Below are 72,089 nucleotides of genomic sequence, written 5' to 3'. Positions count from 1 at the left end.
AAGCTGAACAGGCTGAAAAATCAAAACCTTTCTTGGATCAGTAAGAGAGAGGAAGACACAGGGAAAGACACTGCCCCTAATATTGGAGAGACAGACAGGTGAATATGGGAGGCACATCTTACTGGAGCAGAGACTCACAAACGTGAAAACCTGAACTATAATTGACCAACTGCTGGAGGCTCAGAGTGGACAACTCTGAGAGTGAAATCTCAATGAGGACCCAGTCATAGTGGGACTCCCACAGTCTTGTGAAATTCACCTCCAGGAGAAAGACTAGATTACCATAGTAGATATTGGAGAAAAATCCCCTTCTACTTCTGGCAGGGGAAAGTGAAAAGGAACATTTTTGAAATATGCCAGATTACTCTGTTCTTAACAAGGCCTACATTTTGGAGAAACTAGTTAACCAGAACCTAACCTGCTGGGGTATTTTCAGAGCCTAACTGACTTGGAGGGAGGAAAACATCCAACTCAGCTCATTCTAGCAATACTTTTCCACCAAAGGGGAGAGGAGAAGAAATTGAGAAACACTTGTGAAGTTCACAGTCTAGAGACATAAAGTCACAAAAAGACAGACCTAATCATAGGACTATAGCACACTGATCTTCCCCCCACACTTTGTCACTACATCACTGCACAACTATTTACAGTAGTTCCTTTTGCCTGGCACATCATGTCTGGCTATCAAGAAAATGTTACAAATCATAGTAAAAGGCAAAAAAACCCACAATTTGAAGCAGTTATGATTAACATGCTAAGGGATCTTATGGGTAGGTAGACAGTGTGTAGGAACAGATGGGTAATATGAATAGAGAGATGAAAATCCTAGAAAAGAACCAAAAAGAAATGTTAAAAATCAGATACACTGTTACAGAAATGGAGAATTCCTTTGATGGTACTACTGGTAGACTGGATATGGCTAAGAATCTCTGAAAGCGAGGACATATCAATAGAAACTTTGAAAACTGAAGAGTGAACAGAGCAGACTGAAAAAAAAAGAACAAAAAACAAGAGCAGAATATCCAAGGACTATGGGACAACACAGGTGTAACATACATGTAATGGGAATATCAGAAGAAGAAAAAAAAAGAACAAAAGAAATATTTGAAAAAATAATGACTGAGAGTTTCCCAAAATTAATGTCAGGAACTAAATTATAGATCCTGGAGGCTCGGAGAACACCAAGCAGATAAATGCCAAAACAAAAAACAAGCAAAAAGCCTGAAACAAAGCCCCCCCCCCCAAACTATAACTAGGCATATCATTTTCAAACTACAGAAAATCAAAGAAAAAGGACAATTTTTGCAAAAAACTAGAGGAAAACAAACCTTACCTATAGAGGAGCAAAGATAAGAATTAAATCCAACTTCTGTTCATAAATCATGCAAGCAAAAAGAGAGTAGAGTGAAATATTTAAAGTATTGAGAGAAAAAAAAAAGAACACTAACCTAGAATTTCCACACCCTGTGAATCATCCTTAAAAATGAAAGAGAAATAAAGCCTTTCTCAGACAAAGAAAAAAGAAGTGTTTTGTCTACCCATTATTTTAGACAGTCACAAAATAACCACTGTTCTCTCATTAGAGAGATATTAAGGTTGAGAAAACAATGGGATATATAAAACTTGACAGTTATGTCTCAGAGAGAACTTTCAGTATCATATGTGAATTTAATATGAAGAAAATTGAAAACAATCCTACTAATTTTTTTAGGAAGTTGTATTATGAAAGAAACCATGAAACTGCATGTAAAAGACTTTGATAAACAATTGTTAAGACAAATTTTGTCCACCTGTACTTGCACAAATGGAAACAAACTAGATGGACTTTGAGATATTTTTTCCTCTTGAGGAAGAGGGAGTGTGAAATAGATGCTGCAAAAAGGTACTACAAGGATATCTGGTGATCAGAGAAGTGGACCAATGCAGAGAGAGATATCTTTCTGCCAAGGATTTTGCTGTCCTTTATGGTTTATAGTGTTGTCCAGCATAGGACAGTATTTTCTATTCTCCTTGACTAAGTTTGATCAATGGAATATGGACCAAATCGGTCTATTCTAATTCTAAGTCTACCTCCTCTTCTTTGATATTAATATACATGGAGATCTCAGAAGCCATATATTGAAGAGGGTAGAAAATTCATTGCTCTTGGTTACAAATAAAGCTCTGTTGTGTTTACCCACTGAAATTTGGAAGTTTACTTTTGATAGCAGCTATTATTACCTTCGATGTTCCTTAATCCATACGTTCATTACAGGGAATATGTTACAATGAAAGTTAATCACAGACTGAATTCTGTGAAATGTGCAAAATTCATTAGCAAGAAAGTACACAAGCAGACACACCACCTGTTCTTATAAGGCGTTCTTAGGCATTTTGACAAATACCTTGGATAAAAGGTTAACTAGAGGCAGACAAAACTGTATTATCAGGGCAGAATCAGCCAATACTCTACTTGAGGCTCCTCAAGTCTTCAAGTTTGTCCCTCCAGATTTGCTGGTTTCTTTATCCCCAAGCAGTTATTCATTCTCATACCATCTGAATTCTTAGCCTTTTGGCTAGGCAAGCAATCCACACAGAGCCCATAAAGTTGATTGTAGATCATCTTCTCACCTCTCCAACATTCTTCTGAAATGGAATTTTAAACTCTCAAGTCTTTGCTGTTTCCTACGCTTTCTGTTCACATTAAATAGATGATGTATGTGCATTCAATTATATGTTATGGTTTCTCTTTTAATATTTAGTGAGAAAATAATTCTGCAGTAGTTTGTTCCATCTGTGCCTCAAACCTTCACCATTGGTCATGGCTTTTCAATGAGACCCAGCACCTACAACTGGCCATAAGACTTCACTGAGGTTTTATCTGCACAGAAAAAGTGAAACACCTTGTCTGCTTATTCTTTATTCCAAATTTCTTCACATGTGTGTTTAATCTAGCTACATGTTATGTCATATTTTATGAACCAAATTGAGAAAAGGTACCATAGGTACAAAAATGTATACATATGAACTATGTTTCTCTAAAATGTGCTTCCTACTCCTCTAACTTAGAAAATAGATACTTAAAAAAATTATCCTTTTCCTAATAATTCCCAAGTATGTAGCATCTGATGCCCCTTCTCCCCTTTACCATCAAATATATGGATAGTGTTATATTTTAGTTGTGGGTCAGTGCTAACACTGTGCATCTAAGAATAATTTGACCTGAATTCTAGATGTGTTTTTTAATAGCTCAGTGAAATTAGGAAAATGCCTCAGCTCATAGGGTGTCAGTTTCCCTATTGCTAAAATGAGGTAGGCGAAGTATTCAAAATTAAATGGTAAATCTTGTTCAGCTACAAAATTTACTATCTGGTGTTAGGATTAATCTGTGCTGATTTCACCATATACTCATTAATGAAAACCAGAGCCAGACAAAAATTAAAGCAGCGAACATAGATTTTATTCCAAAAAAATACTGCCAAAAGGGAAGAGACTCCAGAATAAAACTGGGCTAAATTCCAAACATTGGGCTTATTCTGAATAGAACTTGTGGGGATTTATAGCCAAATGGCAAGCATGTGGGTGGGGGCAATTAGTGAATGGACAATTACTAAGAGGAGACATCAGGTCTGGGAGGATTCTGGCTGAACTGACCAAACAGAATTCTTGCTGAAGGCAGGCTAGGGTGATCAGATATCATCTGGAGGATAGTGGGTATTAGGAGTGTGATCAGGTATCAGTAGTGGGGATTTAGCTCTAAACTAACTTAGCAGGATTCTTGTTCAAACCAGATTCTGCAAGGAAGCAGATGGATGAGTCTTGCTGGGGAGAGGGTTCAGGGGATCTGATTAAAGTTTGGTCAAGCAAAGTATCATTTGTCACACCCTAGAATTCATTTTTTTTGTTTGTTTGCTTGTTTTAACAGGTTTCTGTAATGTGGACAATACCTTTTTATTTTAGGGCACCTCCTCTTGAAATATCAGAAGAGGAAATATTCTGATTATTGAAGTTCCTCATTGTGAATAAATTTATTATAATCACCATTCACTAGCAGTATACTAAGTGTGCTTATATCTTTCAGGATAACCCATCTTATGGCAAAATAACAATCCTAAAGTCTTACTGTCTTACAAAACCAAAAGCTTATTCCTTGTTCATGCCACATGTTCACTGCAGGTTGGCTACAACTCTACTCTGCATCACCTTCACTCTGGTACCCAGCTAATGCAACACCTCTACCTGAAGTATTAGCAATCTGTGGAAGAGAAAAAAAAGAGATATATTGGGAAATCACATGATGCTTCTCAAAGCGTCTGCCCACAAATGATACACATCAGGTCTGCAAAATTACTGCAAGCAAAAGCAAGTCTATGTCATTGGCCTGGTATCACCGAGAAGGGGAAGTAAATCTTCCTTACCATAGAAGTGTTCAATATCTGTGAAAAATAATACAGTCTACCAATGTGTGTTTGAATATATCCTCTACATAAACTTTAATTGAAGACTGATAGTAGGGATTTTTCTCTTTTAAATATGGGAAAACGAAGCTCATAGATGCAAAGCTATCATATTTTAAAAGCCTGGATTTAAAGAAAAATGCAGATCGATGGTTTTCAAAGCCCATGCTCTTAACTTGTAATCATCTGGTCAAATGTTTATTAATTGATCATATTCATCTACAAAATTCTCCTAAAAATGAGTAAGAATGATCTGAATAATGGTGATGATGATGATATTAAAAACACAATATTGGCAATGATTTTTTTTTTCTGCTTCAGTTGGGAAAGCTGTTGTTTCATTAACACCTGCGCTCTATATGGCTTCTAAACATTTTAAATATTGGTGCTCTGTAAGGGGAAACTTTTATAGTGATTCAGTTTTAAACTTCTGATTTTGCTCTTTTATTTTCTTAGCCAGGGATGTGGAGGAGCACTGAGGCAAAGTCAAAGAAGCAGAGCAAAGAGAAAGGGAGGGATAAGCATAGCACTTTTCCTCATTCAGAAATTGAAAATTTAACAGTTGATCAGCTATGAGAGTGTTTTTGAGGTCCCCTTGTGTTTTACATTCCTCTCTGCTTAATTAATGACTCACTCTGCATTTTAATCTGACTTCTTTGATTATTAACACAGTAGCATTTTTATTTAAGAAGAATTGCAGGGAGGTGGATCAGAGACAGTATTGGTCCATATCTCACCCATGTTTGAATGCCCAATAATGTCTTGCTGATTCACATGGAGACCTCATTCTGTATTTAACATGGATCATGGTTGGTACACAGTACGAATGCTAAACTTTATTACTCTAGACTTTCTTTAGAAATTTGAAATTGTTTTAAAAAATCATTTTTTAAGTTCCACAGATAAAGCATACAAATTGAATATATTTCATATTCCTTGAGCCAGGGCTTCCACACAGAGATGTATAATCATTGATATAGAATAAGTGAGGTTCATATTAATCACCCTCAAATACCCAGGTAAAACGGTCCAGCGTTTATTTAACAAGGCATAGTTGGAACTGGTTGCTGCTGTTCTATTATTGAATTATATTTACTACTTTTTCTTACCCTTTTATTTCCACAATTTCACTGTTATTAATCCAGGAAAACAAGAATTGAAAACTCTCTGTTTCTCTCCCTCTCTCTCCCTCTGGCTTTGGAGGCTATAATAAACTCCATTGAATTTATTATTTTTTATCATATTTTTAGAAGACACTATACTCACATATTCAGAGGTTCTACATTAGATTTAGTTTGTCCTTCAAAACTGGATTAGAGAGAGATGCCAACACATATGGTAACTGCTGGAACAGTTTGCAGTTTGAACAACCTACAGGAAACCATGAGAGCCACATTTCCTGTCAGTATTGTGAAGCCAAAATCTGTGTTTGGAAATGAACTTGAGCATGTACCTAAGATCTGTGCAGAAACCCATTTAGTGATCTTATACAGTTTTAGAGGTGACATATCCTGAGTGACATTCCAATAAAAGCTAACAAAATCTTGATTGCATTTTAATAAGTGAAAGTAATTTTGAGTTCTACTTTGTGTTTTTTTAAATACTATTTTTACAATTTTTAAATTCCACTCCAAATCAAAATCACGCTCAATTTCTTGTCTCTGATAGTCTTGTCTACGTGTTCCCTTTGTTTCATTTTTCTTCAAAAGACAAGAATACTTGAAATGTCTCTCCTTGATATAGTTTCCAATTTTTCATGTGCACTCTCTGTATTTATGTAAATAAATTTGCAGCCTTTCTCGTTATTAGATATTAGTTGTGAAATAAACCAGTGACATGCTAAATAAATTTTTAAACATCTACAATATATGAGCTATCTATGTGAATAGGTCCTTTGATCTATCAGAAGGAACACAGCTGATAAGAAACTATAGCAAATTTCCCAATTCTGAAAGTTTCTGGCTGTTAACAATTGGCACTTCAAAGAATCTATGACAACAAAGATGGTGACAGCTAAGAGTGTATCATGAGGAGAGTTTATAGTAAACAAATGTGTCCTTTGATGCCAATTTGGCTTTCTAAAGACATTTGTTATTACTGGATGGAATTTCAAAGGCTGCTTCACAAAACCTGCTTGAAAAATTGCTCTGTGGCATTACTCCAAGGCCTGTATTTATGTACGAAAAAATGGTTTGTTTTTACACTTTTAAATAGATGATTATAGCTATAGGTATCTTCCATTTCTATAATATGCAGGGAGGATAACATGTCAATTTGGCCCAGAGTATGATCCCTTATGCCATGACAGATGCTTTCATTCATTGAGATAATATGCTTAAGAGAAGATTCTCCACACTTCGGATAAGCTACTGACTTCATTACCTTTACTTTCCCAGTGCTCAGCTATTCAGCAGAAATGTGGCCTTTCTCTCTCTACAGCTTCCACTCCTCGGTCTACAGCTTCACATCAGAAATGTGGGTAGTTGCATAGCTTACTACATCTCTTGCCATCATTAGTTTTCTCCAATAGAGAACTAGTTACTTCATGTTTCTTCTTATTTAGTAAAGGTTGAAACTTACTGGGATTCTTTTTTCAAACTTGGTCTCCTCTTCCCTTTAATACTCAGAGCAAGCAGTGATGGACAGTACTAGACATGAAAATTAAATGTGCAGGTGTCTACCTGCCATGAAGCTAAATTGAATAGAAGCCAAAATGTCAAAGAGCAACAATAATTCAGGAATAAAATGAGGCTTTTCTTCAATTTTGAGGAAAAAGAAAATACCTTTTGTTTACCAACTTCCTTAATTATACAGTAGATATTCCACATGTCTAAAAGATGCAAGGGGAAACACTAAATTGGGTGCTTAGATGTCACAAGGTAGTTGTCAAGTCCTCATGCCTCTTACTATTGGATAACTGTTTTTAGGATTTCATGTCTGAATTGGCAAGAAGAAAACAACCATAGGTCAATTATCTACCTAGTCAGTGTTAAAATGCCCCAACATAGATAACACTGTCAAATTTAAAATTATTAGTGGACAGTTGTGAGAGAGGTTTTAATGGCTAAAGACACAATGAAGATATTTGAAAAGGCTTATGAAAGAAATGTCATCCCAATCACAACCCCACACTCTAATAAAAATGAAGTTTTCAGAAATGATATATTTGTATTAAATTGACATGTTGTCCTTTACTTTGGCCAAAATACAAATGAGGCTATTTAAAAATAAATGAAAAGGGGAGATAATTTACCTCTATCATCCTGAAACATTGGATTCTTCTTATCTATGATATCATTAGCTATATTTATGATAAATCAAACCATCTTTTTTTTTTTAGTGTGTAACAAAATTCACATCACTCGCTGAAATTTTTACACATACACGTACACATATGTTTGTTTGATGCAAAAATATCAGTATGCTTCTTATAGTGGCATACCAAGACACAAAGATGAATTGGATGTGAATCTAACCATCAGAAGATATATGTTTTATGTTTAAACCAAAAAATTAAACAAAACGATATATTTAAAAGGCAACAAAGTAAAATGGAGACATATTTACCATAAATATGTTAGAAAGTAGATTAGTATATATATGTTACTCAGTGTGGATATAAGTTGGTAAGATCAGCATTAATATCCTAATATATACTTTAGGTGAAATAACAATACATATTTAATGGAGAAGGAAATCCAAATGTATAATCAATATATCTATAAATGTTTGCTGTCATTAGTAATCAAATAAATAAATTGAAACTAGTTAAAGTATCTTTTGCCTCTCGATTTTACAAAAATTTGAAACAAATGGTAATATAAATAATTAAGGAATAAGGAAAAGGCATTTTCACATGCTACTGGTGGGAATGAAAATTAGTCCATCTTTTGGGAAATAAATTTGTCAATATTAATGAAAGAACCCTTAACACTTTTATGAATTTTATCCCACTTTTATCCTAATTTATGTATTTTATTCATAGTTTATTCCAAGGAAATTGATAGAGTTGGACATTAAGACATATATGTGAAAGTGTGCAAAATAATGTTATTTCTAGTAATAAAAACTCTAAAAATGAAAAGTTCTTAAATAATACATTTATGAAACAAGATCTGGGCAGGAAAACACATATTTAGAACTAGTTAGCTAACATAGACAAGATGTCATAATTAATACTTAGGTACATCATAATGTTACTTTTGATGTGTTATTGCTCGTGAAGGTGTAAAATACGATGTTTATTTTACTAGTTCTGCTTTGACCTTTTACGCACGTTATTACACGAACGTGTTCATGCTAGTGAGTCAAAAACTTACTGGGTTTGGGGAAGCAAAGCAGTGCACATACATGAAAAATTGGGGTCAGGAAAGTGATGGGGCCAGAACTTAGGTAGACAGCCAGGAACCAAGAAGATACAAATCACACAGAAATCAGAGCAAAATAGGTACCAACAGCATGCAGGGCATTGACAGGAAATGAGAAATAGGTGAAGTCAAGGAGAAGAATAAGCTCTGGGACCCATTAAAAAGGACAGGCATCACAACTAAGGCAATTTTCTATTGCAGCTTTGCTGAACTTTAAGCTTCTTGAAAGCTTTTATCCCAATGGTTAGTAGAATGGCTGGAAATAATGGGTGTGCAAAAGTAGAACTGAAGTAATGTACTTTTTACCCTTTAACCCTGAGACAGCCTATTCTGGAGTTTTTCAGCCACTTAATATAAAAAATAATTCCCAAACCAAAATGTGATAATTATATAGTTACATTTTGTTTGAACAAAAGTCAAGAACAAGTATTTTATTTTACACATGAAGGTAGATACTCTGGATTAAAAAGCATCTAAGTGAATATTTTCAAGTTATAACTTCACTTTGAATTAGGCCTTTACTATTGCACTTGGTATCAATGTTGTGTGCATTTGTTCATCTCCCCATCCACACAGTGGGAGCTTCTAGCCTTGGAACATTTATTCATCTTTAAATTCTTGGCTCAAGGTTGTATTGATACCTCCCACTGTTTTTAAACTATTCTGAATGCTTTTCCCTTTTGGACCACTACTCCTTTCCCTTCTCTGCACCATGGTTTAAGCTGACTTAACTTCACATTCTAAGAGCTGACATGTGCCCTAGGCTTGAACAACATTATCATTTCAGGAGTAGCCCCTGACAAAAAATTAGATGTGGCCAGTGAAAATAAATCCTTGAGATGGTTGCTGGAGTTCTTAGATGAAAAGCATTCTTTTCTTTTGAACTCCAAACTGTAAGTGATGTAAGCTACAGTTGCACAACATAGAGAAATCCTACCTGAGAATAACATAATAGAGAAGAGAGTAAAATGGAAAGATGAAGGGAGAGGAAGGAGAGAGAAGAGAGAGAGAAAGAGGAGGTTTGATGATGATATTGAGCACTTAGAGCTCTGCCTAAAATCAGTCCAGATCTTCTCAATCTTTTTTTTTCTTTTTCTTTTTTTATTGAAGTATAATTTACATACAATGTTATGTCAGTTTCAGGTGTACGAAATAGTGATTCAACATTTATATATATTATGAATTGCAGATCTTCTCAATCTTATGAGCCAATACATTTCTTTTTTATACTTTAGTTAATTTGAACTATGTGTCTGTAGCCTACAAGTGAGAAAATCCTCAAAAATTCACCAGTGGAAACTAAGAACAGCTATAAAGATATTACTGGGAAATTGGGAACATTTGGATATAGCCTCTATATTAGGTAATATAATTGTATAAATGTTAGTTTCCTTGGGTATAGTAATCATAGTAGGGCTCTATAAATCAATGGCTTTAGGAAATACATGCTGAAATATTTAGGGATAAAGCATCATAAAATCTGCAACTTTTATTTTTAAATGCATCAGTAAAATGTATATTTATATATAGAGATAAAACAGACATGGAAAAATGTTAACAATTAATGAATCCAGGTGAATGATGTATGTGTGTTGAGAAAATGAGCAAGGGAAACCTAAGTCAGAATGGAGTTGGGAAGCCGTGCAGGGAGGGCTCTCATGAACGTATCACTAACTGCAGTTTACTGACCCCAGCAGGAAGAAAGATTTCCTTCTTCTGACCCAGCAGCAATAAGCTGCCCACTGCTTACAGCTTAAACAAACAAACAAACAAAAAAGTCACAGCCCTCCCCAGTTTCCTTCTAAAACCCAGTAAAATATGGCCTTCCCTTGGTCTCTTTAAACTTGCCTACGTTTTGCCATAGTTTGCTTGTCTGAAATTACAGTTCCTCTGTTATTCCCAAATAAACTCATTTTGGCTAGCTACAGACCTTGTTATTTCATTTTTAAGGTCAACAATGTTCATCGACTGTTCTATTGACTTTCAGTAAGTTTGACATTTCTTGAAATAAAGTCTGAGGGGAAAACCCACAAAGCAATAATTCCTGAGTAGTGCAATTGCTTTATAATAGATGCTCAGCAAAACATGTTCCTTTTCAATTTTTGCAATATTTTATAAACTGCTTTATTCATTAGAAGTAATCAAATCTTAACCAAATTTACACTATAACTTGTTTTTAACCTTGCTATCTGCACAGAGATCAATCTGTGTAATAGCTTCTATATTTGGGAAGTGAAAGTGAGTTATGTATAACAGAAGGAATTAAATTGTCAAGTCAGATTTGCATTAATCAGACATTTTACCCGGTACCAAACTTTACTAATCATTTAAAGGGTATAATTAACTACTAGATATATGTGAAGGTTTGAGACCATCAGTACTTTTCAGTAGGACTTTGCTTGCCACATTATGATGTGCTCTGTCCAGATTGATATGTTACATTTCTAAGAAATATATATGGCTGGATTATGTACATAAAGTGGAGACAACATTTCACTCCTGAAACATCTTCATTTTATACTCAGATAGTTACATAGCTTACATGACTTCTTCCAGGGAGCTATGCCTATAAATTTTCATATTCTAGATTTGTTTACCATAGGCAATGCTAGACAAACCAGGAACATCCAGCTAAGAGCATTACATAGATAAAGGGTCTTTGATAGTAAGTATCATTAATGTGTTAGCCAAGAAGCCTGTCTTCAGCATGTTTACAAGGAGGTTTGTCCAGCTTACCTTCCTTCTTTCTTTCCCCTGGGCACACAACTCCTCACATTGAGAGAATAGACTGCAGAGCTGTTGCTGATCATGTTTTCCCCAGAATCTCACCTTCCTCTCCCATCCTGAAGATTCTTATATCAATTACCCATATTGGTGTCAGTTGACCTATATCCCAGTACCAGCACTTGGTTTCTATTGTAAGATAACACTGGCAGCTGGGCAGGGGGCTGGAGAGAACTGCCCTTGTAAATCCACACTCCTTGTGGTCCTGGCATGGAGAGGAAAGAACTTAAAGGATTCCTATATCTCCCAGAGTGAAGGGAGTGAAACAGTGAACTCACAGTCCTGAAAGGGACTTGCAGTGCTAGAGAGAAGAACACCAAATGTTCAGAGCTTGTTGCTGGAGGGAAATTAGTTCATGTGGATACTTCGGCAGTAGACACAGAGGCATGACAAGCACAAAGATGAAAGAAGGTAAGCTGGATTTCATCAAAAGTCAGCCAGAAAAAACCCATCCTCCTCTCAATTTCTGGAAACTGAAATCAGCCCAAGTGCTAAGGCAGAAAAAGAAGAGAGAACTGTGAAATGACTGTTTACCTTTAAAAGATTGAATTGTATATCATGAATTACCTGAAACAATACTCTTTTGAAGGAGTAAAACACATTAAATTGACTAGAATATGTTGTCCACCATTTGGAGAGTTAAGGCTAAATTAGAGATAAGATTTGAGCAATAAAACAATTTCTTTCATTGCACATCAGTCTAATAGACTACTGTAAGTTTTATGTCCTCTGAACATATATATATATCTACATTTTTGTTGTTGAAAGCACAAATGGTTTGTCTACTGTAATGGTGCATTGAGAAACCAGAACTTGTGGATATAATCAGAAAGCATCTTTATTTTTCTCTCTGGTTGTCTATTAAAAATGTGTTCAGTGATAAAGTTCTTCGTTTACCCTTGATTGAAAACTCAGGTAGTGTCCTGCTTTTTGGCTTACTTACTCCTATAATAAAATGTCACACAGTTGCACTAAAAAACAACATATTTTCAGCTCAGATGTTACATACACCTGGTTCTTAATGGTAATGAAACTCACATCTGATTGAAAATGCCATCTACCTGATCTTTTGGGGACATGTCACTTGCTGGCCTCTTGCGGGAGGCTAGGATGGTGTTGTTCTTCTCCTCATGCTTTTCCACCTCCTCATCCACTTAGCTAAAATTTGTGGCCAGCTCAGGGAGGAGAGTTAAGGCAACAGTTATGGCAGTCACCTTATGCTGCCATAAACAAGCTTTGTACTTTCCAGCCCTGCTAGGTGTCTAAAACATACTCTGATTCATGTCAGTTATTCATTTTATTTTTACATACTCTAGGAGTGCATGCCATTTCCAATAGCAGCATTTCTTCTCCACTTGCCTGCCAAATCAACTAGCAGAATCTCTAAAACTAGTCCATCTTTCTGTCTTTCCTCCTGTGGGACCCAGAGTGGACACTTCTTTCCTCTCTATCTTAGTTATCTCTATCTCAGTCTGTCCTATCTTCTATGGCATTGCTCCCTCTGGATTTCAGCCTTTTTCTCTAGTCACTCTTCTCTTTCATAGTCATTTTCCTACCTTTTGAATTTTAAACACTTCTCTTGTTTCCTGTCTCTAGATTTCTCAGATGGGAGGCACACACAAATTTATGCAATTAAGCAGAGATGTATCAAGCTCCTCCTTTCTCTTCACTGAATGACGTTTTACTCACCCCACTTTGTACCACTGGAGGATAGGGCCTCACGACGTTGCCCTCTCCAAAAAGAAAAAAAAAAAATACTCAAAGAATAGCCTCTCTCTTTTTAACCACATTTTCTTTTTTAATCCATCATGTGGATAAGGGGGCTGAGAGTCAATCATCAATTTTGGCTAATCTTCTTCTTCAAGGAAACAAGAATAGTCAAAGTTATATTTTTATATTCAATATTGATTGTATTTATGCTTCATCCAAAACTGAGACTGAACAAGTTTAATATTTATATGCTGGGTGTCTATCTATCATCTACATACCTACCTATCTATCTATCTACCTATCTATCATCTATCTATCCATCCACCTATCTTTTTTATTATTGTGTATGTTGGCGACTTAGAACATATTCACTCATATTAAAAAAGAACTTCTCATTTGCAATGTCCACTCTTAAGACTTCAGAAAAGAACCTATTTCTTCATATATAAAATGACTAAATTTTGATTTGTCATCATTAGATTCTCTTCCGAATCTGACATTTTAAGTCCTTTGCCCGTTGCTTCTACCATGGATTCTTTTTGGAGCAAGTTGGTAGGTATGTAAATTGTGTTCTAGGAATAAAATTCTATCTTTCACAATATGGCAAGGCATACAGATAAGTCTTAGTAATGAGTGTGGATAGGCTACGCTTGGTTCTCCTCAATTTTCATATTGTATATACCAGCTCACTGCAGGTGCCAAGTTGCATACACCTTACTACATGAAAAGCAATATAGGTGCGAATGTGAGCAGTTGGGAAATAAGATGAAGAGAAGTGGCTTAGGATACAAAATGAGAATTAACAAAATAAATAAATAAGACTGCAGGACAGTTACACCCTCCAGATCTCAAAATTATACACTGCAACAAGGAATTACACACGTACAAAATTCACTTCCTAATACTGTCTGAGTAAAGGAAGTAAATTAAGAAAACAGAAGGAAAGTGAGAAAGCAGTCTCACAAGACTGAATAACAATAAGATAAACAAGCTCTCTTGGTGCCTAGAAAACAAAGATGGTTCATATCCCTGAATAGCACTAGTCACTTGGACATAAAGCAGAGACACGATTTTTTCATCTGCTCCCCTTATTGAATTGTATGCTTGTATGTTCTGGAGGAGTTTTTTAAATGCACTGTTTTTCCACCTATTTATTTCAAATTGTAATCATTCAAATAGAAATTTCAAGAATTCTAACCTTTAAAAAAAATCACAAAATATACACATTTTTGTTTCCTCATTTGTCTTTTAAACATGAGTATAACTTTAAGGTCATATTTTTTAAAAAAGTGAATTTGTCTTTTTTAATGTTTCCTTGGAATCCTCAATTCTGTAAGTGCTTAGATCCTTTTGTTTTACTATCTCAACTTTCCTTAGACTATTAATGTCAACAAGGCTATTTCATGATTTTTGCCACTTGGATCTGCATATCTTCATCCTGTAGTGGTTTGCACTCTATATTTATTAAAGGTATATTCTTTTTGATTTTCTGTTTTTAGTCACTGCCCTCATTACCTTTCATTGCTCTTGAGAGACTATCACAGTCAACTATAGTCATTAGCTAATGATCCATTGTCTCTTAAAGGCAAGTTTAGAAACACAGAGATGATCATGCTGAGCAAGTGAGAACTGAATACCTAACACATTATGAAAATGAAATAAAGGGAAAAATCCAATTAGATCCTATTAGTAGGGGTCAAAAGAAGTAAGGCTTTTCATTGGTTCTAACATATTTCCCATGTCAATGTACCATAGAAGAAAAGTATAATGAGCGGTGGAGAACCCCATATTTATGAAGTGAGTCACTGAACAATTTCTGCAAGTTGCCACCAAACAAAATGTAAATTACAGGCAATGGCTTAATTTCAAGTCAGCCTTTACTCTTTAGTCAAACTATCTCTGTATTGCTCAACACACTCATTTCAGTATCAAAAATGCTCAAAAATAGTAACAATCTTTGCAGGTTTTGGCAGAATGTTCTGTTGGCAAAGAGTCACCGATCCTTATATTTAGTGTTCAGTTTCTAGAATTAATTTAATGAGGTAAGAAGTCAAGAGCACAATAGACTCTTTTAATTCGGGTTCTAGTTGAATAGTTGATACTGAATACTTTTTGTGTTATTGAATAGTTGTACTTTTTCTCATTACACATTTATAACCTTATTCACAACCCTATCTCAGACCATGGTGTAATTATTCTTTACAACTTCATACCAAACATAACACTATATAATCCTGACGTGGGATCTTTAACTTTAGATCTATGACTTATGCACATAGCTTCCAGATTTAATAATATAAATTTTATCTTACCCCCAATTATTGTAGTAGATGTGATAATTTAAAACAGCAGGAAGGAGACTGATGACAACTTTTTATTATATAAAGTGGCATCTCTCATATTCTTTGTTTTCAAAGTTAAACTTGCGTTACGCCTTTTAACAGCTTTTAAAATATAATTTAAATATTTTAAATTTCTTCTTTTTAATTTTTCCTACTGATCTCACCCCTTTGCAATACAAAAGCCTAATTAAATTCTAATGTATTTTTCTTGCATATACCTCCCAGTGTATCGTCAATCATACCATATGTCTTGTCACATTTTGTAGCTCTAAAAAGCATGTTGCATGTGGCTTACGTGTTACAAGTAGTGTTTTAATATAGAGTCATCTGATACTTTAGTAAGATGTATTTAATTTCTAATTTTAGAAAATTTAAAAATTCAAAAGGTAGGAAAATGACTATGAAAGAGAAGAGTGACTAGAGAAAAAGGCTGAAATCCAGAGGGAGCAATGCCATAGAAGATAGGACAGACTGAGATAGAGATAACTAAGATAGAGAGGAAAGAAGTGTCCACTCTGGGTCCCACAGGAGGAAAGACAGAAAGATGGACTAGTTTTAGAGATTCTGCTTGGATGGAGGAGGAACACTGGGAGGGTTAATCTTATGTTGTACTCAAATTGAGTACAACAGTGCCCAGAATTTTGGTTAAACATTATTCTGTGTGCTGCTGTGAAGATATTTCTGGATGAGACTAACATCTGAAGTGGTAGATTGAGTAAAGCAGTTTGTCCTCCCCAATACTGATGGGTTTCATCCAAACCCATAGAGGATTGAATAGAACAAAAGATGAAGTAAGAGAGAATTTGCTCTCTCTGCATGTTTTAGAGCTGGGACAGATGTCTTCTCCTGCACTTGGATTGGACCTTACAACATCAGCTCTCCTCATTCTCAGGTTCTTGGAATTGGACTGGAACTATACCACTGACTCTACTGGGTTTTATGGCACATTTCATATATATGAGTGTATAACTGTTTTTTCAGAGAACCCTGACTAATAAAGATGATTTTTGTACCAAAACTGGTTCTAGAAGAACAGAATTTTAAGGATGAGTTTTCTGAGTTTGTTCTGAAGCTTTTGACCTTGTCTCTCCAATGTTATTAGATTTATAGACACAAATAACTCTTTTCCTAGCAGTAAAGACAGCACTGAGAGATCATAGCATTAACTATTTATAAAGAGTCCCAGAATATCTTCATTGAATACTCCTAATCAACCACCTATAAGAATCAAGATGCTGAATATATACAATACTTTTAAACATTTTTGGTAAACAATCAATATAATAAAGTTGACTGGTTGTTCCTCATGTTCCTGGACAAAGTGGAGAAAAATAGGATGAGCTCAGTGATTTGAATAACCAGCTCAACCATGCATAAATGACCTGGAAGCTCCTATGTGGGACATGAAGGAAAGCCTTGTCTCCTGTAGACCCAGGACTGAGATTGCCAAAAATCAAATACAGAATCTCATCCTGCAACTGATTGAATTAAAACAAAAGTTGAATTTCCAGTCTCATAGGGAATCTACTCTTAAAGTGAGGGCATTGATTAAGAATGAATGGGGTCCTGTAAATTAGGATGGGTGTTCCCACACTCTGATGAAGATAGGTACATTGAGCTCCTCAATTCAGATTAGTGTTCTTTACAGTGGAAGAAGCCTCCCCACCCCCAAGTGGGAGTGGACTCTCTTCTGAGGGATTAGCTCTGCATTACCCGAGGAGACTTAAATGTCTTTCACTGAGGCAGTTGCCATGTAAGACAATGATGATTGCCCTCAGAACCCACCACCACTACCCCTCTTTGCTTCTAGACCCATATCTAGATTTAGTCCCAGCAGGCCCATAAAGGCAAGGAAGAAAATGTGACCCATAAGGAGATGTGCTTCACTACAAAAGAACTACTTGAGTTTTCTAATTAATACAAGCAAAATTCAGAAAACATGTGTGGGGATGGATACTAATGATGTGAGATAATGGTGGAAGAAATATAAAGTTGTATCAGATTAAATTTATTGATATTTGCTCACTAAGAAGAGATTCTGCATTTAATATTGTAACTCAGGAACTAAGAAGATTCTATTTATTTGAGTGGTTACTGAAACATGGAACAAAAAGTGCCCCACAGTGAGCCTACTCAGTAACACCAGACCTGCCATGGTTTAAGGTAGAAGAAGGGATTCAATGACTTAAGTAGATTAGAAAGAATGGATTTGTCATTTAAGACATACACACTCACACTGAGAGGATCCAGAATACATATGTTTCACCAATACTGAGAGAAATAAATTTGTGAGGGGACCACTGACATTTTGAAGATCCCTTGATCGCTCTTCTCTGTAGGTATGAAAGACCTTACAATGGGAACTGTGGTCACTGAATTGGGAAACTTAAATGCAATGGGAATAATCAAATCCTGGGATGTCAGGGACAATGTGGTGGCACTCAACCACCAAAAGCAAGATGGGTTTGGACAGAAGAGTAAAAGTAGCAATCAGAATAGTCTGACTTGCACAGACTTATGAAGTTAGATAGTTGCTCATGGTGTTCCTAGAAGTGAAATAGATAGGAAACCTGCTATGTTCTCACTTGAACTGTATAGTGTACTAAATTCTTATTTTATCTGTATAAGCAGAAAAGTTCTAGGTCAAGTGAACAAAAGTCAGCCTGAATCATAAAAACAGAGAGCCACAGCCTCTTAATCAATTCCCAGACTTGAACCAGTTTACAGACCTAGAACTCCTTGAATGAAAGGGAGGCAGGGTCCCCTTGAAGAATGACCTCAGTACTCTACCAAAATCTATACTGTTAATGTTTCCCCCACTTCTCCAAAGGGATCTAGGATAACTGGAATCTAGGGGAAAAACATCATACTTTTCAGCAATTATTGAACACTGACTATGAAGTGACACTAATTCCAGGAGATCCAAAATGTCCCTGTGGCCCATCAGTTAGAGTAGGGATTTATGGAGGTCAAGTGATCAGTGAAGTTGTTGCTCAGGTTCACCTCACAGTGAGTAAAGTGGGTGCTTGAAGCTTCCTTTAGTTACTCCCCAAGTTCCAGAATGCATAATTGGAATAGATATACTCAGCAGCTGATAGAATCTCCACATTGGTTTCTTTACCTGGAGAGTGAAGATTATCATGGTAGGAAAGGCTAACTGGAAGCCACTAGAATTTCCTTTATTTAGGGAAATAGTAAGCCAAAAGAAATATCACATTCTTCCTGGCATTGCAGAGATTAGTGCCACCATCAAGAACCTGAAGGACTAGGGGTGGTGATTCTCCCTGCATCCTTAATCAACCTGCTTAGTTGAACTGTGCAGAAGACAGATGAATCTTGGAGAAAGACAGTGAATTATTGAAAACTTAATCAAAATGGTGATTCCAAATGCAGCTGTTGTACAGAGTCATTACTTGAGCAAATTAATATATCCCCTGATACCTGGCATGAAGCTATTGATATGGCAAGTGATTTTTTCCTATCTCTCTCCATAAGGATCAACAGAAGCATTTTGCTTTCAGGCAACATGACCAGCAACACACTTTCACTGTCCTATCTCAGGGAATATGAACCCTCTAGGCCTATGTCATAATTTAGTTTTCAGGGATCTTGATAGCCTTTCCTTCCATGAGATATCTCACTGATCCATTACATTTATGATACTATGCTGATTGGCTGTAGGGAGCAAGAAGTAGCAACTTCTCTAATTTATTGGTAAGACATTTATGTGCCAGAAGGTAGGAAATAAACCCAACAAAAATTCAGGGTCCCTCTACCTCAGTGAAATTTGGGGGTGTGTGTGGTTGTGTGGGTCATACTAAGATATCTCTTCTAAGGTGAAGGATAAGTTGTAGCATCTGGCCCTCTTACAATCAAAAAAATAGACACAATACTTAGCAGGCTTTTTTGGATTTTAGTGGCAACATATTCTTCCTTTGGTTGTGTTACTCTGACCTATTTACTGAGTGACCTGAAAAGCTGCTATATTTGAGTGGGACCAGAATAAGAGAAGTTCTACAATAGGCCCAGGTTGCTGTAACCTACTCTGCTGTTTTTGCTGTATGATCAAACAACTCCTATGACACTTGAAGTGTCAGTGGCAGATACGTAGCTGTTTGGAGACTTTGGCAAGCCCTTTAGATAAATCACAGTGCAAGCCTTTTTGAATTTTGAAGCAAAGCCCTGCCATTCTTTGTGGATACCAATTCTCCTTTTAAGAAATAACTATTGGACATTTACTGGGCTTTAGTAAAGACTGAACACTTGACAATGGGCTACCAAGTTTCTGTGAGCTCTGAGCTGCCCATCATGAACTGGGTGTTATCTGACTCACAAAGCCATACAACTGGGCAGGCACAGCTGTACTCCATCATCAAATGGAAGTGGCATATACATGATTGGGCTTCAGCATATCTTGAAGGCATATGAAGTTATATAAAGATGTGTCCTTGAATGCTCATTATCTCCACTTCTGCCCTACAGTCCTCTTTCTCTCAGCCTACACCTATGACCATATGGGGAATTCTCCACACTCAGTTGACAGAAGAAGAGAAGATCTGAGCCAGGTAGACAGATGGTTCTGCAGAATATGCAGATGCCACTCAAAAGTAGACAGTTGTAGCACTATAACCTCTTTCTGGGACAACCCTGAAGGACAATGGTGAAGGAATATTCTTGAAATGGACAGAACTTTGAGCAGTGAACCTGGGAAACATTGTGACCCAAAAATTTGGGGAAGACATGTGGATGGACCCTTCAGAATAGGCAAAAAATGTAAATATGTTTGTGTTCCATATGAATGTTCACCAAAGGGTGACATTAGCAGAGGATTTTAATAATCAAGTGGGTAGGATGACCCATTCTGTGTATACCATTCAGCCTCTTTCCCCAGCTATGCCTGTCATCACATAATGGGTGCATGCTCATTGAATTTACTGCTCTTATGATTTTCTCCACCATCCTGAAGCAGCTGGTTTGATAGAATGGTGAAATGTTCTTTTGAAGAGTTATTTACATCTGCCAGCTAGGTGAGAACACATTGCAGGGTGGGGGCAACTTTATCCAAATGTTTTATATGATCTTAACATCCAACATTTGGTGCTATTTCTCCCATAGCTCCAGGATTCAAGGAGTAGAAACAATAAGCCTAGTGACCCAATATGAAAAGTTTTGCTTCCTGTTCTAGTAAACTTGTGCTCTGCTGAGACAGCCACAAACCATATTGGTAGTGGTGGGTAAAGAAATAACAGGAAAACTGATTCAGATATAAAAATCCTTCATGACCAAAATACAGTGGTGAAGAAGCAAATGACAGATGAGAAGTAAAAAACAAACACATTTCATTTAAAACTCATGTATTTATTATTACCATTTTTATTTTTTGTCATGGTCATTTCTTAGTCTTTGAATTTTGAACATATTTTTTCATCTTCATTGTAATTACATTATATTTAATATATCTGTTAGCAGACTTAAGAGAATGTTGGAGCACTACAATATTAGTAGTTATGAAAAATTCTCATAAAATAAATGTCTAGTTGCAGCTGAGAGTCATGAGTGTCTCATTCCATGGGTTGGAAAGACTGTATTCCACCATTAAGGTAAATAACTTCCACTTAACATTTTATTTGTTTTAATCTAGGAAAGAATGATTATAATGCCTAAAATTTATATTCATTGTTCTATTTTCAATTATTTCTTCTCTTTAATCAGTAAAGTTACAAAATAACTATTTCAGGGGAGATCTTCAAGATGGTGGAGGAGTAAGACATGGAGATCACCTTCCTCTGCACAAATACATCTTAAATACATCTCTATGTGTGACAATTCCTACAGAACCCTTACTGAACACTGGCAGAAGACCTCAGACTTTCAAAAAGTCAAGAAAATCTCCACGTACCTGGGTAAGGCAAAAGAAAAAAACAGAGACAAAAGAATAGGGAAGGGGCCTGCATCTCTTGGGGAGCTGTGAAGGAGGAAAAGTTTCCACACATTAGGAAGCCCCTTCACTGGCGGAGATGGCAGGTAGCAGGAGGGGAAGCTTCAGAGCCATGGAGGAGAGCACAGCAACAGGAGTGCAGAGGGCAAAATGGAGAGATTCCCACAAAGAGGATCATGCCGACCAGCACTCACCAGCCCGAGACGCTTGTCTGCTCACCAGCTGGAGAGGGTGGGGGCTGGGAGCAGAGGTTCCAGCTTCCGAGGTCAGAACCCAGGGAGAGGACTGCAGTTGGCTGTGTGAAACAGCCTGAAGTGGGCGAGTGCACCACAGCTAGCCAGGAGGGAGTCTGGGAAAAGTCTGGAATTGCTTAAGAGGCAAGAGACCATTGTTTAAGGGGGTGCAAGGAGAGGGGATTCAGAGCACTGCCTAAACGAGCTGCAGAGACAGGCATGAGCTTCGGCTCTCAACGTGGACAACAGAAACAGGCATGAAATGCTAAGGCTGCTGCTGCAGCCACCAAGAAGCCTGTGTGCAAACATGGGTCACTATCCACACCTCCCACCACTTCCAGGGTCACGTGATCCAGGGACAACTTCCCCGGGAGAACACATGGAGCACGTAAGGCTGCTGCAACATCATGCTGGCCTCTGCCACTGCAGGTTCGCCCTGCATTCCATACGCCTCCATCCCCCCAGCCTGAGTGAGCCAGAGGACTCTAATCAGCTGCTACTTTAACCCCGTCCTGTCTGGGTGAAGAACAGACGCCTGCAGGTGACTTACACATAGAGGTAGGGCCAAGTCCAAAGCTAAACCACAGGAGCTGTGAGAACAAAGAAGACAAAGGGAAATTTCTCCCAGCAGCCTCAAGAGCAGTGGATTAAATCTCCACAATCAACTTGATGAATCCTGCCTCTGTGGAATAGCAGAAGAGACAATGAATCATCCCAAAATTGAGGCAGTGGAGTTTGGAGCAACTGTAGACTTGGGGTTTGCTGTATGTGACAGACTGGTTTCTGGTTTTATGTTTATCTTAGTTTAGTATTTAGAGTTTATTATCATTGGAAGATTTGTTTATTGATTTGGATGCTCTCTTCCTTTTATATATATATATATATATATATATATATATATATCCTTTTTCTCTTTTTGTGAGTGTGTATGTGTATGCTTCCTTGGGTGATTGTGTCTGTATAACTTTGCTTTTACTATGTGTCCTGGGGTTCTGTTTGTCCATTTATTTTATTTTATATTTTAAGTATAGTTTTTAGTGCTTGTTATACTTGGTGGATTTTGTTTTTGGTCTGTTTGCTCTCTTCTTTCTCTCTTTTCTCTTTTTTTATTACATTTTTATTTTTTTTAATCTTAAATAATCTTTTTATTTTAATAACTTTATTTCTTTTTATTTATTTATTTTCTTTCTTTCATTTCTTCTTTCTTTCTTCTTTCTTTCTTTCTTTCTTTCTTTCTTTCTTTCTTTCTTTCTTTCTTTCTTTCTTTCTTCTTTTTCTTCTGAGCTGTGTGGTTAACAGGGTCTTGGTGCTCTGGCCGGGTGCCAGACCTGTGCCTCTGAGATGAGAGAAATGATTTCAGGACATTTGTCCACCAGAGACCTCCCAGCTCCATGTAATATCAAATGGTGAAAGATCTCCCAGAGATTTCCATCTCATTGCTAAGATCCAGCTCCTCTCAACAACCAGTAAGCTACAGTGCTGGACACCCTATGCCAAACAACTAGCAAGACAGGAACACAACCCCTCCCATTACAAAAGAGGCTGCCTAAAATCATAATAAGGTCATAGACACCCCAAAGCACACCACTGGACTTGGTCCTACCCACCAGAAGGACAACACCAGCCTCATACACCAGAACACAAGCACTAGTCCCCTCCACCAGGAGGCCTACATAACTCACTGAACCAACCTTAGCCACTGGGGGCAGGCACAAAAAACAATGTGAACTACAAACCTGCAGCCTGTGAAAAGGAAAACCCAAACAGAGTAAGTTAAGCAAAATTAGAAGACAGAAAAACAGACAGCAGAAGAAGGAGCAAGGTAAAAACCCACCAGACCAAACAAATGAACAGGAAATAGGCAGTCTACCTGAAAAATAGTTCAGAATAGTGGTAAAAAAGATGATCCAAAATCTTGGAAAAAGAATAGAGAAAATACAAGAAACATTTAACAGGAACCTAGAAGAACTAAAGAGCAAACAAACAATGAGGAACAACACAATAAATGAAATTAAAAATTCTTTAGAAGGAATCAATAGCAGAATAACTGAGGCAGAAAAAGGATAAGTGACCTATAAGTTAAAATAGTGGAAATAACAACTGCAGAGCAGAATAAAGAAAAAAAGAATGAAACCAATTGAGGACAGTCTTAGAGGCCCCTAGGATGATAATAAATGCACAAACATTCGAATTATAAGAGTCCCAGAAGAAGAAGAGAAAAAGGAAGGGTCTGAAAAATATTTCAAGAGATTATGGTTGCAAAGGTTCCCTAATATGGGAGACGAAATAGTCAATCAAGTTGAGGAAGCACAGACAGCCCTATACAGGATAAATCCAAGAAGAAACATGCCAAGAAACATTTTAATCAAACTATCAAAAATTAAATACAAAGAAAAAATATTAAAAGCAGCAAGGGAAAAACAACAAAGAACATACAAAGGCATCCCCATAAGGTAAACAGCTGATCTTTCAGCAGAAACTATAAAAGGCACCGGAGTGGCAAGACATATTTAAAGTGATGAAAGGGAAAAGCCTACAACCAAGATTATTCTACCCAGCAAGGATCTCATTCAGATTTCACAGAGAAATTAAAACCTTTAGAGAAAAGCAAAAGCTAAGAGAATTAAGCACCACGAAGGTAGCTTTACAACAAATACTAAAGGAACTTCTCTAGGCAGGCAACACAAGAGAAGGAAAAGATTTAAAATAACAAAAACAAAACAATTAAGAAAATGGTAATAGGAACATACATATTGATAATTACCTTAAATGTAAATGGATTAAATGCTCCAAACAAAAGACATAGAATGGTTGAACGGATACAAAAACAATACCTGTATATATGCTGTCTAGAAGAGACCTACTTCAGATCTAGGGACACATACAGACTGAAAGTGAGGGGATGGAAAATGATATTCCATGCAAATGGAAATCAAAAGAAAGCTGGAGTAGCAACTCGCATATCAGACAAAATAGACTTTAAAATAAAGACTATTATAAGAGACAAAGAAGGACACCACTTAATGATCAAGGGATCAATCAAAGAAGAAGTTATAACAATTGTAAATATTTATGCACCCAACATAGGAGTACCTCAATACAAAGGCTAACAAAAATAAAAGGGGAAATCAACAGTAACACATTCATAGTAAGGGACTTACCACTCCATTTTCACCAATGCACAGGTCATCAAAACTGAAAATAATTAAGGAAACACAAGCTTTAAATGATACATTAAACAAGATGGACTTAATTGATATTTATAGGACATTCCATCCAAAAACAACAGAATACACTTTCTTCACAAGGGCTCATGGAACATTCTCCAGGATAGATCATATCTTTGGTCACAAATCAAGTCTTGGTAAATTTAAGAAAATTGGAATCATATCAAGTATCTTTTCTGACCACAATGCTATGAGACTAGATATCCATTACAGGAAAAAAAATCTTTAAAAAACACAAACACATGGAGGCTAAACAATACACTACTTAATAACCAAGAGATCCCTGAAGAAATCAAAGAGGAAATCCAAAAATACCTAGGAACAAATGAAAATGAAAACACGAGGAACCAAAACCTATGGGATGCAGCAGAAGCAGTTCTAAGAAGGAAGTTTATAGCAATACAATCCTACCTCAAGAAACAAGAAACATCTCAAATAAACAACCTAACCTTACACCTAAAGCAATTATAGAAAGAAGAACAAAAATCTCCAAAGTTAGCCGAATGAAATAAATCATAAAGAGCAGACCAGAATAAATGAAAAAGAAATGAAGGAAATGATAGCAAAGATCAATAAAACTAAAAGCTGGTACTTTGAGAAGATAAACAAAATTAATAAATCATTAGCCAGACTCATCAAGAAAAAAGGGAGAAGATTCAAATCAATAGAATTAAAAATGAAAAAGGAGAAGTAACAACTGACACTGCAGAAATAGAAATGATCATGAGAGGTTACTACAAGCAACTATATGCCAATAAAATGGGCAACCTGGAAGAAATGGACAAATTCTAAAAAAAACACAACCTTCTGAGACTGAACCAGGAAGAAACAGAAAATATAAACAGACTTACCACAAGCACTGAATTTGAGTCTGTGATTAAAAATCTTTCAACAAACTGAAGCCCAGGACCAGATGGCTTCACAGGCGAATTCTTTCAAACATTTAGAGAAAAGCTAACACCTATCCTTCTCAAACTCTTCCAAAATATAGTAGAGGGAGGAACACTCCCAAAGTCATTGTACGAGGCCACCATCATGATGATACCAAAACCAGACAAAGATGTGACAAAGAAAGCAAACTACAGGCCAATATCACTGATGAACATAGATGCAAAATTCCTCAACAAAATACTAGCAAACAGAATCCAACAGCACATTAAAAAGATCATACACCATGATCAAGTGCAGTTTATCCCATGAATGCAAAGATTCTTCAATATATGCAAATCAATCAATATGATACATCATATTAACCAGTTGAAGGAGAAAAAACATATGATCATCTCAAAGATGCAGGAAAAGCGTTTGACAAAATTCAACACCCATTTATGATAAAAACCCTCCCCAACGGAGGCATAGAGGGAACTATGTTTAGTTTATACCATGTTTTTGGATTGGAATAATCAATATTGTGAAAATGACTCTACTACCCAAAGCAATCTATAGATTCAATGCAATCCTTATGAAACTACCAAGGGCATTTTTCACAGAACTAGAAGAAAAAATTTCACAATTTGTATGGATACACAAAAGACCCTGAATTGCCAATGCAATCTTGAAAAAGAAAATCAGAGCTGGAAGAATCCTGACTTCAGACTGTACTACAAAGCTACAATAATCAAGACAGTATGGTACTGGCACAAGAACAGAAATATAGATCAATGGAACAGGATAGAAAACCCAGAGATAAACTCATGCACATTTGGTCACCTTATTTTTGATAAAGGATGCAAGAATTTACAATGGAGAAAAGACAGCCTCTTCAATAAGTGGTGCTGGGAAAACTGGACAGCTACCTGTAAAAGAATGAAATTAGAACACTCCCTAATACCATACACAAAAATAAACTCAAAATGGATTAAAGACCTAATTGTAAGGCAAGACAGTATAAAACTCTTAGAGGAAAACATAGGAAGAACACTCTATGACATAAATCACAGCAAGATCCTTTATGACCCACCTCCTAGAGAAATGGAAATAAAAACAAAAATAAACAAATGGGACCTAATGAAACTTAAAACCTTTTGCACAGCAAAGGAAACCATGAACCAGACGAAAAGACAGCCCTCAGAATGGGAGAAAATATTGGTAAAAAAATCAATGGACAAAGGATTAATCTCCAAAATAGACAAGCAGCTCATGCAGCTCAATATTAAAAAAAACAAAAACTCAATCCGTAAATGAGCAGAAGACCTAAATAGATGTTTCTCCAAAGAAGATATGTAGATTGCCAAAAAACACATGAAAGGATGCTCAACAACACTAATCATTAGAGAAATGCAAATCAAAACTACAATGAGGTATCACCTGACACCAGTCAGAATGGCCATCATCAAAAAATCTACAAACAATAAATTCTGGAGAGGATTTGGAGAAAAGGGAACCCTTTTGCACTGTTAGTGGGAATGTAAATTGATACAGACACTATGGAGAACAGTATAGAAGTTCCTTAATAAAACTAAACATAGACCTACCATATGACCCAGCAATCCCACTCCTGGGCATATACCCTGAGAAAACCATAATTCAAAAAGAGTCATGTACCACAATGCTCATTGCAGCTCTATTTACAATAGCCAGAACATGGAAGCAACCGAAGTGTCCATTGACAGATAAATGGATAAAGAAGATGTGGCACATATATACAATGGAATATTACTCAGCCATAAATAGAAACAAAATTGAGTTATTTTTAGTGAGGTGGATGGACCTAGATTCTGTCATACAGAGTGAAGCAAGTCAGAAAGAGAAAAATAAATACCATATGCTAACACGTACATATGGAATCTAAAAGATCAAAAATATTTTTCTGAAGAACCTAGGGCAGGATAGGAATAAAAAACGCAGACATAGAGAATGTACTTTAGGACACAGGAAGGGGGAAGTGTAAGCTGGGAGGAAGTGAGAGAGTAGCATGGGCATATATATACTACCATATGTAAAATAGATAGCAATGAGAAACAGCCACATAACACAGGGACATCAGCTCGGTGCTTTTTGACCACCTAGAAGGGTGGATAGGGAGAGTGGGAGGGAGACGCAAGACAGAGGAGATATGGAGATATATGTATATGTATAGCTGATTCACTTAGGTTTAAAGCAGAAACTAACACAGAATTGTAAAGCAATTATACTCCAATAAAGATGTTAAAAAAAAAAGCTCTTTCAGTTTAGACTGGAGATAAATGTGTGCTGAGAGATTTGACTTGTGTTGACATGAGAAAAAGACGAGTACCAGGAGGTACACATTATTTGTTACTGAATCATATCACTTTCCCACTACACAAATAACCACTTTCTTTCTGCTTGCCTGAGTGAGTTATTGCCTGTGTGTCTTTTGCTAAAAATAAGGACAAGGAAGCTGATAAATTTCTAATTATTTCTCTGTTAAACATGCTTTAATTTGGCTTTGTTAAACAGGAAAAAAAAACTTACTTACACTAGCTGAATTGGAAATGTCTTTTGAAAGCAAATTTTTTTCCAGTATGTTTTATTGCATTTGCTTGTTGTTTCTTTGAATTTGGTGGTGTGCATCCATGGGTCCCTGTGTGTCTGTGTGTGTGTTTTGAGTTTTCCTTTTATGAAAGTTAGTAGAGAGACATGGTATAGATGCTGATGATATTCATAATATAATTTTTAAGATTATGACGTTAATTTGGAGTGGCTGAAATTGTCATTTGGACACATTCGTGCTCATCCCAAAGTACTGCTCTGGTGATTTTTCAGAAGGGCTTACATTTTCAGAAAGTGAAATTCTATTTGCTCAGTGCAACCACACTGCTGGGAAAACAGACAACAGTTCTGTCAAACCTTAGGTCTCAAATCATTAGATAGAAATGTCCATGAAAATTTTTCAAGCTATAAATAATTAACATTGTGTTAAACATTAGTTAATTAATATTGGGTGAAATTATTAGTATGTTTTATTGCTTTATATTAATAGAACGGAAGATTAAGTAACATATATTGAAAAGTTATTGTGTGTCAAGAACTTTACATACTCTATCTGAGAACCACATTTTACAGATGTATAAGTTGATGATCAGAAATCTTAGGTGAGAGGTTAAAATTTAATAAGTCTTTCCCTCCAGTGATAAGGAAATTTAAACCAACTTTTCCATTATATCATAATGCCTTCTGATATTTGGAGTATGTCTAACTCCCAGAACTATAGAAATGGCAGGAAGCCAATTCTGAAGCTCAACTATTACAATCAAATATATGGAATAGCTTTCTGGTTTGTGCATTTCACAATTGCCAAATCCAGCATAATGTATTGTTCTCTTAAATTGCATAAATTCCATCATTCAACTTGCTAGAAACCTTAAGGATTAAATAGATATCTCTTCTAGTGATATTCCAAGTCACTAAAATGATCAGTCATAGGTGAGTCCTGATTTTTCTTTTTTCAATCCATTAATGTACTAATGAGCATCACTTGTTACAGAGAAAATATCTAGCAAGGAGAAATGACCACTTCTCTCTTCTCAACATTATGTTAGAATGCAAAATTAACTCAGGACCAAAACTCCCTTTAAAAATTTCAGATGAGTTTTTAAACAATTTTCAAGCAATGTTTCTTTATAGATATTTCAAACATATGAAGTTGAGAATTTTACAATGAATGCTCATACACCCAGCACTACAATTCTCCCTGCAACATTTCATTATACTTGTTCTATCACAGAACTTCCCTTTATACATTCCTCTGTCCTTCCACAATCCATCTCTTTTTGGATGAATTTTAAAGAAAAATGCAGATGTTAGTACACCTCCTCCTGAATGTTTTATTATGAATATCATTAATAAGAGCTCACTCTTCTATTTTATATACAATAAAATGGACACATTTTATAAACATATGCTGTTTTGAAATGTATAACTGGATTGTGCACAAAACATATATAACCCAAACTCCCATGTAGAGCATAGACCATTACTCCCATCCCAGAATGATTGCCCATCACTCTATCTAGTAAGTTCTTGCCCCTAATACACTCTATGAAACCTCTGTGCTCATTTTTTTCCCACCATACATTAGTTTTCTTTGTTTAAAAGCTTCATAGATGGAATCATTATAACATGTGCTCTTGTGTAAGCCTTCTTTCAAACAGCATATTCTTTTTTCTTTTTTTTATGAGTATAGTATTTGGGTTTTTTTTACCCCGCCACTCAGAAAACGTTACTTTTATTCCTCTAAGTTATTGAGAATTAGGTTATTTTCTCTTAGATAAACTGGTAGTATTTAGTTTAATTTCAAGCAATGAAGAGATGTTACTATTGCCACTTTCGATTCTGAAAGTTCTTCAATATTCTTCTATTTTTTCATAATCATAAACTTCATTCTTCATTCACTTTTAGTCAATGATGTCACAATGACATGAATTGCTTTTGTTTTTCAATCCATTTGGTTTGTTTCCCCACTTCCATGGCCTCTCTCTCTTTAAAGCTCAGACTACATCCTTCTTCATTTAACCCCTTATGACTCTAAAGTAAAGCACACTTGAGATTAAACAGTGAAAATATATTCTTCTTAATGACATTCTCTTGTTAAATTTTGAAATTCAGGAAAACTTTTTCTAATCATCCTGATACTTTAAAATAGAAGCTAAATAAACGTTAACAATGTCTCTTCTACAACAGGCCAGTAATAGATGCTGTTGGTTGTCTGTTATGATCCCCTGTGCTCGGGAGGTTGATACATTCCTCTGCTTCTCTGAGTATTGGTCGCTGAGAGTTCACAGTCATGGACATCACTGGAGAATTTTTCAGGACCAAGGGGTACAGTCTCACCTGGAAATTCCTGGGAGGTTAAAACTTCTCTAGAGGGTGTATCATAGCCAATGACTGACATGAAAAAGGGTGGCCCTCTTGTACCATGTAAGACTCTCTCAAAGGTGCCATTCATTCCCGGAATTCACCACAGGATCCAGCAGAGGCTAGACTTCAGCTAAAACCATGTTTTGTTTAACTTTTCCTTGCATCTTGTCCTGCTTACAGGAATCTCCTGAGGACACAGGCTCAATAAATAACTTCAGTGAATCTCATTCAAAGGCCTAATTCTCTGGGAACCCATACTAAGCTATCTCCCCTACTTTTCTTATTTCCTGGTAACCTATTATAATTCAGAAGTTAACAGGAATGGATTAGTTAAAATTTGTATTCTTTTTGGAATATTTGTAAAATATTTTCATCATAGATAATTTTTCATGTAATTAGTATTTTAAAAATTACAAATGTTAAGATGTATATATCAGTTTTTTATAATTTTCATTTTCTTTGTTATGCTGCTTTTCCCCTTTAAAAATGTTGATATTTGTCTTCTTTCTTCTTTTTGATTGTACTTGCCAAGTTTTCCTCTTCTTTTCAATGGCACTTGCCAAAGTTTTAGAATTTTGTTAATTAGAAAGTTATTTTTTAAATTTTAAATGTATTTATTTATTTATTTATTTAATACTCTTCTTTCTTTTCCTTTCTTTTATCATGCATATTTTGAGTTTACTTTAAATATGTTTTTATTTTATTTCTGATGTGTTGAGGCTAATGCTTACATTATTTCTTTCTAGCTTATTATTGAAAACATTTCGTCTATGATTTCACTTTTCATTAGAGTTTTGCTCACTTCTATATATTAAATAAATATTGTTTTCCCTAATTTTAAGTGTTAAAATTTTTTAGATTAAAGAGTTTTTTGTTGTGTTTGCTTTCTTTTCTTTTTTTTTCCTCAAGAAACAGGAAACTTTGTTTCTTAATATTTTAATTTGGGAGAGTATTGTGCAATTTTTAAAACTTTCTTTATGTTTGATCACTTTTATAGTTGGTCTAAGGGTATTTGGAAAGAGTATATGTATATAAATGTCACATAATAATATAATTTTAAGCTATGGAATTTTAACTTTATTTTTTCATTTATATCATTGGTCAGAAATCAAGAATATACTGCTGAGGTATTCACAAACTTCTTTTCATATTTATAAAATATATATATTTTTGGCCACACCATGGGGCTTGCAGTATCTTAGTTCCCTGACCAGCGATTGAACATGGGGCCCAGAGACACAGCAGTGAAAACACCGAGTTCTAATCACTGGACCACCAAGGCATTCCCTAAAGTAAATTATTTTTTATGCATTATGAAACTATAATACATAACAGCAATATAACATGGTTCATAGACTGCTATATATTGCTCTGACATACTCTGAAACATTCTTTCAATATGTTATTTTGGTGAGGAGATGTATAATCTTAGCTTAAATTTTAAAGGGATCCATGACCTAAAATAGCTTAAGAACAACTTTTTTGTATCTTCTTATACTTATGACTCTTTAAAAAAAAAAAAAAATCTGTGAGGAATTTCTTAACACATCGCTCTCTAAAATTATTTCTGAGAATCCTTCACTGTATATTTAGAATTTTGTTTATATATTTTTATATCATTTGATTATTAAATCTTTGTATCTATTAATGTTGAGAGACCCTTTTTCGACCCTTTTTTTTTTTTGTCAGAGTTGTCAAAGAAAAGTTGTACTTAACAGAGTTAAACAGACAAGGAAGACTTGATTCAAGACTGTTGCAATAGGAGAGAGAGACTGAACTCAAGTCTCTTGAAATAAAGGGCAGGGGAGTTTTTAGGTGTTGTGGTGAGCTAGTGGGGAAGTGTTGTAGAACATTAAGGAAGGAGGGTGTTCTGTGTGATTAGGCCATTTGCATTTGCTAATTGTCCCTATTGACATTATACCTCTACCTTCTCACAGAGACTGGAAGATGGTAAGTTGATCTCCTCTATGATTACTGTGATTACATTTCAAAAGGATGGATCCTAGGTCCTTGAGAAAGACATTCCTGGGTTTCAGAAGAAGCTGGGAGAATATTGACATCTCAAAGGGGTAGAGAAAGAATTCATAATTGAAAGTTTTCTAAAGTAAATGCTCTAAGAAAAGGGAGTCAAAGGCCTAGAATCTAGGAAAGAAACATGTCTGAAGTTTAGTCAGGCTTAGGGGAACTTAAGGCCCGTTTGGTCAGAGTATCTTCTTATCCACCAGGAAACCAGTTTCTGTTTGGGAGTCAGAGGCATTCCTTGTGAGTTCACTGTCAGGTATTATTTTCAATCTGGTAGTGACAGCCCTATCACTGACAGAAACTCCAATTTATTCCTCATTTTATAAATGAGGAAATTGAAACCTAGAGAATAAAAGTAGCTTACCTGAGATTTCAAAACTAGTTAGGAAATGAGGGAGGATGTTAATTTTTGTCTTCTAATGCTTTTAATTATATTAGCTTACTTCCATTGCTGCTTTTAGCTAGCTCTCAACACTTGCTTTTCAACTGACTTCTTTATTTTCTCTTCTCTTTCTGAAATGTATTGTGATATTTAATTGATTACTTCCTACAAATTGAAATACACAGCTATGAGAAATCGTTCCTGTCTAATTTTGCCTCTTTCACATACAGTGCATATTTTTAACTACTTGTTTTGCTATGGACATGTACTTGATCTTTCTGCCTGGGAACCAGTAGTTATGAGAAGTTTGACATAATTTGGAAAATGAGTGGCTTAACAAGAGTGTTATATTTTTATATGCTGCAATAATTTTAGCATAATGTAATTAGTAGCAAAATTCTAGTATTTTTTGGGAAATGTATTTTAGAGGAGCAATTTAATAAAGTGTCAGGATTTCTAATAACTTCACATTGTATGTGCATGTTTTACCTCTTAGTTACATAAGAATTAGTAAATTGTGCTATTATAACAGATACTTTTTTTTTTTTTTTTTTTTTGTGGCACGCGGGCCCCTCACTGCTGTGGCCTCTCCCGTTGCGGAGCACAGGCTCCGGACGCGCAGGCTCAGCGGCCATGGCCCACGGGCCCAGCCGCTCCGCGGCACGTGGGATCCTCCCGGACCAGGGCACGAACCCGCGTCCCCTGTATCGGCAGGCGGACTCTCAACCACTGCGCCACCAGGGAAGCCCCTATAACAGATACTTTTAACTGTATAAAATTATGTATATAAAAGATGACATTAGGTATCTTACAAAATATAGCAAATTGATTTCTAGAACAAGAAAGACTTTGAAAATATATCTAGACTTTATAAAATGACAATTATCAAAATTTATATTAAATTTTTTAAAAAATAAAAACAGTCTTTATAAAAAATGTTTCAAAGTATATATTTTTAAAATATTTATTTATTTGGTTGCAGCAGGTCTTAGTTGTGGTAGGCAGGCTCCTTAGTTGCAGCTCACTGGCTCCTTAGTTGTGGCACATGGGCTCCTTAGTTGTAGCATGCATATGGGATCTAGTTCCCTGACCAGGGATCGAACCTGGGCCCCCTGCATTGAGAGTGCAGAGTCTTATCCACTGTGCCACCAGGGATATCCCCAGAGTATATATTTATTTAAAGGAGCTTGTTAATATACTTGCTGATTCTTTACTAGATTGTAGTAAACAAGGAGCTTGAAAGGAATTGCAAGCTCCCTGAACTGCTGGGGCTACAAACATTTTTATTCCTGTTTCTCTAGTCTTGCCTTCAATTTGTGATGAAATGGCAGTTAAGTAAGGTTGAATGGACTATTCATTTCTGTCTAAAAAACCCTACCATGAATTAGCTCTTAGTGTGGACATGCTTTTAAGTTTTAGACAGTATATTGTGCAAAATTGGATTTTATATGTGAGCTTTACATCACCAAGAAACTGTGCAAGGGATTACAGTAAAAGAGAATGTGACATTTTATATCAAAGAAAATGTTGAATATTTTTAAACTTTACCTGGATTATGAGAAAAAAGAGAGCTTTTCCTCTGAGGAAAACCACACCAGCAAAATTAAGTAAATTAAACTTATTTTGCTATTTAAGAAAAACAGTGTACATGTGTCACACTATTAAAATGATTTTAAATGTCACATAAACTTGGTAACTTACAAGTATATGCATGTCTTTCTGCAAGTATGCATGTATCTTATATACATACATATTTATCTATTTTCTTAACTTTTGACATGCTGTAACATTTTCCTAAGGATTTCTAGTGACTTTATTACAATTAGCTTTGGTTAAAATTTCTTTTACTAACAATTCAAAATCAGGAATGAGTTGAAAATTAATCTTTACTTAGGTCATTGATGATTTAGACCTTTATCCTGATCAAATAATTTTAATGAAATCAGTTATCCTTTCTTAGAAACTTGTTTTCATCCTGTAATTTCAGAAAGAATATAGTCAATTTACATTATAGACAAAAATTCTTAAGATTCTAGCAAAGGGTGACTAAAACATGAATAGCTAATTTTATTAAATGTACTTTATACTGAAAATCCACAATTTCTGTGAATTTTTTTCTCATTTTTTCATTAAACCATAGTTCCGTATTTAATTAAATCTGTCCTATCATCTATGTACAGCCTAACACTACTTGGAAACTTTATATTAATAAATAAATTTGTCCATAATGTAATAAGTTGAGGAATATTTCTGAGAAAATTAGAGAAATGCAAGCATAAATTTTCATTAAAATAATAAAATATATTCAACATATTTCATCCTTTAAATATATCTGAATTTTAACATATACTCATTTTGTCCCAAAGAATAAAACATTTTAAGACTTTAAAATGTTTTCTCATATTTACATACATCAAATTCTTTGTTATAGAAATAATAAAATGTTTGTTTCTTCACCCATGAAGGTGTGTTCATCCTAACAAGACTTCACAAAACCCCGTTCTGAAATGTTTCAAATCAAATGGTGGTTCTTTTAATTGGTAGTTCAGAAAAGTGTGTATCTGGCAAAATATTGTTTATAATAAGTGGTGTGGATCATGCTTTTTTTGTCTACTAAAATACTTCTAATAACTTTATGATGGTAGGGGTAACCGTGTAGTTAAAAGTGACAGTTTGAGGATTACACAAACTTCTTTTAAAAAAGAACGCATTAAAAGAAAAAATCTATTGTTATTTATTTATTAAAAATTTCCCAAGCAAAAATAAGGATTTACAAAATAAATTGTATCATTTATTTTAACATCAGTTATATTTAGAATTTAAATATCATTTACACTCACATCTATTGCCTAATAACTAGTGATTTCTATTTAAAAAACAATTAATCTAAAAAAATACCATGTTAAAGTTCAATCTCTTATATATTTTTTTCACTATTAGCTAATCATCAGTCATTGGATAGCTTCATTTGAAATCATTTATTATAGATTTAATTTATATTGTTACAACTGTCTGAAAGTATTATCTTTAACATCTTTCATTTTCTTTATGTCTTCTTTAATTCTATATATCCCATTTGCAAAAATTTTATTGATTGTTATTACAGGGTTTAATTTTTTTCATATTGTTCATTCATTCTACTAACATTCATTTCATATTAAAATTACTTAGCTAAATAATATTGAATATTTCCTTTAGGGAAAATAGGGAAAACTTGGACATTCTTTTCAAAATTTGTTTTATTGAGATATAATTGACTTATAAGATTGTATTACTTTTTGGTGTATAACATAGTGATTTGATATATGTATATAGTGAAATAATCACTACATTAAGTCTAGTTAGCATGCATTATATTACATACTTACAAAATTTTCTTTTTTCTTGTGATGGGAACTCTTGAAATTTACTCTTTTAACAGCTTTAAAATATACAGCACAGTATTATTAACTGGAGGTGCAGCCCCAGGATTTATTTTATAACTGGGAATCTGTACGTTTTGACCACCTTCACCCATTGTCAAATCACCTCCCTCCCCCTACCTCTGGCTACCATAATTTTTTTCTGTCTCTGAATTTGTTTGCTTGTTTGTTTATTTTTCAGATTCCATATATAAATGAGATTACATGGCATTTGTATTTCTGTGTCTGATTTTTTCACTTATCATAATGCCTTCAAGGTTCATCCATGTTGTCACAAATGGCAGGATTTCCTTGTTTGTTATGGCTGAATAATATTCTATTGTATGTATATATCACATTTTCTTTATTTATTCATCCATTAACGGGCACTTAGGTTGTTTCCTTGTCTTGGCTGTTGTAAATAATGCTGCAATAAACATGAGATTACCTTTTGGGTTATTGTTTTGGGCATTTTTTTATCTTAGTTTGTTAAACAGTTTAACAAACTGAACAGTAAAAATTTTACTTAATTGAAGGACATTTATATAAGGTAACACAAATATACTTATTTGCTTAATAAAATATCATGTTATTTAGTATCCAGGTCTAAAGTTACTATCAAGGTTACCCATTCTTCATATTCTCATTCTTTCCACAGACATAACTCTATGTTAATATTTTTGATTTTTTATTTTTCTTGAAATTACTCTCTTCTGGAATGGAGACTGTCTTTATTCCTATTACTGGAATGAAAAATGAACATAACCATGCTCTAAATAAATGCTTAGAAACTATTATTGACTTATTTTATTAAACAATTCCCTCATTTCCTCTTTATTCTTCCAAAATTTATTCTGTTTGTTTAAAAAATCTACTCAACTTTTCCCTTATAAGCAACTCCAACCTCAAAATCTTTTTTTATCTAAAATTCCTGACATCTTTTTTTACAATTTTTTTCTTCTCACAGTCTATTTTTTAACATTTTATTTTGAAGAAAAAAAATAGTATAGACTCATTGGTGTTTGCAAAGAAATGCACAGAAAAGTCTCATACAGCATTTTCCCACCCTCCCACAATGTTAACTTCTTACACATTATAATACAATGTGAAAATCAAGAAGTTTACATTGGTGCAATCTATAGAATTTAGTAGATTTCACCTGTTATATATGCACTCATTTGGGGTGTGTGTGTGTATGAGTTTGTGTAGTTCTATGTGACTTTAGCTCATATCTAGCCTTGCATTACCTCTACATCAATCAAAATACTCCTCAGACAATCACAAGACTCCTTTTGTTACCCCTTTATAACCTCCCCATCAAATGCTGGAACCCATTAATCTGTTATCCATCTCTATAATTATGTTATTTCATAAATGTTACATACATGGAATCAAGATTGGCTTTTTTCACTTAAGTTTCATCCAATTTGTTACATGTACCAATAGTTCATTCCTTTTTTTTTTTTTTTTGCGGTATGTGGGCCTCTCACTGTTGTGGCCTCTCCCGTTGCGGAGCACAGGCTCCGGACGCGCAGGCTCAGCGGCCATGGCTCACGGGCCCAGCCGCTCCGCAGCATGTGGGATCTTCCCGGACCGGGGCACGAATCCGTGTCCCCTGCATCGGCAGGCGGATTCTCAACCACTGCGCCACCAGGGAAGCCCAGTTCATTCCTTTTTATTGTTGAATATATTCCACGGTAATACAACAGTTTGTTTAACCATTTATCTACTAATGCTGCTATGAATTAAACTAGCTGTTAAACCAGCTGCCAAAATAATTGTACTATTCTACATTTCCATCAGTACTGTATGAGTGATCTGGTTTCTCCATGTCATTGCCCACATTTAGAATTATTATTTTTCATTTTAAAGTAAGTTCTCTACATATGAACGAGTTCCATTCCAAGAGCACGTTTGTAAGTCCAATTTGTTCATAAGTCCAACAAATTTAGCCTAGGTATCCAACTAACACAATTGGCTATTCAGTACTGTACTGTAATAGGTTTATAATACTTTTCACACAAATAATACATAAAAAAACAAATGGAAACAATAAAGAAAACATTTTTAATATTACAGTACAGTACCTTGAAAAGTACAGCAGTACAGTACAACAGCTGGCATACAGGGGCTGGCATTGAGTGAACAGGCAAGAAGAGTTACTGACTGGAGGTGGGAGATGGTACAGCTGAAGCATCATCAGCAATGGGAGACAGAGGGCAAGCTGCAATTTCACTCACACTGATGTTGATGACACAGGTTCTGGTTCCTTGCTGGATTCAATTCTATCTGTCCTCTTGAAAAAGTGATCCAGTGATGTCTGGGTAGTAGCTCTTTTTTTTTTCATAGGTGACACGGTAGCCCATGAAAAATGGCTGCTGCAACCTTCGTGTACTGTTCTATGCTCAGATCCAGTGCCTCAAAAACTAACAGTGCGTCCTCAAATAAAGAAAATTCCCTTGCCATTACTTGTGTCATGTATCTCTTCGGTTCTTCAGTTACTTCTTCCTCCTCTTGTCTCTCGTCATCCTTTCTCTGGCCCTGCTTCTATCAGGTCTTCATTAGTAAGCTCCTTGTGTTGCACAGCAAGGAGTCCAATGAAGTCGTCCTCTTGCAGATCTAGCTTAAGATACTATACTACTTTACTCTATATTGTGCTGTAAAGTACACAAAAGCACAACCACTTGTAGGCAATGCACGTACTTGAAAATGTACAACAGGCATGTGACCTAACTTACTTGACTGGACACGGGACCACACGGTTGCATCTTTGAAAGTTCACTACTTGAAGATTTGTATATAGGGGACTTACCATATCCATTCTGATAGTGTATAGTTATACCTAATGATGGTTTTAATTTGTATTTCTCTAATGGCTAATGATGTTGAGCATATTTTTGCATGCATATTTTTCATCTGTTTACCCTCTTCAGTGAAAGCTCCATATGTGTTTTTTGTTGTTTTGTTGTTTATTTCCCAATTCTAATTGATTTCTTTTTGAGTTTTGAGAGTTATTCATATATTCTATATACAGGGTCTTTGTCAGATATGTGATTTGTAAATATTTCCTCTCAATCTGCCATTTGTCTTTTCACCCTTTTAACATGATCTTTCATAGAGCAAAAGTATTTCATTTTGATGAGTTCCAGTTTATCAATATTATTTTTAAAAATTGGGATTTAGTGTCAAGTATAAAAACTCTTTGCCTAGTCTTAGGTTCCAAGGATGTGCTCTTGTGTTCTAGAAGTTTATAGTTTTATGTTTTACATTTAATTCCATGATCCTTTTTTTTTTTTTCGATACACGGGCCTCTCACTGTTGTGGCCTCTCCCGTCACGGAGCACAGGCTCCAGATGTGCAGGCCCAGCGGCCATGGCCCACGGGCCCAGCCGCTCCGCGGCATGTGGGATCCTCCCAGACCGGGGTACGAACCCGCATCCCCCACATCGGCAAGCCGACCCCCAGCCACTGTGCCACCGGGGAAGCCCTCCATGATCCATTTTGACTTAATTTTTATAAAATGTTGAGTTTTAGTATGGGGTTCATCTTTTGGCTGATGTCTCCTCAGTGTTCCAACACTTATTGTTGTAAAGGTTTTCCCTCTATTGAATTATATTTATTCCTTTTTCAAAAATTAGTTGCACAAATTTGTTGAGATCAATTTTCTGGGTTCTGTTTTCTGTTTTCTTCATTCACATGACTACCCCCCACAAATACCACTCTGTCTTGGTTTCCATAACTATATGTCAGACCTTAACCTCAGGAAGAATGATTCTTCCCACTTTATAATTTTTTTTCAAACTAGTTTAGGGTATTTTAGAACCTTTTCCTTTCTTTCTTCAAAATCATTATTCTCTAAAACTTCACCAGCCACATTGTTAATATTTCTAACACACATTTCTAATACTCATTGTTTACCTATGTTTTGGGACTTTGACTTTCTTTTTCATTATACTTTGACTAAGAACTGTTGTGGAGGCAATATTATGATTTAAAAATGTGTTTTCCTTCCTAATACAAAGTCGAATTTCTTCTCCATTCTCATATAACTCTTTGTCTTTTAAACTATTTCTTTCCTTCTTTCCTATCAATTTACTTTTTCATCCTCATCCTATTGCTATAGCAAACACTGAACATTTGCTCAGTCCACCATTTCCTGTTTTAATTTTCACTTGCCTCCATGCACATTTCAACTTATGCATTAGCCGCTTCAACAGTATACTCCTGGACAGGATGTATCACCAAAACAGAACTTCTGTCTTTCTTGCCTGGTTGAGTCCTGGTCTACAGTAATATCTATTTCTCATTTTACCCTCCTTTACTACAGCTACTGAGTAGCCCAAAAAAGAATCATAAAATAATTTACATCCCCTGATCCTCTATACTTCTTCTATTCATCTTTTATTGATTTATTGGGCACATATCCATTCCAGAGCTTTCAAACTGTTTCCTCTACTTTTATCAAAACTCCTATATCTACTCTGTAGGTAGTTTCACCTCTTAATTTTCCTGGGATCTAAGTTGCCCTTATCCTTTCCCTTAACTCCCTTCTTTCCATCTTAAAATAATTTATCTCTTTTCTTCTTTCACCCTGCTGTTTCTGGTTTCCCCACCCCTGTATTTAAAAGAGAAGTATTCACTTTATTCCTTCTCAAACTAAACTTTTCTACTTTGGATTTTGGATCCCAAGAATATCAAATATAAGTAATGGATTATTTTCCCATTAAGATGTGCATACATTTTTTAAAATGTTTCAACTTAAAACTACTAATTCCAGTGCACTCCAAATTAAGAAAAAGTGATTAATTACACATTTTATTTCATTGATCCATGACTCTCTACCAAATATATATATATATGTATATATATATATACATATATATATATATTTGATGACTATGTCTCTACTAAAGTCTCTGAATAACTCATTAAAGCATTGACATCAAATGATAATCTCCCTGAGCCCTCTCTAATTTGGCATTGTACCTTCTCTTCTTTCTTAATCTCTTCTCTTTTTCTTCCAGGAATTTTGCATATTTCCAATTTTTTTCTTATGTGTAACATTCTTTCTTTGTACCTTTTAGTAACTCTTCTTTATTTCCTTGGCATAGATCAATAGCTCCTATAAATAATCATTTTTACCTAAAGTTCTGTTCTCAGGTTTACTCTTTTTATTGAAAACAAGTTTTGTTTGTGTGTTTGTTTTATCTGTTTCTATGACCTCACATATTATCCTTATTTAGATAAAATTAATTTTAAATCTTACTGACCTCTTTCACACCATTCCAGTTACATATTTTCATCAGCCATTTTTGAAGGTCTCTCATTTGGATGACTGCCCAGTATCAATTGCTAACCCTTCCAAAATCAACTCTCATAATTCTTGTTCAATTTGTTTCTATAACATTTCTATCATCAGCAGCTTTATTAAATTTTTGTTGTATATAAGATTATTAAAATAGCTTTCTTATTCATTAATCTTTCCAATATAAATCTCCCTTTAATACATCCTAATTCATAAATCATCTTTTATTTCTTCTCACATTATTTATCCAAAAATCATCAACCATTTCTCACTGCCTACTAAACTAATTTAGAAATTTTCATTTTGTGATTCAAGAATATTGAGGGCTTCCCCCCCAACCATCCCTCTATGAAAACTGAAGGATTCAGAAGAAAAAAAAATCAAGATTAATCTCACTGATCCATGGAATCAGACTGTTTAAGGTTTCAATATCTGCTCTACCATTAACTTGAAATAAATTGTGTCTCAGTTTTCTTATTTGGAGAATGAAGGAAATAATAGTATTTGCCACATAGAGTACTAAAAGGTTTAATGGGAAAATGTGGGAAAAAATCTTTGCACAGTCTCTGGCACACAGTAGGCAATCAGTAATGTGAACCATTATTTCTTAATTTAAGGCCACTATATCACTGGAAGAGCTTGAGCGTACTTATTCTTGCATATACCCAGACATTTTCAGAAGAGTTTAAGGATATGTACAAAGAGAAAGCATTATTACATTTTACTTCACTGCAATTTTGTGTGTGTGTGTCTGGTACGCGGGCCTCTCACTGTTGTGGCCTCTCCCATTGCGGAGCACAGGCTCCAGACACGCAGGCTCAGCAGCCATGGCTCATGGGCCTAGCCGCTCCACGGCATGTGGGATCTTCCCAGACCTGGGCACGAACCCATGTCCGCTGCATCGGCAGGTGGACTCTCAACCACTGCACCACCAGGGAAGCCCGCACTGCAATTTTAAAGAAGAATTGTGAACAGAAGGAACAAAATGCAATGTAATATTTGTTATTGCTAATTGTACTTTTTATTTCACCAAGGTTCATGAAATTTGGATTTTTCTTTAAGTTTCCATTTAACTTTTATTACTACAGTATAAAATGTTTATGAGTGAGATTTATTTATTATTTTTTAATCTATACATTTCTTATATATTGAGGATATATGGCAGGCCATTGATGTCAGGTCATTGATTTATGAACCTTTTCTTGAGCTCTTATTTTTTATCCAAAATATCAGCAAAGTTCAAATGTTCTTTCTGTACATTATTTACCACTGAATTAATGTAAGCTTGAATTAATACCCAGATGATTGGTGATTCCATCATATACATTGTCATATAAAGATCTATTTGATGGTCTTTCTCCCTGGGTCATCTTTTTCCATATAATTTATGCTGTATTAAACATTTCATCAGTATTTTCTGATGATATTAGTATTTTAAACTGCATATGCTCTGAGAGTATTTTCATAGTTTTGAAGACTACCTTGAACATTTCTCCACTAAACTGGAAGAACAAACACTACTGGATTTTCTAATTGATTTATTTACTTTGACACATTTATTATCTCTCTCTCACACACACACATTGTGACAATATATATAAACCAGAACTTCAGAACTGTTCAGGCAAACTCCTCATCAGATAGCTGCAAGGATTAAATAAGCATAGTATTTAACAAAGAAAATACCACACAATAAGCACAAAAAGTCATTACTGTTATAGGAGAATAGCATGATCATTAAAATATTGTTCAATGTCAAGTGTTTTTACTACATTATTTTTTCCATGATACTTTTTGAGCAATCTTTTAAGAAAAAAAATTAAATTATAACTTACTTAATTTAGGCAACTATTTCACTAGAGAATTGTTAACATTACTTCCAAGTACTCAACAATCACAAATGTAAATGAATAAGATTAGCAGCAATTTTTTCCTAGAATTTTTTATGACAAGTGATGGAAGCCAAGTATGTAATAATAACATGGGAGGTAAATTATGCCATGAGCACAGTTCTAGCCACTTATTATAAAAATTCTCATCCTGAATTATTTATGTAATAAAAGGTTAAAATAAGAATAATCAAACTTACCTTAAGCTTCACTGGATACCGGAAAATTTGAAAATGACTCTTTACAACATTATCACCTCATTGGTCATTGTCTTATCACATTCAAAGACTTTCAACCAAGTTTTTCCATTTAAAGTACTGAGATTATAAAACTAAAAAATAATAGATTATACATACCAAAATTTAAGGAAATAAGAGTCCCAAGACAGTGATATAAAACATATTTCCTTATAAAATATTGGCCAGCTAATTAATTAAGTGAATAAAATTCAACAATCTGAGCAAATTTGTAACTTCAGATGTGAATGTATTAGACAGTCAGATTCTACATTTCTATGTTCATGTATGCACACATAAACACATTCTGTCTTTTTACTCATTGCCCATGGTATTATCAAGTTCAGTTTTGTAGAATTTCACATAAAGTAACTTTACATGAATGTCTAATTAAAAAAAGATTTATTTATCATAAAAGCAGAATAATTATTTAGCTTGGATAACTTTCTTTCACAATGTAAGAGAAAGTAGTAACTTTGGTTAAATGATTATTCCTTTTATCTTCCATTAAAATAAATAGCTGTGACATTGGAAAAATATAACACCATAATGTTGTTGCTGGTGTTTTTTAATTACAAAATAATGGAAGTTACCTAAATACCAGACATGTGAGATTGGTTGACATCTATGCTAAGGTAAACATATGTGATACTGTGCTATGCAGATAGATATAAGAAAGAATGAGGAAGATCTATATGAGCCACTATAAGGATGTTTCCCAGTATATTTTGTTAAATGCAAAAAACATAAGCAAACAACAAACCAAGTTCAAAAAAGCAAATGCAGTATGACTCCGTTGTGTAAAACACAATGGAAAAAAATGTGTGTGTGTTTTGTGTATCACTATGTGATTGCAAAAAGATACAACGGGGGTATAAACCAAGCAAAGATAGAAGCAAAGATACCCAGAAGAAATAAACATACCTAGATCATTATTTCTAAACACTATTGTTTGGATAGGTGGTATTCTCCAAGATGGATAAAGTAAGAATGTTACAAGATGAGCCTGAAACATCTTTTTATGCAGAAAATATAAGAAAGAGCTTAAAGTATAATGGGAGCATGAAAGAAGACTTGTAGGCCAGCTTTAAGGAGTTCCAATTAGCCACATCTGAGAATATGGGAGTATTACAATAAACAATGGTACTCTTATATTATAAACAGTTGAATAAAACAGGCATGTATATGTTTATAGTAATGATAGATGATAGATAGGTAGATAGAAAAATAAAACAAGTGGAAGCTCTTTTATAGTAGAATGCTAGAATAAGAGAAGACTTTGGAAGATTAAAAAGTCTCTTGGGCTTCCCTGGTGGCACAGTGGTTAAGAACCTGCCTGCCAATGCAGGGGACACAGGTTTGAGCCCTCGTCCGGGAAGATCCCACATGCCGCGGAGCAACTAAGCCCATGGGCCACAACTACCGAATCCCGCACGCTTAGAGCCTGTGCTCCGCAACAAGAGAGGCCACAGCAATGAGAAGCCCTTGCATGGCAACCAAGAGTGGACCCTGCTCGCCGCAACTAGATAAAGCCTGTGTGCAAAAATGAAGACCCAATGCAGCCAAAAATAAAAAATAAAAAAAAAAATAAGTCTCTTAACAATAATAGATACAATTTAAAATAGAGATTTAATAATCAAATGACATTGAAATATATAAACAAAAATACTAAATGGAGTCACAAAATCACCATTTTGCATCATACTAAACATAATTCAAAGAAGATGTCAAGTAAGCATATGAAAAGATGCTCCACATCATATGTCATCAGGAAAATGCAAATTAAAGCAACAATGAAATACCATTACATACCTATTAGAAGGCTAAAATCTGTAACACTGACAACACCAAAAGCTGGCTAAGATGTGGAATGACAAGCGTTCTCATTCATTGCTGGTGGGACTGCAAAGTGGTGCAGATACATTGAAAGACAGATGGAGAAGGTGGTCTCTTAGAAAAGTAAACATATTTTTTTACCACATGATCCAGCATTTGTGCTCCTTGGTATTTAACCAAAGGAATTGAAAATTATGTTCACACAAAAACCTGCACATGAATGCTTATAGCAGGTTTATTCATAATTACCAAAACATGGAAGCAACCAAGATGTTTTTCAGTAGGTGAATGGGTAAATAAACTGTAGTACATCAAGACAATGGAATATTATTCAATGCTAAGAAGGAATGAGCTATCTCACCATGAAAAGACCTGGCAGAACCTTAAATTCTTATTGCTAAGTAGAAAAGCCAATCTGAAAATGTTACATACTGTATGATTCCAAATATATGATATTCTGTAAAAGGCAAAAATATGGAGGTAGTAAAAAGATCAGCAGTTGCCAGGGGTTGTGAGGAAGGAAGGAATAAACAGGCAGATCACAGCGGATTTTTAGGACAGTGAAACTATTTTGTGGTACTGTTATGATAAATACGTGTCATTATTCATTTCTCTAAACCCACAGAATGTAGCAAAACAAGAGTGAACCTTAATGTAAACTATGAACTTTGGATGATTATGATGTGTCAGTGTAGGCTTATCAATTGTGACAAGTGTCTCACTCTGGTGGGGTATTGAAAGTGAGGGAGCTTATGCATGTCTGGAGGAAAGGGATATATATTCAAGGTATGTCTCTACCTTCTTCGCAATATTGTTGTGAACCTAAAATGCTCAAAAAACAAAGTCTATTCATAAAAATGTTGGGGGGGGGGATCAGGCAAAATAGTCAATGGTTATAAAATCTAGAGGGAAAGTTTGATGAGCCTCACCAAAAAGGGCTTAATGATTCCCTGGACTAGGTGGCTACTTCCTGCCTCTGGGACCCTGATTTCCCTTTTCTTGGTGTCTTCATGTAACAAAACTTTAGTGCAAATTATTTCTTTGTTTCTTTAAGATATAAATCTTGAAAGCTTTTTGATAGTTTAAAACCCAGAACCATTTTTCTCAAGGACCTGACAGCCATCCTTTGAAATGTAATCATCAGGGAAGACAGCACCCCTATCTCCCAATGTCTGGGGGAATGTCACAGCCTCCCTTCTGCAGGCACCTTCTTCCAAGTTGTAAAATGGCCTCCTGTCATGAAGATACAAGACAGTTTACTTTCCTTTGAGTAAGACAAATTAGGACATAGAGATGGCGTATGATTCCCCAACACCACCAAAGCCCTTAAACACTTTTCAAACATCTTTTCAGCAGAGTGGAGTCCAGTCTCAGTTCTGACATCTCTACTCTTTACAATAACCTTAAATAAAGTCTTCCTACCTGTCTAACTTTATCCAGAACGAATTTTGCTTTGACAAGACAGAAGAAACAGGTTCGATGTATCTACCCCCAAATTACTTTTCAATAATGAATAGAAATTAATAACTATGGAAAAGAGAACCTGAGCAAGTACAATGCATGCCAAATATATATATATATATACTTTTTCATGTGCCAATTTTTTAAAACATCTTTATTGGAGTATAATTGCTTTACAATGGTGTGTTAGTTTCTGATGTATAAAAAAGTGAATCAACTATATGTATAAATATATCCACAAATCTCCTCCCTCTTGCGTCTCCCTCTCACCCTTCCTATCCCACAACTCTAGGTGGTCACAAAGCACCGAGCTGATCTTCCTGTGATATGCAGTTGCTTTCCAATAACTATTTATCTTACATTTGGTAGTATATATAAGTCCATGCCACTCTCTCACTTTGTCCCAGCTTACACTTTCCCCTCCCTGTGTCCTCAAGTCCATTCTCTATGTCTGTGTTTTTATTGCTGTCCTGCCACTAGTTTCTTCAGAACCAATTTTTTTTCTTTTCTTTTTTTTTTTAGGTTCCATATATATGTGTTAGCATACGGTATTTATTTTTCTCTTTCTGACTTACTTCACTCTGTATGACAGAATCTAGGTCCATCCACCTCACTACAAATAAGTCAATTTTTTTTCTTTTTATAGCTGAGTAATATTCCATTGTATATATGTGCCACATTCTCTTTATCCATTCATCTGTCAATTGACACTTAAGTTGCTTCCATGTCCCGTGTATTATAAATAGAGTTGCAATGAACATTGTGGTATATGACTCTTTTTGAATTATGGTTTTCTTAGGGTATATGCTCAGTAGTAGGATTGCTGGGTCATATGGTAGTTCTATTTTTAGTTTCTGAGGAAACTGCATACTGTTCTCCATAGTGGCTGTATCAATTTACATTCCCACCAACAGGGCAAGAGTGTTCCCTTTTCTCCACACCCTCTCCAGCATTTATTGTTCGTAGATTTTTTGATGATGGCCATTCTGACAGGTGTGAGATGATACCTCATTGTAGTTTTGTCTTGTTTTGTTTAAATTTTAATAATGTTTTGAATATGATATATCAAAATATTACCATTTCAACAGTTAATATAAAAGTTATTAATGAGCTTTTTACATTATTTTAGAACTAAGTATTCAAAATCAAATGTATATTTTGCACTTACAGGACATCTGAATTTGGACACAATTTTCATTGGATGAACTTGATCCATATTTAAATTTCATAAAATTTACAGTTGAAAAAGAAAATTCATATAACCAAATTGTTCCAGATATACTTAAAAGTTTTCAAATAAACTTAATTGAGAACCCCGATCATTTTCCTTTAACATTAACATTTGTGAAACTCATCAGTTTTAGAGGAATTGATATGAACACATCAGTTTCAAACCTGTGTCTAAGTTTAGTAAATTCACCAACTGTTGTGTTAACTCAGTATCAATATTGAATTCAAAAGGGTATTACAGAATTGAAAATTAACTGAATTTACCACTATCAACAAAGTTTTCTTCAAATTTTTAATAGGTTTGCAGCCAATTTACATAATGCTGTCAAAAATAATTAAAACCTGCATATAGAAAAATGTATAAAAGGATTATTAGGGATTGTATTATGCAGCTTCAATTTTAAAACATAAATTCTCATACCTGTCTAGCTGTATCATAAATAAGCTTTTCCATTACTTGGTGATTCAGCTCTCATTCATTCATATGCAATGAGATATGGATTATAATTTGATAAGCAAGAAACCTACTAGGCTTTTTTTTTAACATCTTTATTGGAGTATAATTGCTTTACAATGGAGTGTCAGCCTCTGCTTTATAACAAAATGAATCAGTCACACATATACATATGTCCCCATATCTCTTCACTCTTGTATCTCCCTCCCTGTCACCCTCCCTATCCCACCCCTCTAAGTAGTTACAAAGCATGGAGTTGATCTCCCTGTACTATGTGGCTGCCTCCCACTAGCTATCTATTTTACGTTTGGTAGTGTATACATGTCCATGCCATTCTCTCACTTTGTCCCAGCTTCCCCTTCCCCTTCCCTGTATCCTCAAGTCCATTTTCTAGTAGGTCTGCATCTTTATTCTCATCTTGCTGCTAGGTTCTTCTGACCTTTTTTATTTTTTTCTTAGATTCCATATATATGTGTTAGCATATGGTATTTGTTCTCCTCTTTCTGACTTACTTCACTCTGTATGACAGTCTCAAGGTCAATCCACCTCACTACAAATAACTCAGTTTCGTTTCTTTTTATGGCTGAGTAATATTCCATTGTATATATGTGGCACATCGTCTTTATCCATTCATCTATTGATGGACACTTAGGTTGCTTCCATATCCTGACTATTGTAAATAGAGCTGCAATGAACATTTTGGTACATAACTATTTTTGAATTACGGTTTTCTCAGGTTATATGCCCAGTAGTGGGATTGCTGGGTCATATGGTAGTCCTATTTTTAGTTTTTTAAGGAAACTCCATACTGTCTTTCATAGTGGTTGTATCAATTTACATTTCCACCAACAGTGCAAAAGGGTTCCCCTTTCTCCACACCCTCTCCAGCATTTATTGTTTGTAGATTATTTGATGATGGCCATTCTGGCTGGTGTGAGATGATATCTCATTGTAGTTTTGATTTGCATTTCTCTAATGATTAATGATGTTGAGCATCCTTTCATGGGTTTGTTGGCAATCTGTATACTTCTTTGGAGAAGTGTCTATTTAGGTCTTCTGCTCATTTTTGGATTGTGTTGTTTGTTTTTTTGATATTGAGCTGCAGGAACTACTTGCATATTTTGGAGATTAATCCTTAATCAGTTGCTTCATTTGCAAATATTTTCTCCCATTCTGAGGATTGTCTTTTTGTCTTGCTTATGGTTTCCTTTACTGTGCAAAAGCTGTTAAGTTTCATTAGGTCCCATTTGTTTTATTTTTGTTTTTATTTCCATTTCTCTAGGAGCTAGGTCAAAAATGATCTTGCTGTGGTTTATGTAATAGAGTGTTCTGCCTATGTTTTCCTCTAAGAGTTTGGTGGTGTCTGGCCTTACATTTAGGTCTTTAATCCATTTTGAGTTTATTTTTTGTATGGTGTTAGGAAGTATTCTAATTTCTTGTACAGGTAACTGTCCACTTTTCCCAGCACTACTTATTGAAGAGGCTGTCTTTTCTCCACTGTATATTCTTGCCTCCTTTATCAAAAATAAGGTGACCACATGTATGTGGGTTTATCTCTGGGCTTTCTATCCTGTCCCATTGATCAATATTTCTTTTTTTGTGCCAGTACTATGCTGTCTTGATTACTGTAGCTTTGTAGTATAGTCTGAAATCAGGGAACCTGATTCCTCCAGCTCTGTTTTTCTTTCTCAAGATTGTTTTCCTATTCGGGGTCTTTTGTGTTTCCATACAAATTGTGAAATTTTTTGTTCTAGTTCTATGAAAAATGCCAGTGGTAGTTTGATAGGGATTGCCTTGAATCTGTAGATTGCTTTGTGTAGTAGAGTCATTTTCACAATGCTGATTCTTCCAATCCAAGAACATGGTATATCTCTCCATCTATTTGTATCATCTTTAATTTCTTTCTTCAGTGTCCTAAAATTTTCTGCATACAGTTCTTTTGTCTCCTTAGGTAGGTTTATTCCTAGATATTTTATTCTTTTTGTTGCAATGGTAAATGGGAGTGTTTTCTTAATTTCACTTTCAGAATTTTCATCATTAGTGTATAGAAATGCAAGAGATTTCTGTGTATTAATTTTGTATCCTGCTACTTTACCAAATTCATTGATTAGCTCTAGTAGTTTTCTGGTAGCATCTTTAGGATTCTCTATGTATAGTATCATGTCATCTGAAAACAGTGAGAGCTTTACTTCTTCTTTTCCAATTTGGATTCCTTTTATTTCTTTTTCTTCTCTGATTGCTGTGGCTAAAACTTCCAAAACTATATTGAATAATATTGGTGAGAGTGGGCAACCTTGTGTTGTTCCTATCTTAGTGGAAATGGTTTCAGTTTTTCACCATTGAGGATGATGTTGGCTGTGGGTTTGTCATATATGGCCTTTATTATGTTGAGGAAAGTTCCCTCTATTTCTACTTCCAGAGGGTTTTTTATCATAAATGGGTGTTGAATTTTAGCAAATGTTTCTCTGCATCTATTGAGATGATCATTTGTTTTTTGTCTTTCATTTTATTAATATGGTGTATCACATAGATTGACTTGCGTATATTGAAGAATCCTTGCATTCCTGAGATAAACCCCACTGGATCATACTGTATGATCCATGTAATGCACTGTTGGATTTTGTTTGCTGGTATTATGTCAAGGATTTTTGCATCTATGTTCATCGGTGATATTTCCCTGTAGATTTCTTTCTTTGTGACATCTTTTTCTGGTTTTGGTATCAGAGTGATCGTGGTCTAGTAAAATGAGTTTGGGAGTGTTCCTCCCTCTGCTATATTTTGGAAGAGTTTGAGAAGGATAGATGTTAGCTCTTCACTAAATGTTTGATAGAATTCGCCTGTGAAGCCTTCTGGTCCTGGGCTTTTGCTTGTTGGAAGATTTTTAATCAAATTCAGTGCTTGTGATTGGTCTGTTCATATTTTCTATTTCTTCCTGGTTCTGTCTCAGAATGTTGTGCATTTCTAAGAATTTATCCATTTCTTCCAGGTTGTTCATTTTATTGGCATATAGTTGGTTGCAGCAATCTCACATGATCCTTTGTATTTCTGCAGTGTCAGTTGTTACTTCTCCTTTCTCATTTCTAATTCTATTGATTTGAGTCTTCTCCCTGTTTTTCTTGATACGTCTGGCTAATGGTTTATCTTTTTTATTTTTAATCTTCTCAAAGAACCAGCTTTTAGTTTTATTGATCTTTGCTATGGTTTCCTTCTTTTCTTTTTCATTTATTTCTGATCTGATCTCCATGTTTTTTTCCTTCTGCTAACTTTCTGTATTTTTTTGTTCTTTCTCTAATTGCTTTAGGTTTAAGTTTATTTAAGATTTTTCTTCTTTCTTAAGGTAGAAATGTATTGTTATAAACTTCCCTCTTAGAACTGCTTTTGCTGCACCCCATAGGTTTTCAGTCGTTGGGTATTCATTGTCATTTGTTACTAGGTATTTTTTGATTTCCTCTTTGATTGCTTCAGTGATCTCCTTGTTATTAAGTAGTGTGTTGTTTAGCCTCCATGTGTTTGTTTTTCTTACAGATATTTTTCCTGTAAATGATATGTAATCTCATAGCTTTGTGGTCAGAAAAGACACTTTCAATTTTCTTAAATTTACCAAGGCTTGATTTGTTACCCAAGATATGATCTATCCTGGAGAATGTTCTGTGAGCACTTGAGAAGAATGTGTATTTTGTTGTTTTTGGATGGAATGTCTTATAAATATCAATTAAGTCCATCTTGTTTAATGTATCATTTAAAGCTTGTGTTTCCTTATTTATTTTCATTTTGGATGATCTGTCCATTGGTGAAAGTGGGGTGTTAAAGTCCCCTACTATGATTGTGTTACTGTCAATTTTCTCTTTTATGGCTGTTAGTATTTGCCTTATGTATTGAGGTGCTCCTATCTTGGGTGCATAAATATTTACAATTGTCATATCTTGTTCTTAGATTGCTCCCTTGATCATTAGGTAATGTCCTTCTTTGTCTCTTGTAATAGTCTTTATTTTAAAGTCTATTTTGTCTGATATGAGAATTGTTACTCCAGCTTTCTTTTGGTTTCCATTTGCATGGAATTTCTTTTTCCATCTCCTCACTTTCAGTCTGTATGTGTCCCTAGGGCTGAAGTGGGTGTCTTGTAGACAGCCTATACCCAGGCCTTGTTTTTGTATCCATTCTGCCAGTCTATGTCTTTTGGTGGGAGCACTTAATCAATTTTCTTTTAAGGTAATTATCAATATGTATGCTCCTAATACTATTTTCTTAATTGTTTTGTGTTTGTTATTGTAGGTCTTTCCTTTCTCTTGTGTTCCTTGCCTAGAAAAACTCTTTTAGCATTTCTTGTAAAGCTGGTTTGTTGGTGCTGAATTCTCTTAACTTTTGCTTGTCTGTATAGGTTTTAATTTTTTCATTGAATCTGAATGAGATCCTTGCTGGGTGGAGTAATCTTCGTTGTAGGATTTTCCCTTTCATCACTTGAAATATGTCCTGCCACTCCCTTTTGCCTTGCAGAGTTTTTGCTGAAAGATCAGCTTTAACCTAATGGGGATTCCCTTTTATGTTCTTTGTTGTTTTTCCCTTGTTGCTTTTAATATTTTTTCTTTGTGTTTAATTTTTGATAGCTTGATTAATATGTATTTTAGCATGTTTCTCCTTGGATTTACACTGTATGAGAGTCTCTGTGCTTCCTGGACTTGATTGACTATTTCCTTTCCCATGTTAGGGAAGTTTTCATCTATAATCCCTTCAAATATTTTCTCAGACCCTTTCTTTTTTGCTTCTTATTCTGGAACACCTATAATTCAAATGCTTGTCCATTTAATGTTGTCCCAGTGGTCTCTTAGATTGTCCTCAATTGTTTTCATTCTTTTTTCTTTATTCTGCTCTGTGGTAGTTATTTCCAGTCTTTTATCTTCCAGATCACTTATCCGTTCTTCTGCCTCAGTTATTCTGCTATTGATTCCTTCTAGAGAAATTTTAATTTCATTTCTGTGTTGTTCATCATTGTTTGTTTGCCCTTTTGTTCTTCTAGATCCATTTCTTGTATTTTCTCCATTCTATTTCCAAGATTTTGGATCATCTTTACTATCTTACTCTGAATTCTTTTTCAGTAGACTGCTTATTTCCTATTCATTTTTTTGGTCTGGTGGGTTTTTACCTTACTCCTTCATCTGCTCAATATTTCTGTCTTCTCATTTTGCTTAACATACTGTGTTTGGGGTCTCCTTTTTGCAGGCTGCTGTTCATAGTTCCCACTGTTTTTGTTGTCTTCCCCCAGTGAGTAAAGTTTGTTCAGTGAGTTGTGTCAGCCTTCTGATACAGGGGACTCGTGCCTGTTTCCTGGTGGGTGGGGCAGATCTTGTCTTTCTAGTGGACAGGACCATGTCCGGTTGTGTATTTTGGGTGGCTCTTAACTTAGTATGATTTTAGGCAGCCTCTCTGCTAATGGGTGGGGTTGTATTCCTATCTTGCCAATTGTTTGACTTGGTGTGTCCAGTACTGGAACTTGCTGGCTGTTGGATGGTGCTGTGTCTTTGTTTTGAGACAGATCTTTAGGAGAGCTCTCACTGATTGAAATTACATGGGGCTGGGAAGTCTGTGGTGGTCCAGTGTCCTGAGCTCGTCTCTCCCACCTCAGAGGCTCAGGCCTGACAGAAGGCTGGAGCACAAAGACCCTGTCAGCCACACTGCCAGGTACGTGGGGATTTTCTTGCATTTTGGGAAGTTGAGGTCTTCTGCCAGTATTTAGTAGGTGTTCTGTAGGAGTTGTTCCACATGTAGTTGTATTTTTGATGTATTTGTGTGGAGGAAGGTGATCTCCACGTCTTACTCCTCCTTCACATTGAAGGTCCCCTCCCTGCCTTATAATACAGTTGTATGCAGAGAGAAAGACCAAGAGACTGTGAACTAAGAATGCCACCTACCATATCAGTAAGCAAAGGATATTGCTGCAATCAAGCCATCAGCCACTACAGCCGCCCCCAGCAGTGCACCCTGAGGGGACTCAGGATGGGAAAGCGAAGGATACTGGCCCTAGATAGCTGAGGTACATATCAAAGGAATGATTTCAATGAGCCCAGACTCTTGCATCTTCCCATACATAGAAAAACACTAAATTCATTAACTTGTGATATCTGGTTTTCTTTAATTAATGGTAATATTTTGCTATTCTGACTACCTGATCTTTGTCGCAAAATTCCTATATATCCTGGTTCCTTTCTTACCTTTTCCAAGCAGTTCCTCTGAACTATTCTGAGAGGCTGCTTCTCTGGCTTGAAATCTTCAAAAAGTACACAAAATAAAGCATAATTCTCAACATTTACGTTGTGCATTTTTTTCAGTCAACAAAACCAAGAAGATAACAACACAAATGTGGAAAAATGTTAAACCTTAGTGAAGTGAATGAATGGATTTTGGAGTTAGTTATTTTATTAATAAAAATTTATAAAAAATTAAATTTAGTTTGAAATAAAAATTTGATAAGTTTAATAAAAGTACCAACAAAGATAATGTTGTAAATTGAATACTTCCTTTTCTGCCTTTTCAATCAGAGGTCCTTTCCAACAAACTGAGAAATAAAGACAGGACCTCAGATTTGAGTTAAATATCACCTTTATTACCAATAAAGATAATATTGGCATATGTGGCTGTCAACTACAAATTGGCTCTTGCCATCTGCCTCTTCAAGGATTAGGTCACAAACCCCTTCAGCCGCTGACCTTCAACACACCTTGAAAGGATTTCAGGGTGGAAATCAGGAATGAGGTGCTCTGTGCTCTAGGAGACACTGGCAAGAACAGGTCTTCAGACAGATGTTTTCAAGAGACTTTGTAAGCCTAGTTCTTGCATATCATATCTTGAAAAGCACTAAAATCATTAACGGAGACATCTGTTCCTCATGACTAGCAGCAACCTTCTGCAAAAATGTGTTCTTGATTGCAAGTACCCTCCTTCACCAAACTGACATATATACTGATCTTCCCCACTACCTCTTCAGAGCAGTTTCTCAGAGCTATCTGAAATTCTGTCCCTGGGCTATAGTACTCATAAAACTTAACTCACAACTCGCACATTGTGTATTTTTTTTTCATTCGAAATGGCTTGTGTCATTAGTCAAATTGAATTTTTTAATACATCAGGCTTAAATGTTGAGGTTGTGGTCAATCAAAGCTATCACTCATCTTTTTGGAGGTCAAAATTCTATCAAGACAGGCCTCATTCCACCTTCACAAGTCAGTCTCCAATATCAACCCCTTTTCACTTGGTTGTTCCTGGAAATCCTGGGCATTAGTAGATATATTTTGATGCCAGAAGATGCTGAAAAGAACAATGTATTAGTAAATTTGTTACCAAGTCCAAACTCAGTATGCCCACCACAAGACAGGCCAATAATTGGGAGACAAGGTATTGAGACAAGGAATAATGACTTTATTCAGAAAGCTGGGTATCCAAGAAGATGGCAGAATAATGTCCCAGAGTACCATCTTATAGGGATCTGAATGCCAGTTTCTTTTATAGAACAGAGAAGAGGCAAAAGTGATGAAGTAAAGTAAAAAGGCCATTAGTCTTGCAAAATATTTCCTGGTTTGGTCAGCATCGGGGAGGGGATGTGTTAATATCTTCTTTTCTGCAGCCATTCACTAGTGGGCAGGGTCAGATTGTCTTCCTTTGAGCTGAAAAAAGGCACTTTTATAACATTCAGACAGAGTGGCAGAGTTCTCTGAGGCAGGCTATTATGTATGATTATTATTATTTTTTGGATTTTAGATTATTTAAGAAGTTGTTTTTCTTTCTTCTTTTTTTTTTGTAATTGGGGTATAGTTGTTTTACAATGTTGTGTTAGTTTCTACTGTACAGTGAAGTGGAGTTCCTTGTGCTATACAGCAGGTTCTTATTACTGATGTATTTTATACATATTAGTGTATATCTGTCAATCCCAATCTCCCAATTAATCCCATTATGTATAATTATAATAACAAGAACAAAGGTTAAAGTAAAAGAAACAGATCCAACATGGAATCAGATTTTGCTCTTCCCTGTTAAAAATTCTCAGGTTGTTTTGTATGCAAATTTGAAATTAATATCTTATTTTATTCTCCAAACTAAATTATGTTTAGTATATAATTATTGAAGTGTAAGAAATAAGATTCAATGGCATCATGTAGACATAACACAAAACATTCCAAATATCTACTATAATTTTTATCCCATTAATAATTTCTCCAGGAAAATTAAGGTTAAAAAAGTAAAATATTTGTTTGGATGTAAAATCTGAAACCAGCTGCAACAAAGCGGAGTTCAAGATCCATTCTTCCCAATTTGTTATTCTGCTCATAACCAGTGGAGGGGTACTTAATGCCTGGGTAGGGCTAGCATTTGGAATGGGTGTAGTTTGTTAGTTTCTTTGGGGCATAAGGAGTTTTATTCAATCAATTAGATATTTTGGGTTTGCCTCACTTTTTATGAGTAAAAAGAGTTAAAAAGGACATGCAAAATTACCACAACATTAGACTGAACACCCAAAACATTTAGAAAACAATCCAATTCCAAACCTCTATTGCAAATATTTGAAGAAAAATTATGTTTCTAGAACCCAGTATTTGGTGTTGCCTAGAATGTCAGTAAATCAGTGGTATGTGAGTGTATAAGATATAAACTGTGAAAATATTCTTGGCTTCTGTCTTGTCAGGATGCTCTTGAACATATGCCAGTTGCTCAGAATCGATAACCTGTACACTAAAGCCCCCTAAAGCTTTGGATAAAACTCAGCAAGATGCTAATTTTTGCATTTTGCATTTACCATATCTGAGGAGACATGCACCTATACCTACTGCTTTCTCTCTGAGAGTGCATTTGAGATACTGACAATTGCAACACACTGTTAAAACAAATTTATTTGAGGTGACAGTTAATTTTTTTTTTCTTATTCAGTCTTTCTGTCTTAGTTTGGCTACTTAAAAAAAAATAGTGCCATTGGGTGGCTTATAAATAGAAATTCATTTTGTACAATTTTGGAGGCTGGAAGATTAAGACCAGGGTGCCAGCATGGTCAGTTCTGCTGAGTCTTTTTGGGGTTCCTGGGTTGCAAGTCTTCTTGTATCTTCATATGATGAGAAAAGCTGGTGAGAGAGCTCTCTGGGGTCTGTTATAAGGGCAAGAATCCCATTCATGAGGGCTCCACCCTGTGGTCTAATTACCTCTCAAAGGCCCCACCTCCTAATACTATCACCTTAGGGTTAGGATTTGGGGAGCATACAAACATTCAGTCTATTGCAACATTCTAAACTTCATACTTTCCAGTTGGTTTCTGTCGCTTGTTCAATGTATTGAATACGTGCTTTATCTATTCATGTAACACTGAGACAATCTTCTATGTAGTCATTTATAGTCTTAGGCCAAATGAGGGTTATTTTCAGACCCATTCCTAATATTCATAGAGCCCAGGAGAAGAGTACAAGAACAATCCCACATACCATTTCCCTAAGGTTTCTCCTCATCTCACAAGTCTGAGCTTAGCAACTTTCTCTGACAGTGTGCCCTTCCATGTCCCACCTCAAGTTGTACCCTAACAGCATTATATTTTATGTTCTTCAAAGGAAACTGAGGCTGAAAGTCATCACAAATTTAGAATTCTCAGAATTCAAGCAATGTAAACCAAAACACCGTCTATAGACCAAGCCAGATTCTGACCTTGGAACTTTCCTCTGTCCATCTAAAAACCTGCCTTTTATTCCAACACCAGTTCACATTTATCACTGGGCTATGCCTCAGATTTAAGGATATGTGTACCTGTTACCTTGGACTTTCAAGAAGAGGGATTTAGGGAAAGGCTCTGCACAGTCCTTGAAGGTAAGTACGGAACCATTTGAACAGGATATTCTGAGGATCTGAATATGCTTGTGTGTAGCTTATGAAGGGCCTATAAGTAGAATTACGTATTCCCTGGGTTTAAAGGTAGTTCTGGTTGTAACCACACTTTTTGCTATGTCATGTATTATACCTAAGAAATCCACCTTGTAAGGAAGTTATTTTACTCTGTAAACAAATGCTGAGCCAACTTGAGCACACTCTGTGGCACCCATGAAACACATGTGCCCAGATATTTGAAGATAGAAATGTTTTTTCATACTGTAATGTCTAAAAGACATGTGTATTGAAAACCATTTCCCCTGGCTTCAGCTGTCACTATATTTTAAGATCTTCCCAACTTACTAACTGCTAAAGTAACTCACTGGAATCACTCACTTAGTAATGTTTATGCCTGGTTCTGCAAAATCAACCTTGTAAAGTTACAAGTTGCATCTTAAATCTCCAATAATATGGCCATGACCACCTATGGTAGATGTTTAGGTTTTGCTTTCCAAAGTTAAGTAAGCTAGCATCTGCTGAGACACCTTACTTAACCAAAAAATATGACATGGCCAAGGGGTCCTCTGCACATTTTCTTGAGGCACAAATGGCCTCACGTCTTTGCTAAATCCTGCAACTTTACAGTAGGACCTGCATGTATATCCCTCTCTTCTATGAATTCCAGTACTTCCAATAAACCAGGCTGGCATAAGCTTCAGTGTACTGACAAGGTCAATATCGCATGTGATCTAAGGCTTATAGCCATTTGCCTAAATAGCAGTAGTAAATGAGCCACTCACATAAGGCAAATTTAGTCACATGACCCACTTTAAACCTTTATTAACTATCAAGTTCAAAGCTCCTGTATAACATACCCAAGTCCAAGGCCTTAGCCACATGAGAAACCTCAGCCTTTCCATTTATATTTTGTTCCATATTTCTTTACCTTCCTTATCTATCCCTGAGACACACACATCAATGCAACAAATGTGTGTTTAAAGAGCCCAATAAATGTCATGCTGCTTTTCTATATGAGTGCTCATTCAATTGAGATAACTGACAAGTAATTAAAGCTGCTGAAGACAAAGATCCTACTTTTCTCATTGATAAAGTTGGTATTGAGACTCTGGCTTTTTCTGTGTAAGAGATGACGCCATACTACTGAGCTTCAGGATTAAATTCCATGCTCTCTGTGGTCAGCAAACTTAAGGGAAAGAGAAAGAAAGAGGGACCAGGCTGCCCAGGACCAGCTTCCCCTTCCAAATTCACCACTCAGGAAGTTTGTCCTGCCACTCTCAACCTCCACCTCCAGGGAGAAAGCATGAAACAGAAGGCAGAAATATTTGTTTAATAAAGGTCTCTCTAGTACATCAAGACTGGAATGCAAGTTACCCCTCAACAGAAATTATAAGATGTTACATTTCTCAGAAAAGCAAAAACAAAACAAAGGAAAAATGGCAGGAAGCTGAACATTTAGGAAGGACAGAAAAAAAAAATAATAATAAAGCTCGTCATTTAACACAATCTTGTAAACCTCCAGCTTGCTAAACTTTCTGCTTTCTGATTATATTTCTCTGTAGGTCAGTTTGAAAGAAAATACTAATTGGTGCATTTAACCTAATGGAAACAGTATCATGACCTTGTACAAGATAGGTGTTCCTACTGACAAGAATACTCACCAGAGATTTTGTAAGCAAATTATGGTTTGGTTTCCTGCATTTCTGGATATCACTTGTATGTGCTTATTAGTCAATTGTAAAACTTCTTAACAAAGCAGGATTTCATTATTTATTTTTGAAATTTTGGCATACATGCGTAATTCAATTTTTCAATTACACTTTATAACCAACTAATACACTTTATCTGAATTCATGCCATTTATTTAATACAATAAATGCTACATGCTAGCCTATCCAACAAAGTACTTTCTAACAGGTATAGAATGCATATCTTACATGAAACATTTGGCCTTTTAGGGATCAATTTTAAACCATTAGGATGGTACTAAGATAAGATACTTCCTATATCTTTTATTACATTTACTGACTTGGTCATTCATGAACAAGATAGATAGAGAGAGAGAGAGAGAGAGAGATCTTTTTAATTAAATGATTTCTACTTTTGTTACTAACTTATAAAGCAACATTTTATTTTATTTTCCCTAAAGCAACTCTGGAAGTAGAATTCCATTAAGTCCTAATCTGAGGTCTGACAATAACTTGATATATAAATATGGAAAATTGCTTAATTTCCCTGGGCTCCATTTTTTTCCAACTGTAATGATTTCTAAGCCCATTTCAATTCCAACTCCATATGGGCATATTGTTAATAGGCAGGTTGTTTCAGGAGTTAAGCTCTGGGGTTTAAATCAATGGATCTTGTTGGAGGGTCATACACCCAGGACAAATTCAGTAACACTCTCTGATATTCAGTTTTATTATTTTCAGAATAATATCATCAAGCTATCATCTGTTTCAAAGAATCAGAGGAAGGATCAAATAAAATAAGATTACCTAAAACCATTTTGTACCTGCAGGGCATTACCTAATTGTAAAATACTGCTCTAATTCCAAGAAATAACTTGCTATTTCAAAGGTTTGGTGTCTGAGATTATATTTATTTTAGCCATAATTTTTATTTTGTCCAATCAGAAGTATTTATAGTACTTATTATGTGTTATATATTTACATGTTATTATTTTCTCACCTTTGTTTCTGACATTATATTTTTTGTTCTCCAAGGTTGTTCCTCTGTCCTCATCATTTTTGAGCCATGGTTTTGGAACTTATTAAACTGTGTTACGGCTTTCTCTGTGTGAATAAGCAGAATGATAAAGGTACTGTTTTTGACATGGAACTAATGAATCATTTCTATTCTATTTCAGACACTCCTTCTAATGGTGAAATGTTTACTCATGACAACTTAGAGGTCTCCTGTCCCTAATGAGGAGTGAGTCACCACCTTATTTACCCTTCATGATCACATAGTCAGATGTCCATCTATTCCCAGACATTTTCCAAACAGAACTAAAATAGAGATATGGTTTGCTGACATTTGTTCTATGCCTTAATTGTCTGTAGATGTCAAGGTCAAGTTTCCTAAATTATTACCAATATTTAGTGGCAGGGGGTGGGGCAGAAGTTGTGACTTATTGTGGTTGATCACCCTTCAAAACTGAATCCTGGGTTCTGGTCTATATTACCAGAAAGCAATTTACATATTCTCCGTGTTTCTTTTGTCTGGGGTCTGAAAGAAGCAAAGTTTTATTTTACCAGAAATTTTCATTGATCAGCAAATATCAATCCTACTCTCTCCTTTTTGTCCAGATTTTTAATAGCATTGAACTTTGTGTACAGCATTTCTCACTCTCTACAGCATTCTTGAATAGGACTATTTTCTTGACTTGACTGTGACATCTCTGCTTTGTATTCTCAGAATTAAACTTCAGTCTTGTTTGTTAATAGCCTGGGATGCAAAATCTCCACTTCATCATAAAGTTTTGGGAGAACCAATAATTTTGTGTTTTTTTTCTTGTTTTATCTTTAATTAGGTTCAGTTTTCTTTTCTTGAGTTGTAGGTTGCTTCATAGATAGATACTTTTTCTCCCTCATAAATAACTTATTGTTCCCAAAGATCAGTTTTCTGCAATTCCCAAACTGAATTATGAGAGAGCTATAGTACACTTACCTACAGATTACACTCCATTCTTAGAATTCAAAATTTTCAAAAAACATATTAAACTGTTGGAATGAACTGAACTTTAAAGGAATTAATATCAGAAGAATATATATGTACCTATCTGCAGAGGTGCAGAGATATATTATACCTATGTTCCCAAAGAATGCATCACAGTTGTTCATTTTGTGTATCAAACCATGCTTGCTATGGAACATAATTTATACACAGTTGAGATGTCAACATTTTAATCTATTCCTATAATAAAAATATTATGATCTTCTGAAATTAAAAAAAAAACAGAAGGATGATAAGGTAAAATATAATTCCCCAAAGATACTTCTTGTTACACTGTAGTACTGTGACCTCAATATGCACTTAAATGTAGTTTTTTTAATGTGAAAAGCTGTTATTAGATTGAGAGATCAGAATCAGTACTTCTTAGAATTAAGAAACTATAGTTGTAGTAAAGGAAATATAAGTTTCTGATTCAGTGTCAATGATGGATTAAAAATGCATATTCAAATGAGTGGCCAAGATGGTGGAGTAGGAAGGCACTGAGGTTATGTCCCACATAGGCATACCAAAATTACAACTATTTAAAGAGCAACAATCAATGAGAATGGTCTGAAGATAAGCAGAAAAGGTTTTCCTCAACTAAACATATAAAGAAGGAACCACAGAGAGATAGGTAGGAGGGGTGGAGTTGTGGTATTGTCAAGACCCACACTCTTGGCTATGAGACTAACAAATCGAAGTTTACTCACAAATGCAGAGGTTCTCCCCAAGGAATGAGGAGTCTGAGCTCCACATCAGGTTCCCCAGCTAAGGGGCTCTGCACCAGGAAGACAAGCCCCCAAAATGTCTGGCTTTGAAGGTTAGCAGAGTCTGCATATAAGAGAGCTGAAGGGCTGTGGGAAACAGAGACTCTGCTCTTTAAGGGCACATGCAAAATGTCACATGCTGTGAGAGGCAGCACAGAAGCAGTAATTTGAAAGGAGCCTGGGTCAGACTCACTTCTGAGCCTGGAGAGCCTCCTAGAGAGACAAGAGGCAACTGGGACTCTCCGTGGGGACATAGATGCTGGCAACAGCCATTTTTGGGAGCTCATTCTACCATGAGGACACTGGTGCTCACAAAAGCCATTTTGGAACCCTTACTCTAGCCTATTATTTCCAGGACCCAGACACCACTGGAAGGTTAGCACCAGCCCTGGACTCCCTCAGGCCCCCCAGCAAGCTACCCTGGGACCTGGCATTACATACCAGCAGGCTGGCATCAGACGTGGAACACCCAAGTCCCTAGCCAGGCATATAACAGGCAGGAACCAAACTGGGAACCTCAGTCTCTGCAGCCCATCACCCTAAGACACAACATCAATCACCAGTAGGCAAGCAACAGGCCCAGGATCCCCAGGTTATATAGTCAACTACCTTAGGACAGAGCCACACTCACCAATGGGAAGGCATCAATCTCAGGACTCAGGATTCAGGGGCCTTATAGCATGTCCTCAGGATCTATCTCTTCCCACCTGTAGCTGGCAGTCTTACACAAGTCAGGGTCTGTTAGGCCAATGGGCCAGAGACCAGCCCTGCCTAAGAGCATGTCCACAGTAGTTGGCCCCCAACACAACAGAAGGGCACACTCAGCCCACATAGAGGGCATCCCCAGATCATATAGCTCTGGTTATCAGAGGGAAGTGTACAGCTGGGCCCTCTAGGACATCTCCTACATAAGGCCACTTCTGCAAGATCAGAAAACATACACATCCAACCTAATACATACAAATAAACACAGAGAATTAAGTAAAATGAGATTACAAAGAAATATGTTCCAAGGAAAGGAATAATATAAAACCCCAAGAGAACTAAACAAAGTGGAGATAAGCAATCTATTCTATGAAGAGTTCTAGGTAATGAACAAAAAGATGCTCAATGAACTTGGGAGAAGAATGGATAAACACAGTGAGAATTAGAAAATATAAAGAAGAGCCAAACAGAGCAGAGAAATAAAATTACAAATTAAAAATACACTAGAAGGAATCAGCAGTACATTAGATAATACAGAGGAATGGATCAGCGAATCTGAAGACAAAGTAGTTGAAATCAACCAAGCTGAACAAAACAAAAAGATAGCCACAAAAAATTATATGACAATAAAATGGACAACCTAGAAGAAATGTATACATTTCTAGAAATGTACAATATTCCAAGATGGAATCTGGAAGAAATATAAAATATGAACAGACCAAGTACTAATGAATTTGAATCAGTATTGAAAAAACCCCCCCCCCAAAATAAATGTTTAGGACCAGATGGCTTCACATGTGAATTCTCCCACACATTAAAAGAGAGTTAAATGCTATCCATCTCAAACTATTCCAGAAAATGAATAATTCAAACTCATTCTATGAGGCTGGCATCTCCTGACACCAAAACCAAAGACACCACAAAAAAGAAAATTACAGGCCAATATCATCAATGAACATAGATGTAAAAGTCCTCAACACAATATTAGCAAATCAAATTTAACAATATATTAAAAGATCATATACCACGATCAACTGTGGTTTATCCCAGGGATGCAACCATGGTTCAGCATCCACAAATCAATCAATATAATATACCACATTAACAAACTGAAGAATAAAAATCATATGATCATCTAAATAGATGCAGTAAAAGGTTTTGACAAAATGCAACATCTATTTATAATTAAAACTCTTAACAAAGTGTGTATAGCGGAAACATACCTCAACATAATAAGGGAAATATATGACAAACTGACAGCCAATATCATACTCAATGGTGAAAATGAATCCATTAAGATCAGGAAAAAGACAAGGATGCCTGCTCTTTCCACTTTTATTCAACAAAGTATTGGACGTCCTAGCCACAGCAATCAGACAAGAAAAAGAAATAAAAGAAAGCCAAATTTGAAAAAAAGAAGTAAAACTGTCACTGTTTGCAGAGGACATGATTCCATATATGGAAATTCCTAAAGATTCCACCAAACAATTAGAATTAATAATTGAGTTCAGCAAAGTTTCAGGATATGAAATTAATATACAGAAATCTGTTGCATTTGTGTACACTAACAACAAACTATCAGAAAAGGAAATTAATTAAATAATCCCAATTACAACTGCATGAAAAAGAATAAAATACCTAGGAATAAATCTAATTAGGGATATTAAACAAACAAACAAACAAACAAAAAAACAGTACTCAGAAAACTATAAGACACTGATGAAAGAAATTGAAGATGACACAAACAGATGAAGTTATTACCATGTTCATGGATTGGAAGAATTAATATCATAAAAATGACTATACTATTCAAGGCAAACTGCAGATTTAATGCAGTCTCTATCAAAATATCAATGGTAATTTTCACAGAACTAGAACAAATAATTCTAAAATTTGTAAAGAAACACAAAAGATCCCAAATAGCCAAAATAATATTGAGAAAGAACAAAGCTGGCGGTATCATGCTCCCTGTTTTCATGTTATACTACAAAGCTACAGAAATCAAAATAGTATGGTATTGGCACAAAACCAGACATATATAAATGGAACAGAACAGAGAGTCCAGAAATGCACCAATACTTACATGGTCCATTAATCTATGGTAAATTAGGCAAGAACATGAAATGAGGATGAAGCCTCTTCAATAATTGGTGTTGGGAAAACTGTACTACTCCATGCAGAATAATAAAACTGGACTACTTTCTCACATTATATACATAAATAAACTCAAAATGGATTAAACCTTTAAATGTAAGACCTGAAACCATAAACTTCCTTGAAGAAAATGTAGGCAGTACACTCTTTGACATCAGTCTTAGCAATATTTGTATGGATTAACCTCTTCAGGCAGTAGAAACAAAAACACAAGTAGACAAATTGGACTATATCAAAGTAAAAAGCTTTTGTACAGTGAAGAAAACTATCAAGAAAATGAAAAGTCAGCCTACTGACTGGGAGAAGATATTTGCAAATAATATATCTGAGAAGGGGTTTATATCCATAATATTCAAAGAACTCATACAACTCAACATCAAGAAATTGAACCAATTTAAAAATGGGCAGAGGACTTGAATAGACATTTTTCCAAAGAAGACACATAGATGACCAACATACACATAAAAGGTGCTCAACATCACTAATCATCAGGGAAATGCAAATCAAAACCACAATGAGATATCACCTCATACCTTTCAAAATGGCTACTATTAAAACGTAACCAATAACAGGTGTCAGCAAGGATGTGGAGAAAAGGGAACACTTATGTGTGGTTGGTGGGAATGTAAATTGGTGCAACCACAATGCAAAACAGTATGGAGATTCCTCAAAAAATTAATAACAGAACTATCATATGATCTAGCAATTCCACTTCTGGTTACTTTTCTGATGAAGACAAAAACACTAAATGAAAAGATATATGCACCCTACGGTCGCTGTAACATTATTCGCAATATCCAAGACATGAAAGCAGACCAAGTGCCCTTCAATAGATGAATAGATAAAGAAGAAGTGCTATATACACACACAAAGGAATACTACCCAACCATAAAAAAAGAATGAAATCTTACCATTTGTGACACCATAAATAGACATAGAGGATATTATGCTATGTGAAACAAGACAGATAGAGAAAGACAAATAGTGTAAGTTTTTACTTATATGTGGAATCTAAAAAACAAAACAAATGAACAAAGACTACCAAACAAAAAGAGAGTCATAGATACAGAGAACAAACAGATATCTGCTAGAGGGGAAGGGATAAGGGAGTGAAATAGGTGAGGGAAAGTAAGAGGTACAAACTTCCAGTTACAAAATAAATAAGTCATGGTGATGAAATGTACTGCATGGGGAATATAGACAATAATAATGTAATATCTTTGTATGGTGACAGATCATATCTAGACTTATCATGATGGTCATTTTGTAATATATAGAAATAATGAATCACTATGTTGTGCACCAGGAAATAACATAGTGTGGTAGTTCAATTATAGTTCACAAACAAACAAACTCATAGAAAAGGAGTTCAGATTTTTGGTTAACAGAGGTGGGGGATTGGTGGAGGGGGAATTGGATAAACCAGTCAAAATTTAAAAACTTCCAGTTATAACTAAATACTAGAGATGTAATGTAGAGCATGATTAATGTAATTAATCAACTTTCTGGATGAAAGTTGTTAAGAGAGTGAATAAACTCTAAGAGTTCTCATCAGAAGGGAAAAAATATTTTTCTCTTGTTCACTTATTTTGTATCTGTATTAGATAATGAATGTTCACTAAACAATTGTGCAAATCATTGCATGATGTATGTAAGTCAAATCATTATGCGGTATATCTTAAACTTTTACAAGCATAGTTGTATATTATAATGTCAATTTTATTTCAATAAAACTGGAATAAAAATGCATATTCACCCTTCATTAATATAGTCAACTATTTTTACCAGTTTTTTTCAGTTTTATTGAGGTGTGATAGATTATATATGATTATATATAAGGAGTACAACATCATGGCTTGACATATATATACTTTGAGAAATGATTACCACAATCATGTTAACTAATAAATTCATCATCTCACATAATTCCTTTTCATCTATGTATATGGTGAGCTGCTTAATGTTTACTCTTTTAACTAATTTCAAGTACACACCACAGTATTATTAACTATAGTCACCAGTCTGTATATTTGATCCCCAGAACTTATTCATCTAATATATGAAGGCTTGTATTCTTAGACCAGCATCTCCGTCTTCCCACCCACTAAACATTGGTAACCATCATTCTATTTTCTGATTCTATGAGTTTGACATTTTTTCTTCTTTTGAATATTCCACATATAAGTGAGATCACAGAGTATTTATGTTTCTTTGTCTGAATTATTTCACTTAGCGTTATGTCCTCTAGGTTCATCCATGAACACTTCTTTTCCATTTATTCAGGTGGCTATTGTGAATAATGCTGCAAAGAACATGAGAATGCAGATATCTTTTCAAGATGTTGATTTCATTTCCTTTGATATATACTCAGAAGTGAGATTGCTGGACCGTATGGTAATTCTATTTGTATTTTTTGAGTAACATCCATTCTGTTTTCTATAATGGCTGAACCAACTTACCTTCCCACCAATAGTGTACAATGGTTTCCTTTACTCCATAGTCTCACCAACAATTATTATTCTTTGTTTTTTTTTAATAAAAACCGTCCTAAGAGGTGTGAGGTGATATCATGGTTTTGATTGGTATTTCCCTAATGATTAGAGATTTTGAGAAACTTTTCAGGTACCTATTGGGCATTAGTATGTCTTCTTTGGTAAAATGTCTATTCAGGATCTTTGCTTTGTAGAGCTTTTTAGTTTGATGTAGCCTCACTTGTTCATTTTTGCTTTTGTTGCCTGTGTTTTGGTTTCATATCCAAAAAACATTTGCCAAAGACCAAGGTCAAGGAGTCTTTTCCCTATATTTTCCTCTAGGAGTTTTATGGCTCCAGGTCTTATATTTAAGTTTTTATTATTTTATTTTTTTTTTCAGTACACGGGCCTCTCATTGCTGTGGAGCACAGGCTCTGGACGTGCAGGCTCAGCAGGATGGCTTATGGGCCTAGCCGCTCCATGCCATGTGGGATCTTCCCGGACCGGGGCATGAATCCATGTTCCCTGCATTGGCAGGTGGACTCTCAACCACTGCACCACCAGGGAAGCCCTAAGTCTTTAATTTCTTGGTAATTTTTGAGAGTATTTTAAGTTAGGATCCCAGTTTAATTCTTTTGCATGGTGGTGGATATTCAGTTTTCTTAACACCTTTTATTGAAGATACTATCTTTGCCCTATTTTGTGTTATTAGTACCTTTGTCAAAGATTAGTTTACTATATATGCCTGAGGTTATATTTGAGTTCTCTACAGTATTCCATTGGTCACATATTGTGTTTCATTTGTCATATAGACACACATATGTCTGCTTTAATGTCAATTTCATACTGCTTGATTCCTATAGCTTCATAATATAGTTTTAAAACAGGTAGTGTGATTCCTCCAGCTTATTCATTGTTCTTCTTTTTCAGGATTGCTTTGGTGGCTTGGGGTTTGTGTGCGTTTTTATAGAAATTTTATGATTGTTTCTTTATTTCTATAAAAAAATGCCATTGGAATTTTGGTAGAGACTGCATTAAATCTGTAGATTGCTTTAGGTAGTAAGGATATTTTAACAATATTAATTCTTCTAATCCAAGATCACAGAATATCTTTCCATGGTATGGAATATTCTGTGTAAAGCACATGGAGCACTGGCAGTGCTTCCAGTGGCCAGTTGCTAATCCACAAGCAGGTATTCCCAGTGGCTTGTGCCCAGGCTTTCTGGTGCAGTCCAGAGAGTAGTTAGAAGGATCTGAGTCACTTTGATGACCCATGAGAGCTTAGCTCCTGTTCTCCCAGCTTCTTCTTGCCTCACAACTCTATAGAGCACCTCAGTATTCTACAAGGGGTGAGAAAAAAGTAAGCCTCTTTGGTAGCATCCCCCACAGTTGGGGAAAACTGGTACTCACCTACGTACTCTCTCTTTCTTCTGTTTGGAAACTAGTGGACTGAGATCTCTTGGCAATAAGCTCGGACAACTTGGGGGATACATGACTAGAGTAGAGTGAAACTCTTTCTCTTACTGTCTTCAATGTATCAAATTTCAGACTCTTTTTCTTCTCCAAGGTTGTGCCTGAACTTCTCTGTTGAATTCTTGGACTGCCACAAAGTCACTGTAGTCAGTGGGTGATTGTCAAAATCAGTGTTCTTTGGGAGGAAGGTGGTAGGAAACTTCTATTCCACCATTTTTTCTGACCTGGTCAACTGTTGATTGTTCCACATCTTTTTTTTTTTTTTTTTAACATCTTTATTGGAGTATAATTGCTTTACAATGGTGTGTGAGTTTCTGCTTTATAACAAAGTGAGTCAGTTATACATATACATATGTTCCCATATCACTTCCCTCTTGCATCTCCCTCCCTCCCACCCTCCCTATTCCACCCCTCCAGGCGGTCACAAAGCACAGAGCTGATCTCCATGTGTTATGCGGCTGTTTCCCACTAGCTATCTACCTTATGTTTCGTAGTGTATATATGTCCATACCTCTCTCTCGCTTTGTCACAGCTTACGCTTCCCCCTCCCCATATCCTCAAGTCCATTCTCTAGTAGGTCTGTGTCTTTATTCCTGTCTTACCCCTAGGTTCTTCATGGCATTTTTTTTTCTTAAATTCCATATATATGTGTTAGCATACGGTATTTGTCTTTCTCTTTCTGACTTACTTCACTCTGTATGACAGAATCTAGGTCTATCCACCTCATTACAAATAACTCAATTTCATTTATCTTTATGGCTGAGTAATATTCCATTGCATATATGTGCCACAACTTCTTTATCCATACATCCGATGATGGACACTTAGGTTGTTTCCATCTCTGGGCTATTGTAAATAGAGCTGAAATGAACATTTTGTTAAATGACTCTTTTTGAATTTCGGTTTTCTCAGGGCATATGCCCAGTAGTGGGATTGCTGGGTCATATGTTATTCTATTTGTAGTTTTTTAAGGAACCTCCATACTGTTTTCCACAGTGGCTGTATCAATTTACATTCCCACCAACAGTGCAAGAGGGTTCCCTTTTCTCCACACCCTCTCCAGCATTTATTGTTTCTAGATTTTTTGATGATGATCATTCTGACTGGTGTGAGATGATATCTCATTGTAGTTCTGATTTGCATTTCTCTAATGATTAATGATGTTGAGCATTCTTTCATGTGTTTGTTGGCAGTCTGTATATCTTCTTTGGAGAAATGTCTACTAAGGTCTTTGGCCCATTTTTGGATTGGGTTCCTTTTTTTTTTTGTTATTGAGCTTCATGAGCTGCTTGTAAATTTTGGAGATTAATCCTTTGTCAGTTTCTTCATTTGCAAATATTTTCTCCCATTCTGAGAGTTGTCTTTTCCTCTTGTTTATAGTTTCCTTTGCTGTGCAAAAGCTTTGAAGCTTCATTAGGTCCCTTTTGTTTATTTCTGTTTTTATTTCCATTTCTCTAGGAGGTGGGTCAGAAAGGATTTTGCTGTGATTTATGTCATAGAATGTTCTGCCTATGTTTTGCTCTAAGAGTTTGATGGTGTCTGGCCTTACATTTAGGTCTTTAATCCATTTTGAGCTTATTTTTGTGTATGGTGTTAGGGAGTGATCTAATCTCATACTTTTCAATGTACCTGTCCAGTTTTCCTAGCCCCACTCATTGAAGAGGCTGTCCTTTCTCCACAGTATATTCCTGCATTCTTTATCAAAGATAAGGTGACCATATGTTCATGTGTTTATCTCTGGGCTTTCTATCCTGTTCCATTGATCTATCTTTCTGTTTTTGTGCCAGTGCCATACTGTCTTGATTACTGTAGCTTTGTAGTATAGTCTGAAATCAGGGAACCTGATTCCTCCAGCTCCGTTTTTCGTTCTCAAGATTGCTTTT

This window comes from Orcinus orca, chromosome 18, assembly GCF_937001465.1.
Source record: "Orcinus orca chromosome 18, mOrcOrc1.1, whole genome shotgun sequence".
In the NCBI taxonomy this organism is placed as follows: domain Eukaryota; kingdom Metazoa; phylum Chordata; class Mammalia; order Artiodactyla; family Delphinidae; genus Orcinus; species Orcinus orca.
Note: the sequence above shows the minus strand (reverse complement) of the source record.